The 72,089-nt window shown below is 36.6% G+C and overlaps 4 protein-coding genes across 5 annotated transcripts in view; 3 read left to right on the top strand and 1 right to left on the bottom strand.

Annotated features, from left to right (window-relative positions):
• The first annotated feature begins 28,178 nt into the window (after positions 1 to 28,178).
• On the top strand, positions 28,179 to 32,104 carry LOC140979223 (uncharacterized). Of its 2 annotated transcripts, XM_073444548.1 has the most exons (4): positions 28,179 to 28,293; positions 28,890 to 29,594; positions 30,835 to 30,875; positions 30,965 to 32,104. In XM_073444548.1, exons 2-4 carry the CDS (start codon positions 29,489 to 29,491, stop codon positions 31,778 to 31,780), a joined length of 963 nt encoding a protein of 320 aa, XP_073300649.1. In that variant the 5' UTR covers positions 28,179 to 28,293; positions 28,890 to 29,488; the 3' UTR covers positions 31,781 to 32,104. The 2 variants fall into 2 exon arrangements, with proteins under 2 accessions (XP_073300649.1, XP_073300648.1); XM_073444547.1 differs by having other exon boundaries at positions 28,250 to 29,594.
• Positions 32,105 to 32,775: 671 nt separating this feature from the next.
• Positions 32,776 to 34,495, bottom strand: LOC140979548 (protein ANTAGONIST OF LIKE HETEROCHROMATIN PROTEIN 1-like). Its single transcript, XM_073444989.1, has one exon. The coding sequence runs from the start codon at positions 34,334 to 34,336 to the stop codon at positions 32,975 to 32,977; it is 1,362 nt and encodes a 453-aa protein (XP_073301090.1). The 5' UTR covers positions 34,337 to 34,495; the 3' UTR covers positions 32,776 to 32,974.
• Positions 34,496 to 34,911: 416 nt separating this feature from the next.
• On the top strand, positions 34,912 to 35,889 carry LOC140978914 (uncharacterized). Its single transcript, XM_073444151.1, has 3 exons — positions 34,912 to 35,208; positions 35,296 to 35,355; positions 35,452 to 35,889. Exons 1-3 carry the CDS (start codon positions 34,912 to 34,914, stop codon positions 35,887 to 35,889), a joined length of 795 nt encoding a protein of 264 aa, XP_073300252.1.
• Positions 35,890 to 70,712: 34,823 nt separating this feature from the next.
• LOC140979360 (uncharacterized) overlaps positions 70,713 to 72,089 on the top strand; it is a 1,808-nt gene continuing 431 nt past the window's right edge. Inside the window, exons 1-2 of the mRNA XM_073444722.1 lie at positions 70,713 to 71,480; positions 71,582 to 72,046. Of these exons, the coding sequence (XP_073300823.1) occupies positions 71,039 to 71,480; positions 71,582 to 72,046 (907 nt within the window). The 5' untranslated portion in view covers positions 70,713 to 71,038. The remainder of the gene's footprint in view (positions 71,481 to 71,581; positions 72,047 to 72,089) is intronic.

Below are 72,089 nucleotides of genomic sequence, written 5' to 3' on the forward strand. Positions count from 1 at the left end.
GAGCCAATCAGTTCAGTCGAGAAATCTGCTGATCAGTTGAGCAGTGATGCTATGTCATTGTTCATAAAAAAAATTGGAAGGTTCATGAGAAAGGATCAAGGAAACTTCCAGAAGCCATACCAAAGGAACAGTTCCAAAGATGAATCAAATGCCTGCTACAACTGCGGCAAATCAGGTCATTTTATGGCTGATTGTCCTAAACCTAAGAAGGACAGTCAAGGCTCAAATGATAGAAGAAAGAAATCATATAAGCACAAAAGAAGACCCAAGGAAGATAAGAAGTCCTTCAGAAAGAAACATGAGGTACTCTCAGCTAAAGAAAACAAATCTAAATGGGCAGAAACTGACAGTGAGAAGTCAGAACCAGAAAGCTCATGCAGCTCTAGTGATGATGAAGAAGTCAAGTGCTTAATGGCTAATGATGCAGAAGAAGAATCGTCTAGCCAACAGGTATTTGATTTCATCTCAACTGATTTCACACGAGAAGAACTCATTCTAACACTGCATGACATGGTAAATGAGTATCAAAAGCTTGCATCATCATTTGAAAAAATCAAAGCAAAGCAAACTGATCCCACAGACAATAAAATCAAAACTGATGAATCAGTTGATGGGTTAAGTCTAAAAAGGGAAATTGCTGATTTAAAAGCAGAGAGAAACAAAAATCAGTCATTAATCCAGAAGTTGTTTCTTGAAAACTCAAAACAGACTGAGCTCATTCAGTCTTGGAACAAGTCATCTACTGCACTGAATGAGATGCAGAATTCACAAAAATCAGTTTCTGATAAAACTGGTTTAGGGTTCAACACTCAAGGAGAAATATATCCAAATGATACTCAACCAAAGCCAAAAATAGACAAAGGGAAATACATTCATTTTGTCAAAACAGCAGTGATACAAGAACAAATTGAGCCCAGTAAACTGATTGAGCAACCTACTGAGAATATGAACAAGGCTAGAAGATATGGGATTGGTTATAGTAAAAAATTCTCAACTGATTCACAAAGTCAGTCATCAAAGAGGTCTCACAAGAACTATTCGAATAGCTATTTCAATTACTATAACTGCAAGCCAGTTCAGAAGAGATATAGACTGAACAATCAGTTGAATAAAACTAAAACAAATATTGTATCATCTGTACACTACACACCAAGCACACAAAAGCCGAGAAAAACCATTTGGAATACAGCTACTGGAAAGTCTGTTAGACTAATCCAAGTGTGGATTCCTAAGGGACTAATCAGTTCAGGACCCAAATAGATATGGGTACCAAGTTATATTATATGTGTGATTGCAGGTAACAGGTACAAACAAGAACTCAATATGGTATTTGGACAGTGAATGCTCGCGACATATGAGAGGAGATGCAAATACATTATCTCAACTGATCAAATACACTGGTCCAAACATCAGTTTCGGGGACAATTCAAAAGGTAGAACTGCGGGTAAGGGTAAGCTTATCCATGGTAACTTTAATTTTAAAGATGTTCTATTAGTAGAAAACCTGAAGTATAACTTGATTAGCATCGGTCAGTTATGCGACAGTGGACTCTTAGTACAATTTGACAAAAATTCATGTTGAGTCAAAACTTCAACTGATGAAATCATACTAACTGGCAAACGTTGTGGAAACACATATAAAGTCAGTTGGAATAATCAAACTTATGCACCAGTTTGTTTTATTGCTTCCAAATCATCTAAAAACTGGTTGTGGCATAAGAGACTAAATCATTTAAACTTTAAATCCATTGCCTATCTGAGTAAACATGAACTTGTAACTGGTTTGCTCAAAATAGATTTTTTAAAAGAAAAACTTTGCTCAGCATGTCAGTTTGGTAAACAAGTACGATCCTCTTTTAAAAACAAGGGACGTAAATCTTCTTTCCGATGCTTAGAACTGCTGCATATGGATCTATTTGGTCCAATACCAATCATGAGCTTAGGGGGAATGAAATACACCTTGGTGGTCGTAGTCGATTTTTCAAGATTTACTTGGGTTATTTTTCTCAAATCCAAAGACCAAACTGCTGCACAACTGATAAAGCTCTTCAAAAGACTTTTAAATGAAAAATGAGTTGGAATTGATCGAATCAGATCTGATCGAGGAACTGAATTCATCAATCAAACCCTTTCAAACTTCCTAAAAAATGCTGGAATTAAGCATGAGCTCTCAGCAGCCAGAACTCCTCAGCAAAATGGTGTAGCTGAGAGAAGAAATCGGACTCTTAAAGAAGCTGCAAGAACAATGCTTGCTGATTCTGATATTTCTCAAAGATTTTTGGCAGAGGCAGTAAACACTGCGTGTTATACTGAGAACAGATCAATGATTAATAAGAATTATATGAAAACACCATATCAGATCTGGCATGGAAGAAAAATTATAATTACTTATTTCAAAATATTCGGCTGCAGATGTTTTATTCTTGATAATGGCAAAAATTATTTAAAAGCGTTTGAGGCTAAATCTGCATAATGAATATTTCTCGGATACTCATCAGTTAGTATAGCCTATAGAGTTTTCAACAAGAAAACTCTAAATGTTGAAGAATATGCTCATGTTGATTTCGATGAAACTGAACTAACTAATAAGCCAACTGATCAAGTTGAGCTAGTTGATCGATTTACAGATATCTGTTTGGAAGATGATGACACAGATGAAAGTCATGGATATCAAAACATACTTCAAACACCTGAACCAGAAGTATTGGACCAATCAGATATGCAGGAAGTCGTTGCTGATAACCAGTTGACAGAGCATAATGATAACATTCAAATACCAGTTGACGAAGCACCAACTGAAACTGAAAATTGTGTTCAGTTACCAACTGAAGAAATTACTGATACAACAAATACTGAGTACAGATGGAGAAAATCACATCCACCTGAACTGGTAATAGGAAATCCATCTGATCCCGTAAGAACTCGCAATCAAATGCTAAATTTATTTATCTATTCAGCTTTTGTTTCACAACTAGAACCGAAGACAACTGATGAAGCTCTTGCTGATCCTAACTGGGTGAATGCAATGCAGGAAGAGCTAAATCAGTTCACTTATAACAATGTCTGGAACTTAGTTCCAAGACCAATTTCAAAAACTATTATTGGTACAAAATGGGTATATAGAAATAAACTGAACGAAAATGGTTCAGTTGTACGCAACAAAGCACGATTAATGGCACAAGGATATTTTTACAGTGGCCAATTCTTCTACAATTTTCTTCTTGAATACCATCATCCTAGTAGTAGAGATATTCAGTGTCTGTCTTTTAGGCCTGAGAGAGAATATTTGGTGTAGTGAGAGTCTTGAACTTGTTCAGAGTTACAGAGTTGCTCAACAAAGATCCTGCGTCTTCAAACAATATGCTCGAGGATTGCTTCTCATTGGAATCATCACCTTCAGAATCTGGAACATGATGACTGACCAGTTAACTTTGAGTCATGTGGCAATTTCTTTCATAACCAGAAACCTTTCCGTACTATAGACATCAAATGAGTCTGCCTTTGCCAATATTGGATTGGCCACGACATCAGCCAGAAGTTGATATTCCAACTTCATATCTTTCGTCTTCCCAGATATTTTGATAAGATCGCTGGACGCAGAGAACTTGAGTTTCATTTCCTCAACTGCTTGCTGAAGCACTCCACAAAAGTTAGTTAGCCCTTCAGTGAACAACTGAAACAGGGCAGAGAAATAATTTTGTTCGTTCAACAGATTGTCCTCTTCCAGAGGCATCATATCTTTCCATCTTCAGTTAGTATTCTTCTTGTGTAGAAACTTGTTCATCCATATAGATGTCCAAAGATTAACTGAGAAGATTCTTGAGTAAATATAACTCAACAGCGCTAAAGACTTATGAGATTGCAGCATCTTCCATGGAATAATTGATTCGAAATCGATTGCAAGGGCGCTCATGATGTAAGAAAGAGTTGCTGGAGCGGTCAATTTTGAAATAAGTCTTACAGATATAAATTAAACGATTTTCGAAGTTAAAGATAGCAAAAATTTTGAGAAAATATATGTTTGAGTGAGAAGATGCAAAGGTAAACGAAAAAATTTAGGGATTTCATTGATTTAACATATGCGACTTTTGATCTGGTAAAAGACGCGACACGTGTCACGCTGTTATTGAGATTTTTTAAAATTTTAAAAAAAAATGAGGTCGTATAATGTACTAATTTTAACAAAAAAATTGAGTAATTAAGTCATCCTTAATTATTAATAAAATGAAATAAAATAAATCATTAAAGTCAGTACTAAATGTTAAGATCAGTCAGACTCAGAGTATTTTCTATCGGTTAGGTCGTGAGGCTAACTGTTAGTTTATTATTCAAGGACTAACTGACAACTGTCTTATCATTATAGCTTCAACAGTAATACTTATTACCCTCAATTACACTGATTTCACAAGAAATTTCTAAACATAAATTTGATCATGAAAATGATCAGATAATAACTTATCAATGTGTGCAGACTTTTCAGTTTGGCTTGCAGAAAGCTTCTTCAGAGAAAATCAGTTGGTTTTCAAAAATTCGGATATAGATAGTGTAACTATGTAACCTTGAGAGTTTGTTCAACTGATCAATTTATAGCATAATCTGTAACGAGAATCTTTTCAAAATTATATATCAATTTCCAAATACAGATTTCGTTGTTTCCATATCATCGTTCTTTCTGACATATCCTGGTAGTGCATAGGTACATGACATTCTGTTATGATTTAGTGACTTTTGGTACAAAAAAATTTATCCGCTATTTCAGTTGGGATCTGATCATTTATCATTGATTATACTGATTCTTCAAGTAATATTTGGATTTGGACTGACTGGTCGTCTTAGATAGTCTGTGAGTTGGAGTTCATCAGTATCTTTGAATCGGTTTGACTATTAGTATCCTTCTTTTTCTTTATCAGCCTGACTCTGTAATAAGTTAGTTTTTTTAAAAAACTTCATCTTATGAATATTCGGTTTTCCTTCGTATTAAATGCACTTACAATGAACACCCGTGAATATAATTAACAGCCACGGGGTGTCAAAAGTTGACTATGTTTGTGACTGAATACGTGGCATTCTACCGGGGATTCCTTTTTCTTATTTTTATAAACTAAATTTAAAATAGAAAAATAAAATAAAATAAAATAATATCAATTCGCTGCAGTGTGCACCATATTGTTATAGATTTACAAATTGCAATATTTTTTTATATTTTATATTATTTTTAAAATATTGCAAAATCTATTAATATAAGTGGTAACAACACAAATCTGAACTCCGGTTGAATAACACCACAGGTTGGTCATATGAGATTGGATGTAGATGCGGGTTTTGATGAACATAAGGGGTGTTTTTTCAGTTGGGGCAATAGTCTGTAACAATTCTAGAAATATTGTTTCACATATTCGCAACCCAAGTTCTGCTGTAAAGGGTGAGAGATATTGGCCATTCTCCATGACGTGGTTTTATAAAATTTGCATCTTTCCAATGTTTGGATACATTCTTACCCAATGGAAGCAATATTTGCAATCAAGGATTCGGCTGAATATTTGGGGCAAGAAGGGGCAGCTGGTGGCTGATGATTGAAGCTGATGGTTTTTTGTCCATCGAACACGTGACGACAAGCTAGTGTAGCGGCTCATAAGACTTGCTCGTTTTGCTTTCTCTTGCTCTTGGCCTTTTGGAAATTCCCTTCTTGGTTACAAGAAGTGGTTTGTAACGACATTCAAGTGTAATGTGATGTTTGCTTTTTTTAAAAAAAAAACTTTGTCCTATAAACCATAAAAAAAAAGATGAGTAGAGAGAATTCATAAAATAAAAAAGAGAATGAGTCAATACTTAAGTGCACTTTTCATTGAACACAAACACCATATTTATAGGAGATGATTACAACATACAAATCTTTATATATATTATCTTGATTACAAATCTTTCAAATCTAATTAACTAAGATAATAATATACAATAAGAATATATTTATAACACTCCCTCTTAGATGATTATTTGCACAAACAATCGATTCGTCAAATATCTGTTTGGCAAGATGGATGCTTAGAAACTTCATCGGGACTCAATATTGTCAGTAAAACACATTGGGAAAATCCGAACAAAAAAAAAAGTACATCAATACATACTTTTGATAGGATCGATTAACGAAACAAGAGTGTTTAGAAGGGGGGGTTGAATAAACACTCACAATTAAAATTGATCTTTTCGAGTTTTGAGTTCAGTTTGGTGAGAAATTGATTCTTGGAATCTTGTTGGTCAATGACAATCAGTTAAACTAAAGTAGTTGCGGAAATTAACTGACTGAAAGATAGAATACAAAACAGAAATAAAAGACACAAGGATTGTTTCTAGATGTTCGGAGATTTTAATTACTCCTACGTCATCCCTTCTATCTCAAGGATATGATTTCCACTAAAAGACTTTGATCGAATACAAGATTTGTACTGACCCACTTCAGTTTGGACTTATCATTGCCAAAAACTGAAACTCTTAGTATTACAGAATGTTCTCAGTGCGTAACTGATCTTAGCACTATCGAATTTAACGATTATTACAAAGTGCTAGTGAGCTCAAATTGTAGCCTTGACTGCTACGAATAAATCAAGTGAGTGGGAGCTGAAATTTTGACAGAGTAATAGCAAGCTTTGAATAGAGAGTTTGTGCACCCTTTTTCAGCTGATCTTCTGTCATATTTATAATCTTCCCTTCTAACGGTAACTTGAGATATATTTGAATCTTTGTATGCGTTGATTGCCACTTCATCATTCATTGGGCATTGTTTGCTTCGTTTATTGTAATGCGGCGTCTAAATTGCTTTAGCCGAAATGCGTTGTTCTAAGCTGTATTGATTGAAGTGTGGCGTTTTGTATTTAGTTGCAATCTGCTATGACTCTTTGTCCGTTGAATGTTCTTTCCCGAGACATATTTAGTTGAAGGAACCATACGGCTGAATATATCAACTGATCGGTTTCCAACTGATCAGTCAGCTGTCTTCGAGAATTCAATTAAGTTCAACTGATCAGTTGGTTTTCTTCGAAAGTTCAGTTCAGCTGGGTTCGGTTGCCTTAGATAATATGTGCGATACTCTTCAGTTAGATAAGCTGTATAGATCGAATATTTGATCAGTTAGTTCCAATAAATAATCGGTTTGTCAAACATCTGAAATTAAGTTTCCAACAATTTCTCCCTTTGTGGTGTTTGACAAAACTAAGCAAGTAATAACTGATCAATGAAGCTTATATGATCTTCAAGTTCGTTGTAGATAAAATAATCAACTGTTGTGCATACATTCGTACAATGAAAGAATGAAATAATCTGAATGAAATAATCTGTAGCTACATTGTATCAAATCTATTGAGCTGATCTCCATTGAACAGCTGATCTGATGATCTATTCCCTCTTTTTGTCAAACGCCTCCATTCTGACAGATAATCTCTTAACATCGGTTGAAAGAATCTTGACAGAAGTGGCTACATCTGCGACTGCATTGAGCACAGTGGTTTGCATGAAGTCTATCTTTCTTGATACGAGTGTCTCCCCCGCATCAACTCTTTTGCTGATAGTGTCTTGAGTCGCTGAGAGACTTTCTTCTATACCTCTATTCTTTTTTATTTAAGCAATTGCAAAGGAAAGAGAGGTCACGGTAACTTGAACTGCCTTCAGTTTCTCTGAGTTAAATACTTCTGCATGTTCCAGTTTCAGTGTCGGGCCCTTAGCTCTTAATCGTTATTACAATGCAATTTGATTAGGGTTAATTAATTACAGCGGAAAACAGGTTTAAAATTTCTTTACAATGAGCCCAAAATATATTATTTGAATACTAAAAATAGTATTTCATCTCACATCATAAAATCTGCCCACACATGATCAAAACAACTCATACAACAATAAATCATATCCTCGAGACATGCCCCGGTATATAGCTACATATATATATACTGGGAAAAACATAAACCTCAGCGCAAACTGTGACTCTCTCCAGAAGTACCATCTCCGGTCTCCTGATATCCTGGAGTACCTGTCATTGTCCACATACAAAGACAACAACAGCCCCATCTGGGGTGAGCAAAGCTCAGTCTGAAACAACCACAATATATACCACAGATATCTAAACAATGATATATGATATGCAATGCATGTATGTCGTGGACGTATCAGGTCAAATGCCCATCCACTGAGCACATGTCAGAGTCAATCGAATCGCTACCAAATCAATGCTCGAGCTGGAACACCGGCCTCAATCAGGGATAATCATATGATAGTGTCGACAAAGCGCCATCAAATCCCAAATCTCAATCAATTATCGGGGCCACAAATGACTATGCTTTAAGGGTCATGTAATACCAAACATAGCATTGTGTTCACAAACCCTAGAATCAAATCAAATCATATCAGGGTATCCAAGGATCATAGCTCAGCGTGCATGTCATGTATGCCACATCAACTCAACAAATAAGGCATATAGACATGTATCTCAATCCATTCAATCAAACATATATCATATAATCCAGATACATGTCGTATGTTATCCGATCGCAACATACCTCAATTCTTCGTTCCAGTTGATGTAGCCTGAAGATATCGGTATAATACTTTATATACATCAATAACATACTCATTCCAATCAACAACACAATCCAAAATCATTAATATGAGTTTCAAATAACATTTGAAACTTCAAAAATTCATATCAAATTCAAATCATAACATAATTCAATTCCGACTTCGAATATGAGTTTCTTATCGGTTATTTTACTACATATAAGAAATTCAACTTCAAATACACGCTATTCCAGCACTTTGATATTTAGAGCTGCTGGAACTAGAAGAAAATTACCTCAGTCAGAAGCCCTCGACGCGACGATCACAAATATATAATTTGTTTCGCGTTTAGACATCGTTTCGAAGTCGATTCGGACGAAAGAAAATCGAAATCTCTCGTTTATTCTCGAATTGTAGCGATGGAAATAAAGAAAATGAGAAAGAAACCTCGTTCTTATCACTCCACCGCTCTCGCGCTAAGGCGGTAGAATTCTCGCGCCCAAGCGCGAGACGTTCTGCCCCCGAGAAATATTTGTGCCGCGCTCGGGCGGTCAAAAGTTACCGCTCGGGTGCGGAATGTTCTGCCCGAACATTTACAAATTCTACCTTGGCGTTGGGGCGGTCACTTTCTACCGCCCTGGCGCCACAAGTTCTGTACAATATATTGGCGTCCGGCTTCTCCACTCGAACTCTTACAATGTCAATTCATATTCATTATTCATTTTCTCAATTTCCATTGTCAGGATATACATCAACTACATAAGCACATGACAATTTCATAATTTATCGATAATCAACATAGGATTTACGATAATACGATACACGGTCCTTACATTTCTCCCCCACTTAAAAGATTTCGTCCTCGAAATCTCAAGTGTTCATATATACATAACATTGGTAAACATATAGTACGTCACCAGTTATAGTACATATCAAAACTAAAATCAGTAAATGGATCATTGTACATTGAATACAATGGAACAGGTGGAATAGAATCGAACAAGTGCGGATATGATTCTCGCATCTTGCTTTCCAATTCCCACGTTGACTCCTCCACACCATGTCGTGTCCATTGTACTCGAACCAACGGAATCGATTTGTTGCGCAATATCTTCTCCTTTCGATCCATAATACGAACAGGTTGCTCAACATAAGAAAGAGATGGATCGAATTCAACCTCATCAGGTGCAAGTACATGTGATGGATCTGGTTCATACTTTCTCAACATAGAAACATGAAATACATCGTGAATGGCAGATAATGCTGGTGGCAATGCTAGTCGATAAGCAAGATCCCCAACTCTATCAAGAATCTCGTATGGACCAACATATCGAGGAGATGACTTCCCTCGCATGCCAAATCGAACGGTGCCTTGGAAGGGAGATATTTTTAGAAACACTTTGTCACCTTTCTGGAATTCCAAGGGTCGTCTTTGTTTATTCGCATAACTCGTTTGACGATCCTGAGCGGCTTTCATCCGCTGTCGAATAAACTGAACCTTATCATTCATTTCTTGTATCATTTCAGGTCCAGTCAACTGTCTTTCACCAATTTCATCCCAGAATAACGGTGACCTACATCGTCTCCCGTATAAGGCTTCAAATGGTGCCATACCAATACTCGTTTGAAAGCTATTATTATAAGAAAATTCCACCAATGGTAAAGCATCTTGCCATCCCATTCTGAAATCCATCACAATCGCACGCAACATATCCTCTAACGTCTGAATCGTACGCTCAGTTTGGCCATCAGTTTGAGGATGATAAGCAGTACTCATAGCCAAACGCGTACTCATCGCTTCCTGAAAACTACCCTAGAATTTAGAAGCAAACCTGGGATCACGATCAGATACAATTAAGACTGGCACACCGTGCAGTCTCACAACATTCTCAATGTATAAACGGGTCATTCTCTTATAAGGTTAAGTCCGTTCATACGGAATAAAGTGTGCAGATTTCGAAAGCCAATAAATAATGACCCAAATAGCATCACAGCCCTTGGGCGAACGAGGGAAATGAGTCATAAAGTCCATAGCAATATGTTCCCAATTCCATTTCGGGATTTCAAGACTATGGAGTAATCCTCCAGGTTTCATTCTCTTGTCTTTCACTTGCTGGCAAACAAGACATTTCGCAATAAATTCAGCAATGTCCTTCTTCATACGTCTCCACCAGAATTGAGGTCTCAATGTCAAATACATCTTTTGACCTCCAGGGTGAATACTGTATTTGCTACAATGTGCTTCTCGAAGAAGGGCAAATTTCAAATCAGAATCATTAAGAACTACCAGCCAACCATTAAGTCGTAAAGAACCATCAGAAGAAATCTGAAATCCAGACTGATGTCCTGCAGATACAAGTTCTTTCGACTTCTGAATCTGAGCATCGCTTCGTTGGGCCTTTCGTATTTTCGATATCAAGTTCGGCTCAATTAGCAATGCTGAGATAGTGACAGAATTCCAATTCGAGTGAAAAGTCCAACCAGAAGTACATATATCCTCATGTACCTTGGCGACACTGACAGAAGCTAACACAGAATCATGCACCTTACGACTAAGGGCATCCGCAGTAACATTCACTGATCCAGGGTGACATTGAATCTCACAATCAAAATCTTTCAGGAGATTCATCCACCTGCGTTGCCTCATGTTCAAATCAGATTGAGAAAAGAGATATTTCAGACTCTTATGATCTGAATAAATAACAAACTTTTCTCCGTATAAATAATGGCGCCAAATCTTCAAAGCAAACACAATGGCGGCCAATTCAAGATCATGAACAGGATAACGAGTTTCATGAGATTTCAATTGACGAGACGCATAAGCAATCACCTTGCCATGTTGCATCAAAACACAGCCCAAACCTTTACCAGACGCATCTGTACACACTACAAATCCTCCGGTACCTGAGGGAATAGTAAGCACAGGTGTTGTGGTCAATCTCGTCTTCAATTCAAGAAAACTAGCTTCACATTCCTCTGACCAAATGAATCGCTGATTCTTATGTGTCAGTTGAGTAATAGGTTTAGCTATTTTCGAAAATCCTTCAATAAAACGACGATAATAACCAGCTAAACCCATGAAGCTACATATCTCAGGAACATTCGTAGGTCTCGGCCAGTTCAATACGGCTTCAATCTTAGCGGGATCAACGGATATTCCATGTCTGAAATGACGTGGCATAAAAATACTACTCGATCCATCCAGAATTCACATTTGGACAATTTAGCATATAAATGGCTAGTACGAAGAGTTTGAAGTACCAGTCTCAGATGTTAAGCATGCTCCTTTTTCGATTTCGAATATACAAGAATATCATCGATAAATACAACAACGAATCGGTCAAGATAATCACAAAAGACACGATTCATTAAATCCATAAAGATAGCAGGAGGATTCGTGAGACCGAAAGGCATAACCAAGAATTCATAGTGGCCATACCTGGTACGAAAAGCAGTTTTAAGCACATCTTCTTCTCGAACACGTACTTGATGATACCCAGAACGAAGATCAATCTTCGAGTATACAGAAGCACCCTGAAGCTGATCAAAGAGATCATCAATACGAGGAAGTTGGTACTTATTTTTCACAGTAGCCCGATTCAGTTGCCTATAATCGATACACATTCGCATAGTACCGTCTTTCTTTCGAACAAATAAAACAGGAGCTCCCCAAGGTGATACACTCGGTCAAATATATCTCTTGTCGAGAAGATCCTGTAATTGTTCTTTCAATTCCAGAGGTGCCATGCGATAAGGAGCTTTCGATATAAGTGCAGTCCCCGGCACAAGATCAATACTAAACTCAACTTCTCGATGAGGCGGAAAATCAGGAATCTCATCGAGAAATACATCTGGGAATTCGTTCGCAACAGGAATATCAGATAAAAAAGGCTCCTTCTTAGAGACATCAATAGCGTAGATAAGATAACCCTCATCCCCGCTGAACTAAAATCGAGTCATTTCCAGAGAGGATACCAAAGGAATTTTGGCTTGAGAACCCTTGCCATAAAAATTCTATTTGGGTCCATCAATAGGTCGAAATCGAACCACTCTATGAAAACAATCGACAGTAGCTCGATTTGTCGTCAAGATATCCATGCCAACAATACAATCAAAGTCGTGCATTGGAAGGACAATCAAATTCAAGAACATCACATTATCCTCATATATCAATACACAATTATGCACAACTTGCTCAGACAAAATAATCTTTCCTGCTGGCGTGGCTATCGACAAAACATCATAAAACGGGGTACACTCAATACCATGAGATGCAACAAATGCATGAGATATAAATGAGTGAGATGCTCCTGTATCAAATAAAACACGTGCAGGATAATCACAAAGCATGCAAATACCTGCAATCACACCACCAGGAGCGTCTTTCGCCTAATCCTCGGTCATAGCATACACTCGAACTTGAGGAGGAACCTGGGCAGTCTGACCATCTGGTCCTCGATATCGTGGGACACTCGACTGCTAAAAAGATGGAACAGGAATAGCAGGTCTCATCATGCTAGGGCCACCTCTAAATCCTGGCTGGGGTTGAGAAGAAGTCGTACCCCTGTTCGGACATACTTGAGAGAAATGACCTTCCTGTCCACACTAATAACAAGTACCAAACATACCTCGACACTGCTCGATAGTATGTTTACCCTCACAATGACTACAGTAAGGAGCAATTACAGGACTCCCTCTCTGGGATCCACTCGAACTCGAAGAAGACGAAGAAACAGAACCAGTCTTCTTGAATTTCTTACCCCTTGGACGCAATGCAGGCTGCTGAGCTGACACTGGTGGTGGAGGAGTATACTGCGGACCTCCTCGCCTGAGTCCAGCCTCAGCTGCCTTGGCTCGTTCAACTGCCTCTGTGTAGCTGGTAGGCAATCCAGAAACAACAAAAGTATATAAAGCAGGATGTAAACCATTTACAAACCTGTTATATTTCGCCCTTGCATTCGCAGCTACGTGAGGTGCATGCTTCAACAAAGTCGAAAACTTCGAAGCATATTCTGCAACAGACATCGTTCTCTGCTGCAAACTATTGAATTCATTCTCCTGAGCAGTATAATAAGAAGGAGTGGAATACTGCTCCAAAAACTGGGCCTTTAAGACATCCCATGTGACTTCAATCCCGGCCTCTTTCAGTCCAATCTTAGCGGCTTCCCACCAAGATTTTGCTCGGTCCTTCAACTGATACAGAGCAAGTTTCATTCTCCGAGCCTTAGAATATTCAACAATATTAAACAGATGCTCGATATTCTTCAACCAAGCCTCCGCTCTTTATGCACTCTCAGTGCCAAAGAACCTCGGTGGTTTCAGATCCTGGAATCGAGACATTACTACATCCATGGACAACCCTTCGAATTGTCCAACTATCCTCTCAGAACTGCTACTCACAGTTTCATTCGTGGGATCCATCTACAAATCAAAAGATGAATATCACATTTCATATCAATTTCACATCATCACCATCTCATATCATCAATCTCATCAGATACTTACTCAAATCAAATCAATTAAGAGCAAGTAATACAAATAATTCAAACACGAACGCACAATTCATTTGTGCCTATTCAAGTGTACACAAACTCAATCGAGCATTCCCAGCTATGCTCTGATACCACTCCGTGTTGGGCCCTCAGCTCCTAATCGTTATTACAATGCAATTTGATTAGGGTTAATTAATTACAGCGGAAAACGGGTTTAAAATTTCTTTACAATGAGCCCAAAATATATTATTTGAATACTAAAAATAGTATTTCATCTCACATCATAAAATCGGCCCACACATGATCAAAACAACTCATACAACAATAAATCATATCCTCGGGACATGCCCCGGTATATAGCTACATATATATATACTGGGAAAAACATAAACCTCAGCTCAAACTGTGACTCCCTCCAGAAGTACCATCTCCGGTCTCCTGATATCCTGGAGTACCTGTCATTGTTCACATACAAAGACAACAACAGACCCATCTGGGGTGAGCAAAGTTAGTCTGAAACAACCACAATATATACCACAGATATCTAAGCAATGATATATGATATGCAATGCATGTATGTCGTGGAGGTATCAGGTCAAATGCCCATCCACTGAGCACATGTCAGAGTCAATCGAATCGCTATCAAATCAATGCTCGAGCTGGCACACCGGCCTCAATCAGGGATATTCGTATGATAGCGTCGACAAAGCGCTATCAAATCCCAAATCTCAATCAATCATCGGGGCCACAAATGATTATGCTTTAAGGGTCATGTAATACCAAACATAGCATTGTGTTCACAAACCCCAGAATCAAATCAAATCATATCAGAGTATCCAAGGATCATAGCTCAACGTGCATGTCATGTATGCCACATCAACTCAACAAAAAAGGCATATAGACATGTATCTCAATCCAATCAATCAAACATATATCATATAATCCAGATACATGTCGTGTGTTATCCGGTCGCAACATACCTCAATTCTTCGTTCCAGTTAATGTAGCTTGAAGATATCGGTATAATACTTAATCTACATCAATAACATACTCATTCCAATCAACAACACAATCCAAAATCATTAATATGAGTTTCAAATAACATTTGAAACTTCAAAAATTCATATCAAATTCAAATCATAACATAATTCAATTCCGACTTCGAATATGAGTTTCTTGTCGGTTATTCTACTACATATAAGAAATTCAACTTCAAATACACGCTATTCCAGCACTTTGATATTTAGAGCTGTTGGAACTAGAAGAAAATTACCTCAGTCAGAAGCCCTCGACGCGACGATCACAAATATATAATTTGTTTCGCGTTTAGACAGCGTTTCGAAGTCGATTCGGACGAAAGAAAATCGAAATCTCTCGTTTATTCTCGAATTGTAGCGAAGGAAATAAAGAAAACGAGAAAGAAACCTCGTTCCTATCACTCCACCGCTCTCGCACTCGGGCGGTAGAATTCTCGCGCCCGAGCGCGAGACGTTCTGCCCCCGAGAAATATTTATGCCGCGCTCGGGCGGTCAAAAGTTACCGGTCGGGCGCGGAATGTTCTGCCCGAACATTTACAAATTCTACCCTGGCGCTGGGGCGGTCACTTTCTACCGCCCGGGCGCCACAAGTTCTGTACAATATATTGGCGTACGGCTTCTCCACTCGAACTCTTACAATGTCAATTCATATTCATTATTCATTTTCTCAATTTCCATTGTCAGGATATACATCAACTACATAATCACATGACAATTTCATAAATTATCGATAATCAACAAAGGATTTATGATAATACGATACACGGTCCTTACATTCAGAGAAAGGGCGAGTTGAGTATGCTGAATGTTAGAGATGGCAGAGAGAATTTTATGCATATTATTCTGAATATCTTGAATTTCTTCAAGAACTAACTCAAGATCATTAGATGAATGAGGTGGTGAATGTCCAGAAGTTCCAGGTGCTTGTCCTTCGGAGACTGGATCAAAGACCACTAAGGTCCTGTCAGTTATAACTGTCTCTGCAATGGTCGGTTCTGGAACAATTATTTCAGCAACTCCAATTTGATCTGGGGAAGGATAAGATGGATCCTGAGTAACAACTGAATTGTCCGACTGAATGGGCAAATTTGTGGTATCTTCAGTCGGAGTATCAAGAACTGGTGCTTCTGCTGGAGATTCAGTTGAAACGAGGACTGGCTCGTCAGTTGGAATATTTTCAGATTGACCAGGTGACTGAGCTGGCACATCAGTAGGCTGAACAAGCTCTTCAGGTAAGACGGGATCCTCTAGAACTGCTCGATCAGTTGAGTGATCAACTGAGACAGAAACAAGTTCCTCTGTTTGAGATTCTTGAATCACTGACTGAATAATTTCATCAATATTGGCGAGTGTCAAGTCAGCTTCTGAGTACATTTGAGGATCAGCAACAGAGGATCGAGGCATATCCTGAGCTTGTTCTTTATTCGGTGATGTGGATTCTTCTTCTTCTTCTTCGGAAGGCCCTCCATGAATGACCAATTCCTGATCTCTTTCCCAGAATTTTATCTGTAAGTACAAAGAGGTAAGATCTGAATCCAATTGAGTAAGCACTGCTCGATCATTGTAGGCAGTTGGATTCGTAGGAATGTAGTTGGTCTTCAGCTCTTCAACCAGTTGTGCCAACTTTTTGGCTCTCATTAGATCAAAGAAATAATTTTTTCTTTGCAAGGCCTACACGATAGTGGCAGCTTTGACTATCCTCAAGACAATTTCTTCCAGCCTGATAAACTTCTTCAGCTGGGACTTTCTCTTTAATTGTTTTGCAAAAGTATGAGTTCTGTACATAGTCCAAGCGTCATAAGTTTTTCAGTTTGGTTGTGACAAATACATTTACCTGTTCCCAAATGAGGTCGATATGGGTTTGAACTGCATTTGTTGGCCTGGGCTCCTCAATCAACTTGCCCTTCCCTTTCTTGTCGGTGAGAATGTGTGGAATGTTCAATCCTGAACGAGTAGTTTCCACTGTCTCCCGAATAGAGATTCCATTTGGTCGAGCAGGAGCAAAGAAAATAGGGCGATTAACTGTTTTCAAAGAGGACATGATCCTAACTGACTCCTTCTTTGATGGGTCAGTTGTTCGAGGCAACTGATCTTTTGCTGAGGCTTCAGCTGAAAGGTTTTAATGGAATAGCCTGAATAGGTTGTTGAGCGTCCGATGATTTCAACCTTTCAGTAGGAATAGATTCCAGGGAAGCTATTGGTTTTGTCTTCTTAGTTCTAGGCTTCTTGACAACCTGGGGAGACAGAGTTTTCTCCGATTCTGATTCACTTATAATCAACTTTCTCTTTGTAGTCTTCAGTTGAGTCAGCGCTTTTGCCNAAAGAGAATGCTTGAATTTGTTTTTGCTCTGAGAAATTTGGATAAGCGTAAAGAAGAAGAACTGAAATGGGGCGGGTAAAGTACTTATGTACGTGACTGTTCGAATTATAGGACACGTGTCAGTCCAAAAAAAATTTGAATAAAAATATGTGTACGTGTGCTATAAGCGTGTGAGCAAAAAGTGAGTGGTTTTAAAATAGGCCACGTTATGAAACTGCAGTCACGTCAGTTGATTTGGAATATAATAAGTTTTTTAATTTGTTAACTTATGTGAGAAGATTCGTAAAACATCCAACTGAACAATCAGTTGGGAAACTGATTCATTTCAGTTGAGTATTCACAAACAATTGTCCTCTCAGTTAACATTTTCAAAAACTGATATTCCCCCTTAATTGGTGCATAGAATAATTAAAATGATATAAAATAAATTTAAGGGTCAGAAAGATTATCGTTTGCTGGAACGTTGACGGCCCTTCAGCTTCCATGATATTCGGCTATAAATAGAAGTAACACTGTTAGTTTCAGTCATATTGGTGAAAATATTTAAGACAAAAAGAATGGCAGATACGAGTAGCTCGAGTGCTTCGCCGTTTTCTCTGGAGACCAGGAAGGCTGCTATAGAAGATAAGGTCTTCTATGAGAGTCTTCATTACTGGGAAAAGTTACAGAAGCTTGAGTTTCTGTATAATACTGGGGAGGCTACCACTCCTGAACTGATGGCAAAGTTGAACAAATTGCGGGAGCACTTGAACATACCTGTGTGGGTGGACGTCTTTAAGGATGATCATCTCTATCAGCTAATGCTTCGAAAGGAACTGAAAATCCTTAAGCGCATAGCTGGTTCTCATAGCTTTGTCAAGACATCTACCGCACCCTTATCCGCTTGGTTCAAAATGTGGATAATTGTTGTAGAGGAAAAATATGATGATGTAATCCGTGCAAACGTTTGTGATTGAATGAAGTATTTATTAGCTTAACTTTGTTTTTCTCTTTCCTGCAAATGATAAACTTCATCAGTTGTTATATATATATGAATTGCGAACTTTAAACAGATGAACTGATTAAAGACTAACTTTTATCAGTTGACTATGAACTGAAATCAGTTAAGCATTAAGTAATAAATAACAAACTGATATCAGTTGATAATGAACAACTGATAATTAAGAAGCTTGGGTAAATGAGAAAAACGTTTTGGCTGACTCGAGACTCTTTAGCTTCTTCAACATTTAATGTCATATGTCTATAAGAAAGACGATAGAGATACAATGTGAGATAATAACAGTTCAATATGTCGGATTCAAGTAATTCTGATGCATGCAGCAGGACTCATGTTCAAGTTACTGAACAATTAAGTCCATATTTAGAGGAGTTGAATAAAACAATGGAGGAATATGTCTTCACGAAAGTGATGTCAACATGGTTCAAAATTCATGATTTGCAGAGGATAAGCAGTAGTGGTGCTGCTCCTTCTCGTGCTCAAGCAGCAACTGCAAGAAAATACATTGATCGTTTTAAAGTCAGACATTTTACAGACCTGGTTGATGACAATGTTCTGTTACATGCAATGTTATGGAAGGAATGACATGTAATTGAGAAGATTTCTACAACTGAATCATTTTCTAGAATCCGAATTTATGAGTTGAATAATTGGATTACACAATGGCAGGATTTAGTTGGTTCTAAGTATCTTCTGTAACATGGAATCGATTTTATTCTTAATAAAGTATTATTTCCAATTTGTTGTTGTGTTCTTATTTTCTGCAAATACTTTTATTAGTAAAGCAGCATCAGTAATATTTTTAAGACGAGTCAATTAAACCAAGAATATTGCGAAAGTAAGAAAATTTAGTCTCGGGTAATGGTTAGGTGAAGATGTCAGCTGCTTGTTGCTCAGTTGAACTATACTCCAGTCTGATGTCCTTCTTCAAAGCATGATCTCTAATGAAGTAGTGCCTGACATCTATATGCTTGGTCCTTGAGTGAAGAACTGGATTATAGGTGATGTCAATTGTGCTCGTATTGTCACAAAATATGGGCGATTCATTTGTGATTACTCCATAATCTTTCAGTTGTTTCTGGATCCAGATCAGTTGTGCACAACAACTATCAGCAGCAAGGTATTCTGCTTCAGTTGTTGATGTAGCTATGGATGTCTGTTTTTTTGCTGAACCAAGAGATCAGTCTGTCTCCTAGAAACTGACAAGATCCACTTGTACTTTTGCGATCAAGCTTACATCCTGCATAATCTGCATCTGAATATCCAACTAAATTGAAAGTAGAGTCTTTAGAATACCATAACCCAACATTTTGTGTACCCTTAAGATATTTCAAAATTCTTTTAGCAGCTGAGAAATGTGATTGCTTAGGATTTGCTTGAAATCTAGCACACATACAGACAGCAAATACAATATCAGGACGACTGGCAGTTAGGTACAACAATGAACCTATTAAACCTCGATATAATGTCGCCTCAACTGATATTCCTCCTTGATCAGTGTCCGATTTTACTGATGAGCTCATGGGAGTATTTGCAGCTGAACATGATTCCATGCCAAATTTCTTCAGCAGCTCCTTTGTATATTTAGTCTGACTGATGAATATACCATTCTCCAGTTGCTTCACTTGAAGTCCAAGAAAGAATGTCAGTTCACCCATCATGCTCATTTCAAACTTATCCTGCATTAGCTTAGCAAACTTTTCGTATAATTTGGGGTTAGTTGACCCAAATATGATATCATCAACATAAATTTGAACTAATAAAATGTGATCATTCTTAGAAAATTTGAACAAGGTCTTATCAACTGATCCAACAGAAAAATCATGATCAATTAGAAATTTTGAAAGAGTTTCGTACCAAGCTCTGGGAGCTTGTTTCAGACCATATAAGGCTTTGTTCAAATGGTAGACATGATCAAGAAAAACATGATTTATGAAACCTGGAGGTTGTTCAACCTATACTTCTTCTTGTAGTTGACCGTTCAGGAATGCACTCTTTACATCCATCTGATATACCTTGAATTTCTTATGTGATGCATAAGCAAGAAAGATTATGATTGCTTCCAGTCTTGCAACTGGAGCATACGTCTCATCATAGTCAATTCCTTCTTCTTGCCTAAAAAAAACATTTGCAAAGAAGAGAAGAAAGGAAACTAAATCCAAGCCCAAGAGGAAACTGATTTTGCAATTCAGATATTCTGAGGTTGCAACTCCTCCTCCTCCAAAAAAGCCAAGGACAAAAAAAAAAATCTAACTCCTACCTACACCATTCAAGGAAATACCTATCTCTCAGGTGCACGCGATCAAGGTCATTGAAGACAAGGCTACTGAAGAGCCAGGAAAAATCAGTATGCCAACAACTCTTCGTCCTCCAAGAACAACACAAGAATTAATCATTAGAGACCTCATTCAATCCACCAGGTCAGGACTGGTCTCTACATTTTCCTCATCCTCGGGAAAAATAAAAGAGAAAATAAAAGTCTCGGAACCTATATCAGCAGTTCATACACAAATAGACCTGCTGATGGATGAGGTTAATGAATTTGCTGAAGAAAGATCAAATTTTTTTTTATGAATGAGTGCAATTTAGAACAGTCATCTTTGCTAAAAATTTGAAGAAGAAAGATGTTATGAACAGATACATATTACAGGAGAAGGTTCTGCTACAACAAGTCAAAACAGTTGTTATTACTAAAGCTCTTAAACGTTGAGATTATCTTCTGGATCTTCTAAATATTCAAAAGCTGACGACAGTTAGTGCTGAACAAAGATCAAACTATGATCCCTTATGCCCAACCGCATTTGATGATATATCATAGTGATAAATCAACTGGACATGGACCTGGTCTCCCTACATATGAAAGTCAAATTCTGGGGAAATGATCACAAACTTTCTGAGACAGTAGATTCCAAGAAACATAAAGGTGGTTGGATCGTAATTTCAATCTATCTCTGAGCAGCCAACTGTATCTGACTTCAAGGACCCCAAACTTCTTACTCAGCCATATCTTGTCCCTTCTCCTCCTCTGGGGCAGATTACTCTTGGAAATGTTTAAGAAGTTATGCAATCCATTGCATAACAATAACAAGATGATGAAGATGACATCCTACTGAGCAAATTGCTCTCCACGCCTCATTTGCTTAAGAAGACAGATATAGTGGTTTCTCAGGCAGAATTAATCCGATCCAAGAATTTACTTATGATTGACTATGATGAAGCTATATTTGTTAGAAGAATTACACATGAAATGGTTGAAATATCCATGATTGTGCAAAATGGCCCCGAAACTGAAGAACAAATCAGTAAGACTGTAGAGGAATGAGTTGAGGTACCTATCAGCCAAACTGAATCGCGAATCATAATGATCGGGCAAGCAGGACCCTCCAACTATTATTCTCTTGGACTAATAGTTTCCACATCCAAAGAACTTCAATGATTAGAGTCATTCTCTCCTGATTTGGACTTAATTGATGGAACAACTCGAGATCAAATTAGCTCAAGTCTCACTGTCATCTATTCCTCTATAACAGTTTTTAAAAGGAGCAATCTGAACACCGAGGAAGTTTTGGAATCATTTAAAGATAGAATCCTCAAAGAAGTATCAGACCTATCCAGAAACATGATCGACATATTTAATAGATTGGAGCATATAAAAAAAAAGGTTCACGCAGCTACTGCTACTCATCTTGGAGGCAAATTCAAGCCAAAAACTTTTAAATCTACACCAAGATAGAGGAAGTTCAAGAAAATTTTAATGAAAATTTTGACTACATCAGTTCTCAGTTAGCTACGGTTCTTGCCTACCTCAATGCATCTTCTGATATTGATAAAAATGGGAAAGATAAGAATTCAGCTGGCACCAATCAATCTAAATCTACTAATGTGCATAAGAAGTCTACTGATCCAACCAGTTTAGAAGATTGTTCATGGAGAACATTGTATGTATATGATCAGTCAGATAACTCAGTTGTATATGTTGTTGAAAACAATGAATTCATTATTGGCATAATTTTGTCAAACACCAAAAAGGAGAAATTGTTGAAACATTTTAAGTTTTGGTGATTTGTCAAGGTTACTGATCCAATTAATAATTACAGAGCCTAACCTAACTGGATTTAAAAAGGAAAACTAAATATTCGTAAGATGAAGTTTTCTAAGGAGAGTAACCGATTACAGAGCCAGACTGATAAAGAAAAAGAAGGATACTAATAGCCAAACCGATTCAAGGATACTAATGAAGTCCAACTGACAGACTATCTAAGACGACCAGTCAGTCCAAATCCAAATATTCCATGAAGAATCAATATAATCAATTATAAATGATCATATCCCAGCTGAAATAGTGGATAAAGTTTTCTGTATCAACAGTCACTGAATCTTAACAGAATGCCAAGTTCCTGTGCACTACCAGGATATGTCACAAAGGACAATGATATGGAAACAACGAAATATGTATTTGGAAATTGATATATCATTTGGAAAAGATTCTCGTTACAGATTATGCTATAAATTGATCATTTGAACAAGATCTGAAGGTTACACAGTTACACTATCTATCTCTAAGTTTTTGAAAACCAACTGATCTTCTCTGAAGATGCTTCTGCGAGCCAAACTGAAAAGACATCACACGTTGACAAGTTATTATCTAATCATTTTGAGGATCAAATTTTTGCTTATAATTTTCTTGTGAAATCTGTGTATTGAGAGTAAGAAGTGTTACTGCTCAAATCATTGTAGATTGAAGTTTACTAAAAGTTTTTAGTTAGGCAGTGTTAATTAGTCATATTGAAGTAGATGATTTCAAATTGCTTGTGATCACTAAAATCTTTTAGTGCAATCTTTCCGTAAATAATAATGGGTGACGTAGGAGTATTGAAGTCTCCGAGCATCTAGAACAACTTCATGCCTATTTACTTCTTAGTTTGCCTATCATTAGTACTATTCAGTATAACCCAACTGATTTTTGATAAGTCATTTGTTCGAACGGTCTCGGTCAGCTTATTTCCACACAGTTCATTTTGATTGATTTACCGAAAACCCAAACTGACAAGAATAAAATTATTGTGTAGTTTACCCAACCGAAAAATTATTGAGATAAATTTATTCATCTCCTTTTAAATTTATTTCCAATCCTAACAAAGTCTAACGTATGTTGGTGATGATCAAAATAATAAATATAATAATGATGATGATGATGTAGAATTATATTATATTTTTTAAAAAAATTATGACATTGATGTTAAGAAATTACTATTACTCAAGATTTTTGGTGATCGAGAAAATCAAAACAACACTTAAATGTTTCAGGAAACAGGTGCAATCTTCTGTGTGTAGCAGGAACCACTTCGACCGTCTAAACTTTCAACCGCCTAGTCTTCAACCGCTTGAATTTCAGGCCGCCTACCATTCAACCGTTTGAAGTAGAAGAAGTTCAAACTTTTTAAAGACTTCCCAACCGGATGTTCGAAAACTTTAAATGGAGTCATTAAATAGCTATTTATTATTCATTTAATGAAAGACATTCTCTGATCGGTTCAGGACATTCAATGATTTTGTACCGCTACAAGTCAACCATGTCCAGCACCAGTCCCGATATTGATATGCATTTATGTCACTATCCAGAAAGGAAAGATTACTTATATCCTACAAGTTCTGATGGTAAAAACAGTTGCCATAAAAGAACACTCAGCAGTAATTCTTCAAGGAACGTGATTCAAAGCTATGCTAGCAAAGAGAACATTAAATGCTTTGCTGAAGAACATTTAATCTATTTGCAGCAGATAGTGACACATCATTCCAAAGTTACATGTTAACATTACTCATCTCTTTCCGACCGTTGACAGCGTATATAAGAAGAGATGGAAGTCTGCAATAATAATACGAGACACAATACAAAAATCATCAAGCTTTCATCAGTGAGATTACTACAAGTCTACATATTTAAAGAATTTGAGCGCAATCAAAGATCACACATCTCATCGCTCATCAAGCACGCACTCAACAAAAAGATATCTGATAATTTAAAGATCATATTCGTGCTACTAAAACAGATTGTTTTACTTACATCAGTAACCTTTTGGTTATTTGATTAATAGTGATGTCTAGTGAACTGAGGGTTCTTAAAATCCAGAAGTGCAAAATGATCACTAAGAGTTCCAAAACAGGCACTGTGATAAGTCCTGATTGAAGTGGGCTGTTGCAAAAAGTTTTGTAAAATCAAAGTCTTTTAGTAAAATCCTTCCTACAGAGGAAGAAGGAGTGACGTAGGAATGTTATCTCCGAACATCCATAAAAATCTCGTGTCTTTACTTTCCGCAAGCTTTTACATTTCAAACCATATCTTGTTGATTAGATTGTCAACCGGTTGAACTCATCATTAGAAATATTGAACCGTTTTCCGCACTTTTCAATCGGTTCATATTTCTAACCGTTTGAGAAAAACTTTAAACCGCCCAAAAACGGTTGAAAACAAATTTTAAAAACAAATATTTTCAAAAAGTTTATTCAGCCTCCTGTGAATTCTTTCCCGGTCCTAACAATTGACAATACTAGAAAATACATACATTCTTTATAAGAGTGATAAAATAAAATACAAATAATAAATTTAATATTATCACAACAGATAATACTTATAAAATAAATTAATTAGTAAAATACCATTTGAGACCCGTTCGTATGAAATTGCTGATAAAATCAACGAACAACATTACAACTCGAAAATATTGAAAAATTTTATCATAACATAACATTACAAAAAAAATATCAATATTAATAAAAATATAATAATTGTATATATGTTGCTAAAAAAAAACCGGAGAAAGCAATGGTGCTTAATAAAATTTTGAAATACTTATATTATGGAATTTTTATATGTTTTTAGCTATATAACCCGCATATTTTTATTTTTTATGTTGTTGGTCAATTCAAGGTTTACTCAATTAATCAGTCTTTTTGTTGTCCTATTTGATTATCTTTTTATCGGAGCACAGACATCACACTGAAATTTGATGATATAACATATAATATTTCTATTTGTTGATGTATCTTATGTCCACTCGACACTCAATGAGAAACAATCAAATTTGAAAAAAATAATACAAATAAGTGAATTTATACCATTGATTATGGAAAAACACTACGAAAAATAGTTTAGCATGCAATTTAATGTAACATGTGAGTTTCATCATGTGTTAATTATATTGAGTTACTTCCACGTTAGCTATTATTATGCATTTCGATTGATTTAATGTCACATGATCAGTTGATAAATATTGGTTAAAAATCAATTATTAATATGTAAATTTGAACTGAATCTGATTTCAAAATATCTCCAATCATTCTCCTTGAACTCTTTAATCATATATTTTTCATGCTTGTGGTTATCTTGATTTATTTATTTTTTTTAAAGGTCTACATTGGATTTCAAATACTCCATTTGAATCCGTCATTTATTCTGGATGAAAATTTGAAGCAGATATTACAAATTTCATATTTTGTTTTCAATGCATTTTTCTATGATTTGTAACTATAAGTCATGTCAAATCCATGAATTTCAAATCTTTGATTCAAATTTCATTCAAGTGCAATTTAAGAGTTTTAACCAATTAGATAGATGGAAAATCTCATTCTAAAATCTTACACAAAACTCCTGTGAGACAGTCTAACAGATCAATTTTGTGAAATGGATATTCTATATGGGTCATTAACGAAAAAATATTACTTTTTATGTCAAATATATTAATTTTTATTGTAAATATGGTTATGAGTAATCCGTCTCAGGAATAAAGATCCGTGAGACCGTCTTATGAAAGACTACTCAAAATCTTAAAGAGGGAGACATGAGATTTATTTATTTAATTTTTATAAAAAAAAATCAAATCAAACCAAATACTTGTCTAATTTTTGCCTTGTTTTTAACGAATAGTACTTGCACCGAAAATTTCCTATTTCATTAATGAGACAATGACCCTTAACATGAAAAAGGTTTAATTATCTAGTAGTTCAATCAGTTAGACAAGTAATCGAACCAGTCTATATAATAAGTTTTCATATTCGAACCGATAATCAAATCGATTTACTTTAAAATAGTGATTCAATCGGCCAGAGTCTGTGGGTTCATTCTGCAGGAGCGGTCCTCTCAAGCCTTCATCAAAAAATCAAATACATCGTTCGGGATCATCTGGTAACAGTTCACGCAGAAGAAGACCTTACAGTCCTCCGATCCCAGCAATTCCTTACATAGACGTGGAGAACGACATAATCCCTAATGCGTAGAACGCATTCGATCTTGTTCAAGCAAATTATGTCGCAGAAGGATCAATCCCAGCAAGACCCAAGATTTCCGCCAATAGCATGAGGTCATCCACGTAGACCAACACTATCGCCAACTTACCATCTCGAGCCTTAACGAATAGGCTAAAGTCTGCAGGCGCAACTGAATATCCACTTTGAACTCAAAATTTTGCTCCCACTTTAACCCTACAGAGCTAATTTAGACTGATTCAATTGGATGATCGGACCAGAACACGGCTAAATCATATAAAATATAATATAATAAATAACATATTTTAAATTATACATATCTTAAATGTGTATATGAGTAATAAAAAAATATATATTTTCCAAAGTTTGAAAAATCAAATAAGCTCTAACATAACTAAAATAATATTTTTAAGAATGTTCAGAATCTAAATAATCATATATATAACCTAAAATTAAATTAAAAACTATTGTGAACTGGTCTTACCGGTTTTTGATCGTTTCAATACCGGGCCAACCATTTTTTTTATTGGTTTTGATCGATTTGACCGATAAAATGATTTTTGGTCGGTGTGCTAACCAGACCCGTACCAGTTCCCTAGTCGAATTGGTCGGTCCGATAAATTTGTAAAATAACTCTGGTAAATGGTTCAAATACTTTTGAGGACATCATTTTCTAAAAAAAAAAAAAAAAATAGTTACCATCATTTTTAAAAAATAATCCCATAATAATAAATAAACATTTAAATATGCCTTTTGTAGTAGCGTTGAGTAGACAACTAACAAATTCTTGTCCTTGCCACAACCTCACAAGCTTTGTCTCATAAATTATCCTATCACTCTGGCTTTCCTGGTTGTATGTTTTCGGCGCCATTCCACCATCAATAATTCTAAGGATTGATTGTAGCACTAAGAACTAGTTCGATCAACTTATAAAAAATCGAGTAGGCGAGGTCTCACGTCTCGAGCTCAAGTCTCAACAAACACATACTATTGTATAAATGGTTTCTGTATGAACTATTTCGTATTCATATTCAATTTTANTGGGTGATTTAATATTAATAGAGCAGCTAAGAATGTGGAATGAGGATGAGATCCATTTATTCAGACAATCAATTCCAATTGTGAGAATGAGGAATTTACAATAACCACAACAAAGTACAAATTAACAGAAATATTCTCAATTGTTTTTTGTGGAGAAATATTTTAAATTATTAAAGCATCTCCCATGATCACAATGGAGAGTAGGTCTTTTATAATACTGTCTCATATGTCTATATTTGTGAAACGGGTCGACCCGATCCATATATACTATAAAATTTAATGTTTTTAATATAAAATATAATATTTTTCATAATTTGAGTAGAACCGGAGATTCGTCTCATAAAATTGGTTCGTTAAACGATCTTAGGAAATTTTTGTTCATAATAAATTAGGGCACAGCATAAGAATGAAAGAAAAGGAGAGGATCCAAAAGTAAAATAATAGAAAGAAAAGGGGCACAAATCTAAATTATAATAAAATCAGGGGCAGATTGTAGTAGTACAAAACACAATCGCGCCTCTCCCCGTTAAATTAGGGTTCTTATATTCATTATCACCAGCAGAATGACTCTCTTCAGGCATACTTTCTGTCTTTACATAAATTGTGAGTTCCGAGAATCGCATATACTTAAAACAACTATTGTTGGTTGTGTAAAGTTCAGTTCTTTGTCTGGGTTCTAGTATTTTTTAAAAATTTTAATTTTTTAATTTCTATTTATGTTTGCAGTTGTTTTGTGAATGGCGTATTTAGTTATTTTAGAAAGTTGGGATTGTTGGAGGGTCTGTCTCAGTTCCGAGCTCCAATTATTGGAAATTATTGAGTATTTTTTATTTATTTGAAATAAAAGAATATTGTTATTGGTGACTATCTTTTGTTTTAGGATTTTTATTCTTTATATGAAGTCCCTCACACCTAACTCAAGTGCTTCCTTAAAATTTTATTCTTTTCAAATTTTTTTAATCATGGTGGTGTTTCATGGTATTATATTTACAGAGGCAATGCAAGGTATGAGTTCAAAAGATGGATCTTTAGAAGAAATTTTCTTGAAGGGTGTGTAGTTTAAATATTGAGTGGCAAAGTTTTCGGTGCAGTAGATTACGTTTACTGTTTTTTTTAATGTTCTTATTTTTATTTATTTATTTTTTTTGTCAAAATGGGTTGATGGATTCCATGCTGTGCATCTAATTTTTGTGTTGCAGAACGTTGATACTTAGTCTCTTACTTTTAAGAACTTGGAACCTTCAGTTTGTCTCCTTTGTCATGGCTAGATAGCTGCTGCATCTTAATATAAGCTCTATCCAGAGGTTGAAAGTCGTCAAGACTTGGCTACCAGGGGTAATTGTTGCAGAATTTGGTGTATACTTAATCCAATTTTTAATATCAACTTCTGGGTGACCTTTTTTAGAAGAGTAAATCATACCCCTCATGTCCTTTGAACTTTGGAAAGTTTGGGGAGCAGAGGTAGGAAGTGTTGCAGTTTGTTGAATATTTCTTGTGAGTGTTGTCAAAGATAGCTAAAACGGGGTCGCTTTGTTGTGTGGCTGCAAGGCCACATGGATCCAATGCAACAAGCAGAGACTGGTCTGTTGGGCCGCAGGAGCCTTACTGGAGAACTAACTCAAGCTTTTCACCACCACCGTCCAGATTGGATTTTCGATTTCAGGCCGAAGCTCATTCATTTGGTTCCCACGATGGTATTCAGTTGTATGGGTCTTCTGCATCATCAAACAGCCGAGGTAGTCGAAACTGGGTGAGAGGGAACAATCTAGCTAATCATCAGTTTTTGGTATCTGATGGAATGGGTCCGTTTTATAGCAGTCCATCTGACATTTCTCCTGCGCAGCAATGGACTCCTCCAGCAATACAAGAAATCAGCACGGATGATTATGGTACTTCGAGAAGAGGTATTCAAGTCAATTTTTTCATCTTGACGCAGCTGCAGTTTTTGTTTTCTTCTCCTTAAAGAATTGATTGAGACCTCAATACATGATGCCAAAGTATTATGCTGCAAGACTCAAAAAACAATTTGGCCATTATACAATTTCTTTGGTGTCATGGAACGGGATGTGGTCACATTTTCCTTCTTTGAATTCATATAACACACCCACAGTCACTCAACTCCCTCCACCACTTACACCCTCTTTTCTCATAAGCAGACAACAAAAAAAATTGTGGTATTACTTTTCTCTTGATTTTTTTCTAAGGGTCAACATGTCTATCTATCTATTCTTATATTTAGTCAAACAACTAGTTTGGGAATGCTTTTCCTGAGCTTGTGAATTCGCCTTGCTTTTCAGACTCAAGGTTGCTGATATTCTTCTTGCATATTTACGTCAGACTTCAAAATTTGTTTGCTTTCCAGACTGAACGTTGCTGATTGGAAAGTCTGACGTAAACATGCAAGAAGAATATCAGCAACCTTCATTTTGGGTAGCCTCGTGTCTCATTAAAAACTTAATAGCTGCCCTGCTGAGTCTTGTTGAGAGCTTGTGTTACAGCCACCAACTATCAAAACCACAAACTAATAGTCAAACTTATTTCTTGTTTTCAAAACTTGCGCGTGTGGAGTCACTCCACAGTATATATTGCTTCCAGTCATTATAAGTAAGCACCAATGCTTTTTCCATCAGGAGGAGAATAGGAGGAGAAAATGTTCCCGAAAAGTAGTTCTGCAGTGCATTCTCTGTCTAGAACGACTTGTCATGTACATGTTTTTTTGTTTCTGAAATTGTTGCCTTGACACTAAAATCAAGTTTGAATACTTAGTTAAAATTATTCTCGATATTGCTTTGATGCAATGTTTGACTTTACACTCCCTTGAAAGGGGTGCGGGTGCTTAAATTTCCATTTCAAGTCTATTTTTCTTTAGCTGGTTTCTATTTTAGTATTGTTGAGAGCTTACATCCTTTAACTGCAATAAGGCCCATTCAATTACTTTTTTAATTAGATGTAATGAGAGCGTCGCTTTTATGGTTGGATATGGTGTATGATAATTGCTCTTGTCTAATCTTAAAACCCATAACAGTGCTTTATTATGTTCTTAATTGACCTCCTTTTACAGCTGAATATCATTCACAATACCGGCTTTTTGCTTCTTATCGAGTACAGGATGCTAATAGTTTGTATTTTGTCTTCTTTTGCCAGATGTAGTTTTGAGGCCATTATCCTTTTCACCAACCATGGAGGTATATTTTGTCGTGCCTATGTTCAAATTTTTCTCTGGTATTTCTGCCCAATGTGATTTTTTGCTAAAAAGATAAAATTACATTTACAGGGAACATCGGTAGCTAGGGATAGTGGAGGTTCGACTTCATCTCGATCAGACAGTAGTTGTGATTATGAGTCCATGGTCAAGTCGCATTCCTCTCATCGGAACTTTGCCAATCGCCGGTGCTTTACACCAAAAGCAATTCACCCTTTGTCATTTCCAGCAGAAAGACCATCCACTCGAAAAATTTCTAATATAGCCCCTATTGGGCTTTCGGAACCCGATGTTGTCACTCCACAAAGAGATAGACAACATTTGAGCAGTGCTAGTGGTAGTGTCGACCTCTGTGAAATACCCGAGCCCTTTGAATATGACCTTACCAACACGACTCGTAGTCCTGCAGATCATTTCAAATGTGGATTGTGCGAGAGGTTCCTTTCACAAAGATCGCCTTGGGGTTCCGGAAGGATAGTCAGAAGTGGAGACATGCCAGTTGCTGGAATACTTTCTTGTCGCCATGTCTTCCACGCCGAGTGCTTGGAGCAAACAACACCAAAAGGACATAAAAATGACCCCCCATGTCCCATATGTGCGAAAATTGAAGAAGAAAATTCCACCGACCAGCCAATCTTTTCCAAGTTAAGGGGTAGTTTCCCTCGTCTCAAATCTTTCAACGAAGATGGTCCGTCAAGGCCATGGGGGTGTGCTCAAGCTGGAGATTGTGTGGAAGGGGCACTGCACAACCCTACTTGGAACACATTGCTGTCTCTTAATCGGAACCAGTTTAAGAAAAATCACTCCTTAAAGATGAATCCTGGCCGAGAATTCCCAGGGAAAGCAAGGAAAACTGGCTCTTTTTCTCCACAGTCATATATTGGATAGGTTTAACATGGATCCATCGGTGCCTCGAAGACAACAGGTAACTCGAGTTTGAACTGATGCCAAGGTTCTCTGTTTGAACGATGTTTTGAGGATGAGGATCTTGCCTGGTGTTTAGTAACTTGGCATCTGTGTACCAACTAGAAAATTTTATTGTGTTATGCATTTACCCGCCGTTGTTTGGGCTTCATTGTAAAGTTCTTATGTTGTCCGAGGATTGATACTCTTGTCCATCTGCATCTGTATTTTCATCAATGTAACCCTGCAACACTGATATTTTATGCCTCAACTCCCCAAGCTTGCGGGTTTTACTTACATTTGGTTGCATTCCTATCAAGTGTCTTGCTCGTACTCGATTTACTTTATAATTGTTGGGAAAACTAAATAAAAGTTTCAAACTAATTTCACAAATTGATGTGCGATCATTCCATACATTTTTAACATATTTGACATGTCTGTACTCTAGAAAACAATTGGGTCGAGATTAACATAAATGGCACTAATTAATATTTAACATTCTTGAAAACAATTGGGTCGAGATTAATCTTTGTATATACCTTGTAGAATCGAGCAACTACTACTGATGTACTGAAAGCTGTAGTAGTTTTCAGTAAAGTGAAAAATCGTTGATTTAATTGATTCTCTTGTATGTAAAAGAGTGCAATTTCTTGGAGTGGGTCGTTGAGTAACAATAATTTGTTCTGTTAGGCCATCTTCAACCCATATCTTTTATTTTTCATCTTCTATCCTCTAAAATAGAGATTCATGATCTCTATTTTTAAAAACCTTCTCCAACCTATATCCTCTAAATATTACGAAATACTCTATTTCTTTAATTTAATTCATTTTCAACCCAATTAAGAAATACTCTATTTCTTTAATTTATTTCATTTTCAATCCATATCTTTTAAATATTACCAAATATTTCATTTCTCTAATTTATTTCATTTTCAAATACACACATATATATATAATTAATTAATTTCATAATATATTATTTAACTAAACTTAATTAATTCGCTAAACATAACACAACTACATGTGTATTCGACTCGTTTATTTAAAACAATACATTTATTTTGTCATCAAATTGCAAACAAAAGACAACATTCATCAAACATACATAAAATATAAATGAAGACAAACATAAACGACACATGATTTAAAGAACAAAACACAAATTGACTATTAAAAATACTAATATTCCGAATTACTGTACTCCTCCCACAAATGGTCAATAAGAGCATCTCGGAGTGCATAGTGAGCCGATTTATCTTTTATTTTACGATGGCGTGCAAGAAACTCTTGAAATCGGACGTGCTCATCATGTGCCATTTCAACATCTGGGATGGGTGCCTCGCGATAATCTGTGACTGGCACATTCAATTCCCTTTCGTCTTCAATAATCATATTATGCATTATAATGCAAATTGTCATGATATCATGCAACACTTGTTTGCTCCAAACTCGTGCAGGTCCAGTGATTATCGCCCACTTTGATTGCAATACTCCAAATGCTCGTTCAACATCTTTTCTACAACTTTCTTGTCGTGCTGCAAAATATTTCTTCTTTGGACCTTGTGGATTGTGAATTGTTTGCACTAGAGTAGCCCACTTTGGATATATACCATCTGCTAGGTAGTATCCCATGGTGTATTCTTTTCCTTGTATGACATAGTTAGCAGAGGGAGCTACACCATTGGCCAAATTAACAAAGAGATGAGATTTTGATAACACATTAATGTCATTGTTTGAACCTGGCAAACCAAAGTATGCATGCCATATCCACAACTCGTAATCTGCTACGGCCTCCAAAATGATGGTTGGTTTTCCGCTACGACCAGCATATTGTCCAGCCCAACCTGTTGGACAGTTTTTCCACTTCCAATGCATACAATCTAGGCTTCCTAGCATCCCCGGGAATCCACGTTGTTTTCCAATAAGGAGAATCCTTTCAATATCCTCAGCATTTGGAGACCGAAGATACCAGTCACCAAAAACCTCCACCACATCCCGACAAAATCTTTTTAAACTTTCAATCGCAGTAGACTCCCCGATTTTACTATATTCATCCGTTGAATATGCCGCCATACCGTATGCTAAGATACGCATTGCAGTTGTTATCTTCTGGTATGGGGACAACCCGGGCCTCCCCAACGCATCTACTTTCTGTACGAAGTAATTGTCATGCTGTTGAACGGATTTCATAATTCGCAAGAATAGTCGACGAGACATTCGAAAACGTCTCTTGAACATTGATTCATTGTACATTGGAGACTCAGAAAAATAGTCATTGTACAAGCGTTGTTCGGCAGCTAATCTGTCTCGATTAATCACAACATGGCCAGTGATCGAGCCTTGTCGGTGCAAATTATCACTTTCGTGGAAGTAATTGGAGACAACGGTAGCACTGTTTATGAGTTGGCTTAAAACCGTTTGTTGTTCGTCAATGCGATTCAACTCATTCTGTATGTTGGCACTAGGTTGATCTTCGTCGTCAGATGACGACGAGGACGCATAGAAAGAAAAACTTGAAGGATCTCCTTCATGAAAATTCATTTTTGAGCAAGTTGAGTAAATTAACAAGAAGTCACTGGTCTTTAAATAAGTGGTGACACTTGTTAGTTTAGTTATGTTAGATATTTTAATTTATTTTTAATATTATATGGAATAAAAGCCAACTCATTTTTTTTGTCACGGGTTGTGTATTTCAATAAAGCCAACTGACAAGGGGGGTTGTCTAATTTATATAATGCATGTTGTCACGTGGTGTCTAGTCACAATCAGAGACAACTCAATAGCTCACTCTTGTCTATATACTAGCAGTCACGGGTTGTGCATTTCAAATAAAAGCCATGTTATGGGCTGTCTAGTTGCAGTCATCTATCACGTGTTGTCTAGTCACAATCAGAGACAACTCATTCGTCAACTCTTGTCTATATTTTTTGCAGTTGTCACGGGTTGTGTATTTGTTAGATCAATCTAATTAATTTAAATTTCTACCGTTAGATCAGATTTAATTTTAATTGAGACCGTTGATCCAGATTTCTTATCAAAATGTTTTGGCTATAAATTGAAGCATCATACGAAGTATTGAGACCACTCCTACAAATTGAATAATTATTTGCAATCAAATGAATTCATCTAAACGTGGTGCTGCCTTCTCAATCGAGGAGGACATATTACTCGTGATGGCTTATCTTGATGTCTCCCAAAATCCAATAATTGGTATAAACCAATCACGCGATAGGTTATGGTCACTAGTGGCAGCTACATACAACGAACAACTCGCTGGTAACTCAACAGAGCCTCGAACTACTAAGGCCCTCCAATGTCGCTGGTTCAACATAAACAAGATTGTCCAAAACTTTAGTTCATGTGTCAGCCAGGTGGAACTTAGCCGTCCAAGTGGTGCTTCTGAGAAAGTCATTGTGAGTAATTAATTTTTTTTATCATATTTCTGTGAAACTATATTTTTTACTTTATGTGACTAAGATACAATTCATACCTTATTATAGTTGGATCAAGCAAAAGCCTTATTTAAGCAATCAGCTGGGTCGACTTGGCGGTTGGATCATGTATGGTCTTTGCTTAAGGACCAAGAGAAGTTTAGGTCATCAAACACTATTTTACCTAATTTCATACCAAACCACGTGAGTATCGACTAATCCCAGTCTTACTATTCTCCCAACACCGAATCACCGACACCCGATTCTCCAGGGCTATCTGGGTTTGCTATAAACTTGGATGAAGATAATCCATCAGGAGGGAGTTATCAGCGTCCAATTGGCATAAAAAAGGCCAAAGCCAAAAGAAAAGCTACTGAAGAACACTTGAAGGACATCTCCACCATGGCCAAATGTACTGAGAAAATGGTGGCTGTGATGGAGAATGCTGAGGTACATCGACAACAGCTCATTGATATTGAGAAACAAAGGAATGCGATAATGGCTTTTAAAGAAGAAAATAAAATACTAAGGATGAACCCTATGTGCGTTGATGAATCAGTCCGTGCATACTTGATAAAAGAACAACAAAAAATTTGGCAGAAAAGAATGGAGACGGGGGATGGCTCTGACGGGACTTCTACACCGTTTGGGGAGTTCCTCTGAGGAACTTCACCATCCGAGTCCGACCTTCCACCGTACTAATTTACTCTCATGATTGCAATGAACTAAAAATATGTTTATCTTTATTGTTGTGTGTGTGTTTTTTATTGTTGGTGATATGTCACTTTTAGTATTGTCTACGTTTTTTTGTCTAAAAATATCACATGTTTATCAATTTAAATTAAGTCGATAATAAGTGTTTGCAATAAATTGTGTTATGTATTTCTTTGTCATTAAATTATTCACTAGTTCCATTTGGTAAATATTATAAATAATAAATTATAATTAATTCATTAAAAAATTAAAACAACGTTTGATTAACAAACCGACCCACTTCCAAACTTTATCTTGGTCGACCAAAGCAAGATACCAAAGCATGGTCGACCAAAGCATGCTTTATGGTCGACCAAAGCATACCATGGTATGCTTTGGTCGACCAAAGGTCGACCACCATGACCAAAGCATGTCTTTGGTTGGTCGACCAAAGCATGTACCAAAGCACATGCTTTGGTCGACTTATGTGTGGGTGTGTGAGTCGATCAAGTTTGTGTGTTAGTCGATCTTTTCTTTTTCAAGCCACCAGTCGATCGAGAACAGTGATATTTTGTAAATTTTTTTTTTCAAAAGGAATATATTGCAATTGTTATGATGACATTTCAGTAATTTGGTGGAATCTCTATATTGATCTTCAAATGAATAGTGATCCTCTAAAAATAGAGGATCACTATTACAATCTCCAAAATGGAGATTGCATTTGGAGTTGGGTTGGAGCACCAACACATACTCTATTTTAGAGATTTCCTCCAAAATAGAGATGGGTTGGAGATGCTCTTAGGAGAACAATTGGAACCTGACAGTTATACTGATGTACATTTAAAAAACATTTGAGTTGTACAATTACCATCAGCTGACTTCGATACTGTGACAAACGCTCGATCTCGCGTTATATGACTAATATTCAGACTGATCAATTAATTTAATGTATATATAAATAAATTAAAGGTTGAAAATTATAAGTAACATAACAATTTTAGTCATGTATAGATTGAGTGTTATATTTTTAGTCTTGTTATCTTTAGCTGGATCAATTATAGTACTGCAACGACGTAACATGATCAATTTTAGTCATTCTCCTTTCATTCATGTGATTAAATGATTAATATCATTTTTAAATTTTTTTTGTATAATTACAGAGTCAAAACATCTCCTAACATGTAATTGTGTTTATCAATATAATTATGAAAATTTAATAAATAATTTTTATGAAAAAAATAAAATTAATCGTCAAAACATAATTAAAAGACTATAATTGATACAACAAAAAATACATAACTAAAAACGTCATACCCTAATACGTACATACAAAACTAAATTTGTCAAGTTGAGTGAAAGGTGATTTAAAATTGCTCAGATCAATATTATTATTATTTATATATTTATATCAGTGACTACGCTTTCAGGCATTTGCTACATTGGGCAGTAAATTAAGTGACTCAGAGTTAGCAGTAAATAGACACATAATTTTCTTTTGGATTGCATGGAATTGTGCGGATGCTTGAAGGTTTCAAAAATCTGTCCCTCCAATAGCAACAAAGGACAAAAACCCTAGCAAATTTCAGTTAGGGCAGTGATGCAATATCCTGACACTGCCGCTGATTAAATTATATTAACGATAAATTGGCCTTCAGTCCTCTGTAGTCGTTTTTTTTTGTGTTCAGTCCCTAGATACTTTTTTAGTACCACATTTCCACATGAAGTGTACCACATTTTGTATGACATAATACTACAATTTTGTGGGTAGGGAGTGAACCCAAAGAAAAATTTTGATTGGGGATTTTTCACCAACTTCCCTTATATTAATGCTTTCTTAATTAATTTTCTGCTTAATTAAAATGAATGAAAGATTAATTAAAGTTCTTGAAAATGACATATGCTCGTGTACCTTGATCTCAACTTAGACCATGAAAAATAACAAGCTTTGGAGAGAAATTTTTTTGTAAGTTGTAATCAACAATGGAAGGTGAAGTTAATAGAAAATACACTTAGTAAGCAATAAAAGAAGCAGCAATAAAAAAAAACCATATGTAAAATTAATAGTATTTTAAGCAGCTTGTTTTAAAAAATGGGGCATGAAACCCCTTATTAGATAGGGTAACGTTAATTTTTATTATATAGGGTGAAATGCGTTTGATTTTAGAAAAATAAGAATGCATTCAAGTCTTCTCACAATAATCATCGTGCAATTAATCTGAACACACACACACACACACATATATATATATATATATATATTTGTGTGAGTGTGTGTGTGTGTGTGTGTGTATATATATATATATATATGCTGCACACCTACCGTGCACACCTATGTGAGCATCGATTAGGTGTCACTCACCCATTGGTTCCACACTTTTTCTATATTTCATCAAATCCAATGGGTGAGTGACACCTCAACGGTGCTCACATAAGTGTGCTCGGCAGGTGTGCAGCATATCAAAACTATATATATATATATATTTGTTTGTGTGAGTGTGTGTGTGTGTGTGTGTATATATATGTATATATATATATATATGTCTTCTCACAATAATTATCGTGTAATTAATTTGAACACACACACACACACAAACACACACACACACACACACATATATATATATATATATATTGACGACAACCGGAGCTCGTCAAATGGTCGCCTGAACTTCTTCCGACGAACAATGTATTAAGTTATTCTGAAGTTAAAATAATTTTGATTTGTAACTCGAATGGTCAGTCAGATAGATAGAGACTATACTATCATGCAACGTATAAAATGTCTAAGACCCGTGGAGGCAAATCCTGGGGAAAAAATTTGATGGGCCGACTAAGGTAATTATTTTAGATTTTTTTCGTAACAAATCAATATTTTTCTCTACTGATAAATTGCTGAGACGAAAAATAGTGGATCCCCACCAAGTAAATAATTTAATGTGGTTAAATTAATAATTTGTATTATCTTCTGTCTATGATCTATTTTTCCCCTTTCATGCATGGCATCTGCTTCTTCTAACGAGTTTTTGTCAGGTCACTGTTTTTTTATCATTAGTTTCTGTTTCCCACACAAATATTTAATAATCTCAATACAATCTGCAATATATAATACGAGTATTTTGTTCATGTAATTTATACGGATTTTTATTTTTCAATTGTCGACGTGAAATCAAACATATCATCAATGTTTGTCGATATGTCATCATTTTCGGTTTATATATCATTATTTTCGGTGTCATGTCATAAAAAAGTGAAAATTCGATAGCTAAAACTGTAACAACAAAAAAAAATGAAAAACACGCAAGTCAAATGCATTGCAAAGGCCGGATAGTGAAAAGCTATATTAAGTTGGGAATAATGAAGGCTAATATAATAAATTTTGATGGTGACAATAACACTTGCCTCACTTGGGAACCGTGCTTTTAGGACAAAGCTAACTGACTTCCATTGTTTCATATCTAATTTTGATTGTGTGTGCTGGAAATTGATGATGTTTTCTTGTTCTTATATATCTCTGTGCTTTTGGCATCCCTGGATATATATATATATATATATTATCATAAAGTAGGGAATATATATGTATACAAATGGGATTCTACCAGGGATGCCAAATATACGAGTAGACGATTTAATCATATAGCAATTTGTACGTGAAAAATAATATTTTTTGCATAAAAAGTAAATTTTTCGTAGCTCTAGAGGGGTTGGAAATTTATTTCACGAATTAACTCGTAAGACGTCTCATAGGAGTTTTTATGTATGTATATAAAAAAAAAAAAAAAAAACAAGTTTGTGGCAATTTAGTTTGGGTCTTATTATTTTTGTTTTTTCATTTCGTCACTTCTCAGAATCTATATTTTGATCGAAGAGATTTTGTATACACATATCTCTTACATGTACTTAAATGTATAGAGTGATTTTATTTTTTTGAAATTTCAGGTGGTTCCAAAATAACACAGCAAACAAAATCTCGTGGAATCAATCGTACTTTTATGTTGTGGGTCATTCTATATATTTTCTATCCCCATCCTTATGTTTTTCAAAAACATGGGTAAAAAATCGTTTGATTGGTGAGATAAGATGATTGAAAACGAGATAATACATTAAAATATAATAAAACATAGTTTTCTTTTACTCTGATTATTGTACACAATGAATAAAATACGAGATGATGCAAGAATGTTAAATTTCATCTTTTCACAACATTGTTATATAGTCAGGGGTGGATTTAGCATAGAGCCAATGACGGTCACGCATCCCATAAACATTTTAATTTTTTTGCTATGTGTTACTTTTTAGAAACTAAATATATAACTAATTAATGCACCCCCTCAAATAAAATTTTAAAATTTTTTTTTACTGTGTGTTATTTTAATTTTTTTTAATATTTGTTAATTTTATGGGATTCATTTGATGTGTTAAGATGCAAAATTAATATACTTTGCTTGAATTACATCATCGCGTTTGAGATAAATCTTAGTGGTAGAATTAGGAGAAATGAGAAAAGTCGATTTAAACCTCGTTTCTTGTTGTTATGAAATATGGTATGAACAAAGCATTGAATTTTTTTAAGGTAACGGGGAACTCGCAGTCGCTATCATAGGTGTCATGAATTGGATAAACTCTCGGGCTGAAGGCAGTAGTCTGCAAATCACGTAAACCATAGTATAAAAGGATCGAAAATTTTGAGAGAAAATTGATAAATTGGTCTATATTTTTGCCACTTTTGATTTTTGGTCCGATATCTTTCACCTCTGATTTACGACCAGTACATTTTCATATGTAGTCATTTTATCTTTTTTACCCAATTTCCACTAAAGTTTATGAAGTGACATTTTTCTTTTGTGACATGCAAACTTCGAATGGTAGGTTTTGTCACATCGCACATAATTTGAAATTTAACGTACACATCAGCTTTTATTACAGGGAAAATGAGCAACTCTTATCTCCCATATTCATCGACTGAGAGAGAAACAAATCTCTATTTTTCCCGAAAAAATAGAGATTTTTCTGAGATAAGAGAAGTTATTTTCCAAAAAATGCAGATTCGAGCTACGTCTGATGCAATCTTTAATCCTTATGGATCTCTAAATTTTGTGCTCTTTTCCTCCCATATGCATCTACTTTATTCTTTAATCTTTAACACATCAGATTCTTGTTTGTTTTGTTGTAATAATTTTCCGTTCGTTGTCAACATGTTAATGTTACAGTACTTATTAGAAATTTAGGAATTTGTTGAGGAAAAATTAGGGATTTGCTTCTCTAGATAAAAGTTGATGTTGATAAATATAAGAGGGAAGATGTGATGTGTATGTCAAATTTTACATTATGTGTGATGCGATAAAATCCACAATTTAAAATTTACACGTCACCAAGGAAAAATGTCAATTCAGTAACGCGGTAGAAATTAAGTAAAAAATGACTAAATATCTAAATAATAGAAAGATATTGAACCTAAATAAAAAGTGATAAAGATATCGTACTAAAAACCAAAAAAAAAATACAAATTTAAAGACCAATTTATCAATTTTCTCAAAATTTGATATTATATGTTTCTCCCATTTTTAGATAGCATTTTTTTACTAGATTAATTTTGTTTTTTTTTTTTCAATTAAAAAATTGTTTTTTATAATCATATTCTTGTCAGATGTGCTCAATCATGGTTATTATTTTGTACCATGACAATTATTGTACTTATATTTATATTTATATTTTTTATAATTAAAAAATAATAATTTTTGCTCTGGCTCTACTCAATATAAGTAAATAGAGATCTAATAAATAACATGCGAACTGCATGCGTATAACAAGTTCGATTTTATAATCCTTGTTATATCTCGAAATCGATAACTGATTTCCCACCATTAATAACTTTATAGATTTCTATAAACTTGTCGAGTTTGTTGTAATTACATTGGAAGAAAACTATGATATTAGTTCAATATACGTGTCTTGTCTGTTATTTTGTCATCGACGTTATCAAATTTCAGTCTTGGTCCGATATTTTTGTTATTTTGACAATTTCAATCTTTTTTGACATGACGCTAATATAACACCTATATGGTTCTGACATTGTAAAACCCAAGATTTTGTATCATGATTAATATTTTTGTAATTTAAGTGTGCTAAGATTATTCAATCTTTGGATATCTATCTCATTATTTTATTTAAGATGTAAGATTTGCAAGTTTATAATCTAAAGTTGGGTGGATAATTATATCGTTTACAATATTTTTGGAGTTCAAGATTTAAGATAATATTGTACATATACTTTGAACTTGGGATAATAAATAATTCTATCACAACCCAAGAAATTAAATAAGGAATTTGGATATAAATAGGTAAAGTTGGAGATATAAATTCAAAGTTGGAAAGATTTTTACCAGATAAAGATCTAAGATTTGATATACCTGGATAAAGATTAAGCAGATGATAATATGATCCCTAAATTTCGAAATATCCAATGGATGGATATTTATATTTCGAAATATTATCCAAGATCACGGATAAAAGAATGACAATTATCCTAGATTTAAAGTTTGATTCAAAAGTTCAAACGCGAAGATAATAAACGATCAGGATAGCAGCCACCTCCCTATAAATAAGAGAAGCTCTCATTCAGAATTTATACCTCATTTACACATCAAATTTTTGAGTTTTTGCTCTCCAATTTTCGAAATTCCTCTCCAAAAATTCTGCACGAGTCATCAAAATTCTGTCAAAATTCAGAAATTTTTTTCTCTCGCTCTGTTACCGGAATCCAATCTTCACCGTTCAGAATATGATACCGTATGTTTCAAATAACATATTCAAAATTCTGCCAAATCCAACGGTTAGGTTTTCGTTTATAGATTTCTCAAGAAAGCTGCTCATATTATAGGTGAGAACAGCATACCTACGGGTTTTCATTCATAAACAGAATAAAACAACTTTCAAACCCGATCTTCACCGTTCATAATTTATTTGACATATTTTTGAACGTATTGTAGATGTTTAAGTCAGATCCAACGGTTCAATAAGGCGCAATGAATTTTTCAAGATCTCTGATTTTTCGGGCGATGTGCTGCTGTGTTTTCGAAGTGTCAGTTGCATGATTCTTATATGATTTTGGAATTCTTCATATTTTCTTCAAGGTCTAAGGTAAGTGGGCTTGTTTTAAAGGTTTAATTTCCGGTTTGTACATTTTCATTATTTTAAAATCGGCCAAGTACAAATTTTCCTTCTGCCCCTTCTAGTTCGATTGTTGCATGAGTTATGTGTTAGCACTGTGAGGATTCAACTCGATATGGGAGCGAATCCCAACCTTGATATGACCTTTACGCGGTGGGGATGTAACCGCTATATGGTCTCACCACCTTAGAGGACTAAAAACTAGGAACTGATATCAGTAAACTATTGAAAGTAGAGGAATCTCAGTGCCTGGTTGACGGTATGCGTGTGGTTTAAGTCATTTATGCATGGTATGTGTTTCGAATTTTTATGTATTTTGTTATGTTGTGCTCGAATGACCCCCACTTGTTGAGTGACGACCATATCACTCACCCCTTACTTTACCTTCCTCAGATAAATCAGAAGAAGAAATAGAGAAAGAAGAATCAGACACCAGTTTTGGGGCTGAAAGTGGACGCATGAAGAATTTTAATTAAGAATATGTTCTTGTGAGTTTTTAATTCAAGTTATAAACGCTTCCGCAGATTTTTATCGTTTTCAGAGTTACTATTGTAAAGACGATTCCATTTTTATGGTATTTATGATATAAACTGGTTTTGGTTTATACTGTACTACGAGGCTTGTTGTTTAGCAATTATGTGATTGTTGAATAACGTCGGTGTCGAGTAATCCCGATCTCGGGACGTGACAGACATGACACTAGTTTGTAAGTATCATATTATCACTTCCGATGACAAAATTTAAAATGCCAAAAATTGAAATATACAAGACAAACTGAAATTGAACAATAAAGATGATCGAAATTTCAAAACAACAAACATATATTGTAAAAATGTTAGATTTTATTTACTTAGTTGAAGAAAAGTCAAATGAGCATGGTAAACTCAAAATGTTAGATTTTCTTTACACAATTGAAGAACGTCAAATGAGTGATGCTTGGATAAATGATGGTCCTTTTTTTGACGTGGCGCTAACGTAACACCTATATGGTTCTGACATGACAGTGGTTTGTAAGTATCATATTATCACTTCCGATGAAAAAATTCAAAATGCCAAAATTGAAATATACAAGACAAACTGCAATTGAACAATAAAGATGATGAAAATTTCAAAACGACAAACATATATTGTCAAAATGTTAGATTTTCTTTACATAATTGAAGAAATGTCAAATGAGCATGGTAAACTCACACTCGGATATAGGCATGGCGGAACTTTCCTAGGCTGCCCACACTGACGACGACGAAGCCAAAAATTTGACACTATTCAGGCTAAAGTTTTATTAATAAAATAAAAATGTTACATGTCAATTAACTTCATAATAATTAGATTTTTTGAGCTAAAAATTATGATTTTTTGAGCTAAAATCTTAATTTTCTGGGCTCTGTCTTATTTTTACTTGGGCTACCTGAGTTAAATTCAAAAATTTTAAATTTTCTAGGCTATCATTCTTTTTCTACTTAAATATATAGGCTAAATATAAGTTGAGCTAAAATCTCAATATAAAAAATTAAAAATAAAATAGCCCACTCGGGATACAGGCAAGGTATGCATACATTTGACTCCTCCCTTGCACTATGCCAAGAAAAAATAAATTTTTTAAATATCAAATTGCATATCCTTATAGCATCTTCATTCAATTTAATCAAATTTATAAAAATAATAAATTATCTTAGTTAGGGATTTGCTTCTCAAGATAAAAGTTGATGTTGATGCTGTTTCTTAATCTCTTCACAAGCTATTCACTTTATTACATCTTATTGAGAAGAGTCTGTAATCTGAAAAGAGTCTTTTTAGAACCTTGTTGCATTTATCATATTGTGTTGTGAAACTAAGAGTTTCAGTAAGCGAAGGGTAAGTTCTACTGAAGTGGGTGTGTACAAGAATTTTACTGCAATAACCAAAGTCTTTTAGTGATATCTTCTGGAAACAGAAGAAGGAGAGACGTAGAAGATTTCATCTTCGAACTTCCAGAAACAAATTATTGTCTACTGCCTACTGTTTTATTTTCACCTCAAACCATTAGGTCGTTTCCGCACAAGTTATTGTGACCTGCTGTAAATATATTCGAACAACATAAACTATAATCTCTAACAGGAATCTAGCACATTTGCAAAAACGTCAAAGAAAAGAAAGAGTTTATTCACCCCTCTAAACTCTAAGTCGATCTCCAACACATTACTATACAATCACAAAAAATTAATTTTACGTAAATAATCAAATTGTTAATAATAATATATTTTATATTAATTCTATCGATTGCGACCGCGACTATACATAGAGAAAGTGTTTCGTTCAAACGAGTGATGACTGGTGGATGATAGGCTCTTTGTCTATATAGAGAGAAAATATTTCTGACAGTTGATAATGAAACTATTGTACAAATGTTTCAAAATATGAATACTCGAAAAGATCAATTGTAAGATAATTATTTAGTGTTGTTTAACTAATATATGATTAAAATATTATTATTTATTTTGATATATCAATTTTAAGATATTGTTCGCTATACTAAACCATCATGCTAATTTCATCTATGCGGACATATATATATATATTTTTGAATGAAAACGACATTCATTAATAAGGTAAAAAGTAATTATACAAGTACACTGGGTATCCCTAGGAGATAGAACAACACAATTATCAAACAACTAAGTAACTAACTAAAGAGAAATCATAGATACATCAATTGAACTAGGAAAGAAACATAAAATGAATATCTTGATCTTCTTAATTGTTGCATCGATATCTGGCTTCTCATTTTCGAACATGGATCTATTTCTTACGTTCTACACTTGGTAAACTATAGCTACAAAGGCCGAACAACGCATCTTAGATAGCGTAGAATTCCCTTGATACACTTCTCTTAACGCTCGTAGAATCATAGCTTTGGAGCTCATTAGTTTCTTCATTCCAAGCCAATGTTTAATTCTCACTCAAAGCATCACTATAATCGGACACAAGAAAAATATGTGTGCCAAATTTTCGGTTGCACCATTACATAGTATACATGTTTTGTCCTCCACCAATTCAAGCCTATCACGGGTGGGAAGCTTACCATGGGCGTACATCCATAATGCAAAGCGATGTTTCGGTAGGATGCAAGCTTTTTGGAGTAGAGGTTTCCATGGCCAAATCCCCACACCCCCAGCAAAGAAATTATAGGAACAAGACATACCTCCATGACCATTGAACCAGTTGTGCAACATATTAATTGCCCCGTCCACTGAACCCTGTCTTTGAACTATCTCATCACGGATTCGAATCAACTGCTTGATAAGTGGAGATTCATCTCTATGCGAATTCCAATACCAAATACTGTGAGAGTTACGATAGATATGATTCACCTAGGCAATCATGTTGGGTGTCCATCAATCATCCCGTGCCTTTTAAAGCTGGCTGGCTAACCTGCAACTTTCACCACGACAAGAAACAATGCAATATGATATGTTAGGATAAAACGGGGTTCAGACGAACTGATTTTGGCCTCTCCAAATACGCAGTAAACCAAGACGAAGACCACAAAGGTTTCCCAATGGAAAAACTGATTAGTGCCCTCAGATCACGCTCTCGCTATCTCACTTTCAAGACGGCCAGCAGGCTGGGCACACACACCGATTCATCTCCTTTCAGTAACGTGAACAAACGAGATAGAAACACACAGAATAGCACAAAGCAAAGAGAACACCGAAGACACTCAGTCACCGAAAGAAGACGCACACGAAGCAAACTTTTATTTTCTATCAAGTCTCAAGCTCTCTCTTCTCTCAAGTCGGCAGCTCCAGCAATCTGGAGAAGAAGAAATGTTCTAAGGCGGCCGCACCAAATTGAAAGGAAGAAAGGCTTATTTAAACCCTATAGCCCTGACGCAAAAAAAAGTTGGAAGGAAAAGGGCTATGGTAATGGGCCGGAGGAAAGTTGGGCCAAACCCAACATTTCTCCATCTTTTGGCCCAACACCAGTTCAACTGGTCAGGAGAATCACCTACATCCATCATCATTGCCCCACTTGCAGAAAACACAAAGTTAGTACAAGTATCAATATGTAGCAAACACTGAGTAAGCTACACTATAGAACAGAAACAGAACACATCAATCAGAAGTATCAAAGTTTAAAATTTTTAGACAAGATATAAATTTTTCAGCTGATAAACACTTAGTTCCCATATCAACAGGATTAAATTGAGAAGGAATTTTTTCAAGATAGACTATGCCTTTTGCAACCACATCACGAATGTAGTGGAATCTAACATCAATATTTTTAGTTCTATCATGAAAAACATGATTCTTACACAGTTGTATACCAGACTGCCTATCAGAAAACACTACAACTTCACCTTCAAGAAAACCAATTTCAGAAATAAGACCTTTCAACCAAATAGCTTCTTTTAAAGCTTCAGTGACAGCAACATCAGATTCAGTGGTTGAAAGAGCAACAATGTGTTGTAATTGAGATTTCCAGCTAATAAAAGCACCACACAATGTAAACACATAAGAAGAAGTTGATTTTCTATTGTCCCTATCATTTGCATACTTAGAATCCACATATCCAACCAATTTAACACCAACATCAGATTTTGAAAATTTTAAACCATGCTTCACAGAACCATTCAGATATCTCAAAATCCATTTGACAGCTTGCCAATGGTAAAAACCAGGATTAAACATATACTGACTCAAACAACTAACAGAATAAGCAATATTAAATACATGATAGAACCTATAGCATTTGAATATGGCACATTTTTCATGTTTTTAACATCAAAATCAGTTTTAGGGGATTGCTCTTTACTTAGAACAAAATGACCAGCTAAAGGTACATTGACTTGTTTTGCATTCGACATGGAAAATTTACTCAAAACTTTCTTAACATAATTATCCTGATTCTAAAAAATGATAGAACGTTTTCTATCCTTGAAAATGGTCATGCCAAGAATATGTTTGGCATCTCCTAGGAATTTCATATCAAATTTAGCACTCAAACAATTTTTGACATGATCAATAGTTTTCACACAAGAACTAATCAATAGCATATCATCCACATAGATGAGTAAGAAAACAAGAACTTTAGCATTGTATTTGAAGTACAAGCAATGATCATAATTACTTCTAGAAAAATTCATAGAGAGCATGCATTCATCAAACTTTTTCTTCCATTGTCTAGGAGATTGCTTCAATCCATACAAAGATTTCTTTAGCAAACAAACATCATCATGATACCTAGAATCAACAAAACATCAGGTTGCCTCATAAAAATTTTTTTCATCAAGTTCACCATGTAAAAAAGCAGTTTTAACATCTAATTGCTTCAACTCCCAATCAAACTTAGCAACAACGGCAAGCATGATTCTCACAGTAGTAAACTTTACAACAGGAGCAAATATTTCAGTATAATCTATCCTTTCCTTTTGAGTAAATCCCTTAGCCACTAACCTAGCTTTAAATCTGACAGATTCACATTCATTCTTGACCTTAAATAACCACATACAGTCCACAACAGAACAATTTTCAAGTTTAGGTACAAGAATCCAAGTGTTGTTAACATGCAGCGAATTAATTTCTTCATTCATTGCATTTAACCATTACACAGAGTTTTCAGATTTTAAAGCTTCTTCATATGACTTAGGTTCAACATTATCAATTGACTCAAAAACACTAAATGTATGAGAAGTCAAATGAAAATCATCAAAACGTTGTGGCTGCCTAATATTTCTTTGAGATCTGTCCCTAGCCAATTGATAATCATTCAAATCACTAAGATCAGTTTCAGACATATTTTCAGCAATTTCTTCATGTACATCAGCATCAACTTGATTATCAAAAAAAGTTTCAGACATATTTTCAGGTAAATCGTTCACATTTTGCACATTTTCAGAATCATGACTTGGACCAAGTAAATGCTCCACCTTGTTTGGAGCAGTGGCAGGTTCAGGAATAGGTAAAGGAACAGATAAACAGGGAAATTCAAACTCATTGAGAACAAAATCCCCACTGATTAACACTTTAAAACCAAGTTGTTCCCTTAACCACAATCTATAACCCTTAACCCCATCAGGATAGCCAAGAAAAACACATTTTACAGACCTAAGTTGAAGTTTGTCATTTTTCTGATGCACAAAAGCAGAACAACAAAAAACTTTCAAGTTTGAAAAATTAATTTGAGTACCAGACCACACAGATTCTAGACACTTACATTCAAAGTCACAGAAGGAGACCTATTTATCAAATAATCAGCAGTACAAACAGCTTCACCTCAGAATTTTTTTGAAAGACCAGAACTTTCAAGCATACACCTTATCCTTTCAAGTAAAGTTCTATTCATACGTTCAGCGACACCATTTTTCTGAGGCGTATAAAGGATTGTCCTATGTCTTTGAATACCAGATTCAACACATAAATTGTCAAATAATCGATTACAAAATTCAAGACCATTATCAGTTCTTAGAATTTTAATTTTCTTACATGTTTGATTTTCAATCAAGTTTTTCCAGTTTTTAAACTTCTCAAACACATCAGATTTGTTTTTCATTAAAAACACCCAAATTTTTCTTGAAAAATCATCAATAACAGATAGAAAATATTGATTTCCACCATGCATTGGCACACTTGCAGGACCCCACACATCATCATGCAAATACTAAAGTATTTCAGAAGTGACAGAGTGTTTGGGAATAGGGGAATTTGAAAACTTAATTCTGGACTGTTTACCCAGAACACAAGAATCACAAAATGGCATACAAGACAATGGAATATCATTGAGAAATAGGAATCCGCGTTAGCAAAGGATTTCCTGCGATTATTTCTAGTATGAAATGAGTCAATCATGCATTTTGGTATCTTATTGAATAAAAAGGGTGATATTGTTCTTCCATTGATCAAGAATTTTGATTTTCGGGAAGTATCATGATCATCCAATAAGAAGGGTTTCCATTTTTTCAAATGAACAATTTGAAGACCTATTGATTCTAACAACTGATTGCAGAGTTGATCATTTATCACTACCAAAATGACAATCTTTGTGCAAAATTTCAAGACATTTAGAGCTCATGTGACCTAATCTTTTGTGTCACAAATTAGTTTTGTCAGTTAAGACAACATTCACAGAATTTTGCACACAAAATTCAGATTCAGCATGACAAACATACAAGTTTCTCTTTTTGGCAGCTTTGAAAACCACTAAAGACCCTTTCATAATTTTCATAACCTCATTTTTCCATCTATCCTGTAAACCATCATCTTCTAATGCAGCACAAGAAATCAAATCATGACATAAATCGGGAACATGTCTCATATTTTTCAAATTTAACACATAACCAGAATCAAATTTCAACGATACATCACCAAGACCAGCAACTTGACACAAATTTTCATTTGCCATAGAAACAGACTCATGTTTCACTTCTTTATAATTAGAAAATAGATTTTTAAATGGGGACATGTGGAAAGTGCACGCAGAATCAACTAGCCATTCATTATCACATAAAGAACTTGAATGCACATAATTCACCATAGACACATCACATACCTAAGTCACAATAAAGATATCACCCATATTTTCACTACCAGAAGCCATGTTAGCATGGTCATCATGCTGATTTTTGAAATCTTGGTTTTTGTTTTGCTTAGGCATAGAACACTCTCTAATGTAATGACCAGTTTCACTACAATTATAGCATTTTCTATTGTTGGGTCTCGACTTGGACCTCGCCTTACTCTTACCTCTATTTTTAATAGAAGATTGGTTGTAGTTGTTTGAAGGTTTTTGATTCTGAAATCTGTTTTTAGACCTTCCTCTAACAAGCATAACCTCTTTGCTTTTCAGGCCGTTCACAAAAGTTACTAAACGTACATGATCTCTACCATACTTAATAGCAGATTTAACATCACTGTAAGAATCAGGATGACATTTAAAAGAACAATAGGGGTGTAATCATCAATATTCTTATCTCCTGTTTGCTTCATATCTTGAACTAATTTGGTAAACACATCAAGGTTGTCATCAATGTCCTTGTTTAAATCAAGTTTGAACCCGAAAAATTTCTCAAGCAAAAACAATTTACTGGGCAACGAAGTTTCAGTGTAAAATTCTTCTAATTTTTCCAAGGTTCCTTAGCTGATTTCAGTTTACCAAATTTTCTTAACGCAGAGTCAAACAAGTTCAGAATTATAGACCAATAAGCAAACTTATCCATTTCAGCCCTTTTTTCAGGAGTTTCAGCAGTAGAATATGACAAGTCTATCGCTTTGAAAACACGTTGTCATACTAAAATACTTTTCATTTTCTGCTGCCATATTGAAAAAAATGTTTTTCCATTAATAGGTTCGAGATTATATCCAGTCATAGCTATTTTCAAAAAACACAACCATTAACAAAAAAAATTTTAGACAGAAAAAATTTAAATCACACAAGATCAAAACGAACACAGCGAAAGCAACTTTTAGCCACGGAAATGAAAACACAACAATAAACAACAAGCATGTAAAACCTAGAGTTCTACCAGCAGCAAATCCCAGCACATAAGTCCGCGGCAAGTGGTTACGCTACGTAAACAGTAAAAAGAGGTTCCAGCCAATTTACCAGAGCGAAACCCTAAGTAAGGATTTCAGATTCCAATGAACCAAAAAATGAAGACACGGCAGATAAGGCTCTAATACCACTGTTGGGTGTCCATCGATCATCCCGTGCCTTCTAAAATTGGCTGGCTAACCTGCAAATTTCACCACGACAAGAAACAATGCAATATGATATTTTAGGATAAAAAGGGGCTCAGACGAACTGATTTTGACCTCTCCAAATACGCAGTTAACCAAGGCGAAGACCACAAAGGTTTTCCAACAGGAAAATTGATGAGTGCCCTCAGCTCACGTTCTCGCTATCTCACTTCCAAGATGGCCAGCAGGTTAGGCACACACACAGATTCAGCCCATTTCAGTAATGTGAACAAACGAGCGTAAATTATGCAAAGGCACGCCATAAATCTCTTTTTCCCATCTATCACACCATATTACGTATTGGAATTGTGTTTGCATGAAAATTTGTTTACCATGTATTTATATTTCGTTTTTATGCATTGACATGTGAATAACTCATGATTTCATCTTCCAAAAACTCATGTTATTATTGAATGAAGGGGCTGCCATGTTAGGGGATCATGGAGGGTTGTTTTTCCATGAGTTTAAGGGCCTAGACAACCACACACCATGGCTGCACAAGTGAGGAACAAGGCGTGAACGAATTATTGCTTGTATGGTTCTCAAGGGATCGGTTGAGGGGGAACGATCACATGGCTCGGCCAAGGCCTGACCAGGGCTGGGCCTGGATGTGGTTGGATGTGTGGAAGAGTCCTAGCCAAGCACCGTGGCTAGGGAAGAGTCCAAGCGAGCTAGGACTCTTCCCAAGCCAATCGAGAAGAATAGCGAGTGCAAGGGGGGATCGCGGCTTGGATTGGGGTCCAGGCTAGGTCTGTTAGGGTCATGAGAGGGTCCAGAGGGTAAGGGTTCAGTGGTGGCTCGAGGGTAGGAGTCCTAGTGCGATAGGAGTCCTAGGCGCATACATGAGGAAACTCACGCAGCTCTTGTTTTCGTGTAGGAGGTTGCAGTGGGCTAGGGGCTAGTTCAAGGGGTCATGGTTGGTCAGTAGGGTCCATAGGTGGTCTAACAAGAGGTTGGCTCAAGGTGGCTTGGGGCTCTAGCAATCTGGAGAAGAAGAAATGTTCTAAGGCGGTCGCACCAAATTGAAAGGAAGATGTGAGTAGCGCTTTGTTCCATGCCTCAGTTTTTCAGCCCCAAACCCCCATTTTCAATTGGCTTACAATATACCATTTTCCAAGCAATCGGCGGATGCTTTGTTGGCCAAAAAAACTTCCTGCACATGGCATAGACAGCCCGAATGATTGTAGACAGTAGTGGAAGGATCGAAATCCAGAAACAGCCCACTCCCTGTACTACCGATCTGATTAACTCTACTTTTCCAGCGTATGATAATGAGTGTTGCAGCCATGAATTTATCTTTAAAGTGATGAATCAACCGGGAGACTATAATCTGAAGTTCTCAAATGCACAGATGCCAATGGAATCCCAAGATATCGAAAAGGAAGCAATTGCTGACAAAATCCAGTGACTTGAAGAATCTCTTGTCTGACATGTTCATCAATACTAGCCATATAGATGTTTGACTTCATCTGACTCACTCTCAAGCCAGCCATATCCCCAAATTCATTCAGGTACTTCATAATCAAAGAAACACTAGCCACATCTCCACGAGACAACAACAACAAATCATCATCATATGCAAAGTGAGTAATATGCAAAAACTGACATTTAGGATGAAACCCAAACGATGATGCTCTTGACACACGACTCAGAGAACGAGACAAGACTTCAAGACACAGAGTAAATAAGAAAGGGGACAAAGGGTCATCTTGTCGAAGGCCACGCTTTCTATGAAAAGCCATGATACTGAACATTGAGGATAAGAGAGTATGATGTAGTGGAGACACATTCCATTATCCAACCAATAAATCTGCAAGGGAAATTCAAAAACGTTAGAACTTCTCGCAAAAAGTCCCAGTCAACCGTGTCATAAGCCTTCTCGATATCCACTTTCAAGGTACATCGCGGTGAACCACGCTTTCTAGCATACTTTCTGAGTAGCTCCTGCGCCAAGTGTATATTATCTACAATGGAACGACAAATGCAACTTGTGTCCCATCTATTAAATCAGCAATCACATTTCTTAGTCTGTTTACAAACACCTACGAGATGATTTTGTAAAATACCGTGCAACAAGATATAGGTCTAAATTCATTCACCGATGAAGCACCCAAAGTTTTTGGTACCAAGGCAATGAGCGAATGGTTCCATTGTTTGAGTAGCTTACCACTCGAGATCACACACGTGCTATTGTAAGAGTGTGATGAGAGGTGGTTGGTTTTGTACAACCAAAAATAATTTAATTAAAGATTTTNCTGGAAGCAGACACACGTTTGGCCCTTCGGAGCCCCTAGCCTCTTGATTTGTCCTAATATATATTTAATCATAATATTTGAAGATAATAAAATTAATATATTTATATAATTCAAATCTCAAGATTCACCATACTAATAAATTTTAATGTGGCCATGACCTACATAAATCTGATAATATTTTAACAGACAATATTGGAAGAAATTTTTTCCATCGAACCCTTAAGTTGTTAGGCCGAAACTCATAAAAAAAAAAAAATAAATCCCGAATTTGAAAATAAAATATTAAAGCTAAATAATGTGTCAAATCAATTGAATGCATATAATATTCTCTCTACAGTTTTTTGACTAAAGTTGATTGGAAATATTAAAAAAAAATATATACAGTACCATTTTCTGCCATTCTTCTCATATGCCAAACGTCTGATATTGGGTATTTGGATTTTGTCCTTTAAATTTGACTGCTTCCAAATCTTGCTGCCTGATTTCCCTTTAATTGTTTTTGCAGCAAAATATTCTAATTAATTACGGACCCATGTATTTATTGTTCATTGATCTTTTCACCATTTTATTTAAGATTAAGATAGCTCAATATTTTAATTGATTTTTTTGTCGAATGATTATCAGAAAAGAAAACAATTAGAAATAATTTTATTTTAATCCTAATTAATCTTAAGTACAGAAAATTACACATTTTCTTAATCTGTATATATCAGTCAGGACGACTTGCTTCGCCTCCATGCACTACACGTCTACGGACGTCGAAAGCCCCCAAGAAGCACAGTAATCATTGGCTCAACACCCTTAATTGCATCAAAGCTTAATTAGTAGCTTAATAGATAGAAATGTAAACAAAGCAAACCGTTCGCGAGCTAATCGAAGTTCGGCTCGATAAAAAAATTCGATTGAGTTCGTTTGTTAATCATATCAAAGCAAGCTCGAGCTCGACAATTTAATAAAACCAAACTCAAGCCTAAGAATATTCGACTCGTGAGCTCACAAACATGTTCGTTAATAAATCTCTCGAGCTCGAGCTTGTGCTCGGCTTGTTAGGTAGCTCGTAAGCTCGAGCTAGGTTCGTTTATGTTTTTTTAGTTATTATGTTTGTCGTTTTGGATATTAATGAATGAACACTTTTATGTCTAATTCAAAATTAATTCATATATATATTTAATTTTTAACAAGCTCAAACTCAAGCTCAATTTTATAATTTACGAGTTAAAAAACGAGTCGAGCTCAAGCAAGACTTGTTAAACATGATAACACGTTATTAATGAATCAAGCTCGAGCATGACTTTATTAACATGATAAAAGAGCTTTTAACGAGTCGAGCTAGAGCTTTTCACGAGCATAACAATTTCAAGACATGCCGAGCTCGAGCCTTATGATAAAAGCTCGAAGTCGAGCTCGCTTTATCAATCTTAAACAAGCCATGCTCAAGCCTGATAATGTCTGGCTTGGTTTGAATCGTTTACATCCCTAATAATACAGATCACCCAACAAGGAAAAGAATAGTCAATTTATTCACGTATAATTTTTTCCAAAATAAAAAAATCACTACAAGAAAAAAGGCCTACGACAACGGTTTTTCCCCGTTGTTGTAGGCCTTTTAAAACCGTTGTTAGAAGCCCTGTGGTTAAAGGGTGTGCTCAAAGACAACGGTGAAAAACCGTTGTCGTAGACGTCTAAAGATGACGGTGAAAAACCGTTGTCGTAGGTATACAAAACCGTTGTTAAAGGTCAAGCGGTTAAAGAATTCGCTAAAAGAAAACGGCTCTAGAGAGTTGTTGTAGTTACAATTTGCGACGGTTTTTAAACAACCGTCGCAAATTAATTTGCGACGGAAATCATCGTTACCCGTCGGTAAAATTAGCGACGGTCGTAATTAAAATAGTCACTAAAGAGCGACGGTTTTATAGCGACGGTATTTATTCAATTTCGTCGCTAATATTAGCGACGGTGTTTTATGCTTTCCGTCGCTATTTTTGTCAGTAAAATAAAAAAAAATTTCAGTCGAAAATATTATATTCTTGATTTTAAAAATTTATTAAACTTTAAAAAAAATGAAATTAAAATTGTATAAGGGAGAAAAATTTTAAGTGTTGTGAAGTGGTAAAAATTTATTAATCTTTAAAGAGAAAAACGAAATTAAAATTGAGTAAGGGAGAAAAATTTTAAGTGTTGTGAAGTGGTAGGGTAGAAAATGGACTGAGGGTTGGGATATTTATAGACAGTTTGCGACGGTTTTGATTAAACCGTCGTAATTAGCGACAGTTATTTTTTCAACTGTCGTCGATTTAAAATTAACGACGCTTTTATAAGAACTGTCGCTTTATTTAGCAACGGTTATATTTAACATTCGCTAAATATAGCGACGGTCAAATATAAACCGTCGCTAATTATAGATCGGCGACGGTTTACCAAAACGGTCGCTAAATGTAGCGACGATTATACAAAAACCGTCGCTAAATTTAGCGACCGTTTTTGGAAAACCGTCGCTATATCTACATCGGCGACAGTTTTACTTAAAACCGTCTCAAATTTTAGCGACGGGTATACTTAAACCGTCGCAATATTTAAATTAGCGACGGTTAATTTTAGCGACAGATTTTACTTAGGCCGTCGCAAAATCTAATATTGACAACAAAATTTGTAGAAAAANTAGCGACGGTATTTATTCAATTTCGTCGCTAATATTAGCGACGGTGTTTTATGCTTTCCGTCGCTATTTTTGTCAGTAAAATAAAAAAAAATTTCAGTCGAAAATATTATATTCTTGATTTTAAAAATTTATTAAACTTTAAAAAAAATGAAATTAAAATTGTGTAAGGGAGAAAAATTTTAAGTGTTGTGAAGTGGTAAAAATTTATTAATCTTTAAAGAGAAAAACGAAATTAAAATTGAGTAAGGGAGAAAAATTTTAAGTGTTGTGAAGTGGTAGGGTAGAAAATGGACTGAGGGTTGGGATATTTATAGACAGTTTGCGACGGTTTTGATTAAACCGTCGTAATTAGCGACAGTTATTTTTTCAACTGTCGTCGATTTAAAATTAACGACGCTTTTATAAGAACTGTCGCTTTATTTAGCAACGGTTATATTTAACATTCGCTAAATATAGCGACGGTCAAATATAAACCGTCGCTAATTATAGATCGGCGACGGTTTACCAAAACGGTCGCTAAATGTAGCGACGATTATACAAAAACCGTCGCTAAATTTAGCGACCGTTTTTGGAAAACCGTCGCTATATCTACATCGGCGACAGTTTTACTTAAAACCGTCTCAAATTTTAGCGACGGGTATACTTAAACCGTCGCAATATTTAAATTAGCGACGGTTAATTTTAGCGACAGATTTTACTTAGGCCGTCGCAAAATCTAATATTGACAACAAAATTTGTAGAAAAACCAGTTGAAAGACAACAATTTTTTACAAACCGTTGTCGTAGCTTGAAGAAAAACGCTAATACGACAACAGTTTAAAAACCGTTGTCGTAGTCAAAAAAAAAACGCTCATAGACAACGGTTTTTAAAAAACGTTGTCGTAGGCCAAAAAAAAATGCTCAGAGACAACGGTTTTTAAAAACCGTTGTCGTAGATATATCAAAGACAAAGGTTTTAAAGAAACTGTTGTCTTTGAGCGGATTTTTTTAGGCTACGACAACGGTTTTTGTTAATACCGTTGTTATAATTAAAAAGACAACGGTTTTAAAAACCGTTGTCTTTGATGTGTTGTTAAATAGGATTTTTGTTGTAGTGAATGGGTAACTCTTCATCCCTAAAAAATGATGACGTGACATTGAAAAATTATCGACATATTTGATGTCACGTGCGCAATCCAGAAAAAAAGATTAAAAAAAATAAAGTTACATAACCAAGACCTAATTTTAACGAGTTAAAAGACATATATGACTAGTTCCCTCCAAAATTCATACGAGTATTCCATTTATTAAGTTTTCTTTTACAAGTTAATATTTAATTGTATATTTCGCTACTAATTAATTTAACATGACTGATGATACCCTCGGGATAGCCCGGGTCATGGGTTGTGCCCGGATCAGGGGTATAGATTGTGCCCGGGTCACGGACGACCCGAGACACTGGATGGATAGCTCCAGTTGGGGAGAATCTACGAAAAGGATCACTAGAGGCCGAGCAGTTGAACGTCCGGGACGTCTTCTCCCCGGGCTATTGGATGCCCGAGCCCTCATGCAAGCTTCCGAGAGACCTTCTACCCAGGCCAACTCGATATGAGCACCACACTCAAGTACGCCAGTAGGGTAGGGTGTAGGATGATACTAGGTGATTGACAAAATCAGACAGGCGGGATGTGACTAGTATGAGATTTGACATAGGGTACAATCAGCCGCCCTACTATAATTAGTAGGTAGCACGAAGAACGAGGTCATCATTACTTCTCCTACTATAAATATCAGGTTATCTCTTTTCATTTAGGATTCATTCATTTTATTGCCTACACTCTTACACCAATATCACAACCATCACTTGGTTACATTGGTCTTTTGTTGAGTCATTCACTGACTTAAGCATCGGAGTGACGACGCCGGACACCCCTCCGGCGCCCATTCACGAGTTCATCTCCTTGTCTGCAGGTCACAGGGAAAGCCATATCTCACACTGCACTTATTCCCTTCATTATCTTGATAGCAGATCCGGTGGAGCACCCGACCCAGCTCGTCCATTTTACCCGGATCGCATCATTGGCGCCGTCTGTGGGAACTTGAGCTCAAGGCGTAGATATGGTTTCCATTCAAACATACAAGTCCGACCAGCTCGGCACTCAGATCTTATATGTGGATTTTATATGGACTCAAAGCTCAGCAGCTATTCTGGATTGGCGTGGAAGAGCGTTTGCTATGCACTCAGTAGCATACAGCTGTATTATTCACCTAATTTAGCTCAACCAGAGAAGTTTCTCTATACCAAAAATGAATTCGGATTCAGTATTTTCAGGTTAGTGATTTGGTTTTTAATAAAACTAATATAGCAGGAGAAGCAGAAAAATTAAAGCCCGGGAGGCACGAGACCCCGGCAATCTTATTTTAAGCCCGGGAGATATGAGGCCCCGGCACTCTTATTTTATGTCCGAGAGGCACGAGGCCTCGGCACCATATCTTAAGTACGGGAGGTATGAGGCCCCGGCATCTTATCTTAAGTCCGGGAGACACGAGGTCCCAGCACCTTATCGTAAGTCCGGGAGACATGAGGCCCCGACATCTTATCTTAAGTCCGGGAGACACGAGGCCCCGACACCTTATCGTAAGTCCGAGAGACATGAGGCCCCGGCATCTTATCTTAAGTCCATGAGACACGAGGCCCCGGCACCTTATCGTAAGTCTGGGAGACATGAGGCCCCGACAGCTTATCTTAAGTCCGGGAGATACGAGGCCCCGGCACATTATCTTATGTCCGGGAGATACAAGACTCAGGGCTCCGTACCCTGGTTGCTCATTAAGTCCAGGGACCCGTACCCCGGCCCGGGGATCCGTACCCCGGTCATCTGTTAAGTCCAGGGCTCCGTACCCTGGCTCGGGGTTCCGCACCTCGACCACTTCAAGACCCAGAGCTCCGTACCCTGGTTGCTCATTATGTCCAGGGACCCGAACCCTGGCCCGGGGATCCGTACTCCGGTCATCAGTTAAGTCCAGGGCTCCGTACCCTGGCTCAGGGTTCCGCACCTCGACCACTTCAAGACCTAGGGCTCCATACCCTGGTTGCTCATTAAGTCCAGGGACCTGTACACTGGCTCGGGGATCCGTACCCCGGTCATCTGTTAAGTCCAGGGCTCCGTACCCTGGCTCGGGGTTCCGCACCTCGACCACTTCAAGACCCAGGGCTCCGTACCCTGGTTGCTCATTAAGTCCAAGGACCTGTACCCTATCTCGAGGACCCATACCTCGGCCATCCGCTAAGTCCAGGGCTCCGTACCCTGGCCCGGGGATCCGTACCTCGGCCATCTGATAAGTCCAGGGCTCCGTACCCTGGCCCGGGGATCCGTACCTTGGTCGTCTGCTAAGTCCAGGGATCTTTAACCTGGCTCGGGGCTCCGCACCTCGACCATTATCTAAATCCAGCGATCCGTACCCTGACTCGGGGCCCCGCACCTCGAACATTATATCAAGACCGAAAGATATGAGTTCCCGGCACCTCATCCCATCTTTGGGATATTTGAAGCCCCCGATGCTTTTATAATCTGGATTTGATTATCTTTCTATCAAAGTATTTTCCCTGACCGGGAACACAAGACTAATCGGGACAGTGAGTATGACTCTAGCCCGACTATTTAAGGAGGGAGTGATGATACCCCCGGGATAGCCCGGGTCATGGGTTGTGCCCGGATCAGGGGTATGGATTGTGCCCAGGTCACAGACGACCCGGGACACTGGATGGATAGCTCAAGTTGGGGAGAATCTACGAAAAGATCACTAGAGGCCGAGCAGTTGAACGTCCGGGACGTCTTCTCCCCGGGCTATTGGATGCCCGAGCTCTCATGCAAGCTTCCGAGAGACTTTCTACCCAGGCCACCTCGATATGAGCACTACACTCAAGTACGCCAGTAGGGTAAGGTGTATGATGATACTAGGTGGTTGACAAAATCAGACAGGTGGGATGTGACTAGTATGAGATTTGACATATGGTACAATCAGCCGCTCTACTATAATTAGTAGGTAGCACGAAGAACGAGGTCATCATTACTTCTCTTACTATAAATACCAGGTGTCACACCCTTTCTCTATACTTATCATAATTACCATAATCAAAATAGGGTTTGACTAATATAACTGTAGTATGAAGCAAATCAAACAAGGGGCATTACTTTGACGGTTTATAAAAATTTTGGCATGAGGTCCCTACATTCTTGTAAAACCAAAACCTCAACTCAAGCATCAATATTAACACATATATATAATCGTATTCCTACATACAAACATATTCTGTATCATCATACACCTAGACATAAACATTGTAGAACTTGTTTCAAACCCTGACATATTTTCGTACAATACATATGCGGAAGCTATACAATAAGAAGTCCCGGTTCTTGTCGAGGTAAGGCACGTCACAAGCATCCATTGGCGAACCGGCATCCTACGTCTCTTCACTACCTGATCCTGTAATACACGAGCTACATGAGTTTATAAAACTCAATAAGTTGGCACTTGTACGTATCAATATGCGTCGAAAGAACATACATATCAAGTCGTGACAACAATGAATCTTTAAACCATGTCATATCATAGCATATACTCATGTTCATTTTTGTACTTGAGCCTCATTAGTTGACCTGTACTACCGTGCTTGCTTTATTATATAGCTACTACTGTGTTGGACGTCAGGGAGCAACCTTTGGCAACCCCACGCCCCATGAACATATATTGGCCAATAGCTTTGGTGGACTTAAAACCACCCATGATGTCAACAAGCTCTATATCATGTAAAAATCAATCTTTTTCTTTTCATGTTCATGTTCATGTTCATAACATAGCACCCATCATCAATATTCATGAGTTTCTTACATATTTAATACATAATAATGGAATATGGTGCTATATTTTCATCAATAAGATACTAACAATGTACATATATCAATAATCAATGAGGAGCATTTGAAATCATAATATTACTCATGTATTACTTCAAGAACATGCCAACTTACAGTCCAAGCATACGAATACTTGTTTGAGACGATGATTCTCGTTCCTATACTGTCAAATACATCAATAAACCCATCACTGTGTACATACTAGGTGAAAATCACTCCTCTACAAGTAGAACAACTAAAGGAGAAGAAAACTTACACCCTTAGGAAGCTCTTGGGATGGAGAACTAAGTTCTAACCTCAAAATGATGAAAGGAATGAAGAAGGAAGCTTTTGGGAGAAAGAAATCTTGTTTCCCTCGAGTTCTTGCTGGTAAAGTGGAGAAGAAATGGTTGGAATGGCTTAGAAAGTCGATACTTATCTTTTCTCATGCAAGGCGGCGCTCGGGCGGTCATTTTCTACCGTCCGGGCGCGGAATGTTCTGTACAATTGCTAGGCTTGAAATGCACCGGCGCTCGGGCGGTAATTTTCTACCGCTCGAGCGCCACAAGTTCTGCCTCTGCGCACTACTTCATCAAAAATTGCTCAATAAACGTCTCTTTCGTTCATAATCTGAAAAAGTGGTAAACATGAAAGTTGTAGCTCTATGTCATGGCTTGAATCTCCAATTGGTTTCAGGTCATTTGGAGGTCTGAGTAAAAATTTATGCTCAATCTACCAAAATGTGTCATTGTAGAAATGACGATACACACGACACACTTCGGGGCACTTTTGGCTGGTCTTCCACAATGATTTGGACAAAACCCGAAACATGAAAGTTTTAACATTATATATTAGCTTTCTAATGGTTATAGTCTCACCCAATTTGGATCAATATTCAAATCATTATGCTAAAACTCGTAAAAACTACCACAATTTCATCTCATTTCCTATCAACTTCATGACACTACTTCTACCTACACATCTTACTATAACTATTTAGACATATTTTCATTCTCAATACACCATGAACAATATAAAAGTCATGTTCAATCTCAATATTGATACCTCAATCAATATGTAAAACATAATGAGCTAAATGACTATCTATAATGACATAAACGTATTACTAATCATTTGTACGAGTAACCGGGCATTACAATTCTCCCTTCCTTCAAAGAATTTCGTCCTCGAAATTTGACATACCATATAGTTCAGGATATCTCTGTTGGATCTCGTCTTCTCTCTCCCAAGTTGCTTCTTCAATTGTATGATTACGCCATAACAGTTTCACTAAGGGTATTTCCTTGCCTCGTAACACTTTTGATTTCCTATCGAGGATTTTTACCGGTCGTTCTTCATATGAGAGATTCGATGCAAGCTCCAACGGTTCATAATGAAGAACATGAGAAGGATTAGCTAAATACTTTCGTAGCATGGAAACGTGAAAAACATTATGAACGTTTGACAAGTTTGGTGGTAAAGCAACTCGGTAGGCTCTGTCTCCTATTCTTTCCAAGATTTCAAATGGACCAATATATCTTGGACTCAATTTTCCTTTCTTACCAAAACGTAATATGCCCTTCAATGGTGATATCTTTACAAATACATGGTCACCAACCTGAAATTCCAATCGTCGACGTCGCACATCAGCATAGCTTTTCTGTCGACTCTGGGCAGTGTGCATTCTTTCTCTGATCTTGGTCACCAATTCGGCTGTCTGTTGTACCAATTCAGGGCCTAATAACTTTCTTTCTCCTACTTCATCCCAATGTACTGGAGATCGACATTTTCTACCATATAATGCAGTATATGGTGCCATTCCAATGCTTGACTGATAGCTATTGTTGTAGGTAAATTCAGCCAACGGTAGTTTACTGTCCCAACTGCCTGGAAAATCAATAGTACAGGCCCTCAACATATCTTCTAAGATCTGATTTACTCGTTCTGATTGTCCATCAGTTTGAGGGTGAAATGCTGTACTGAATGCCAATCGAGTTCCCATAGCATGATGTAAACTCTTCCAAAATGCAGACGTAAATTTGGGATCTCTATCAGATACAATGGACACTGGGATGCCATGAAGCCTCACTATCTCCTTGATGTATTCTTCAGCATATTGATTCATCGTGTATGTGGTCTTCACCGGAAGAAAGTGAGCTGATTTCGTAAGTCGATCCACAATAACCCATATAGCATTGAATCCTCTTTGTGTTCTTGGCAAACCAAGGATGAAATCCATTGTGATATGTTCCCATTTCCACTCAGGAATGGGTAGCGGTTTCAGGAGCCCTGCTGGTCTTTGATGTTCAATCTTGACCTGTTGACAAGTTAGACATTGTGCAACAAATTGAGCAATGTCCTTTTTCATACCTGGCCACCAAAATAATGGTTTCAAATCTTTGTACATTTTCGTGCCTCCTGGATGGATCGAGTAGGGTGTAGCATGTGCATCAATAAGAATGTCATTTCTGATTGTTCCTTGTTTTGGCACACACAATCTACCTCGATATGTCCACATTCCTTCTCCATTCAATTCAAAGTTCAAATTGCCTTTTTCTTCATCTCGCTGCCTCAGTTGTTGTAATTCATTGTCTACACTTTGTTCGGCCCTGATTCTATCTGCAAGTGTTGGTCGAACCATGAGAGATGATAATTGGATTGCAGTTCCCTTTGGCATAACATCAATCTTCATATTCTGTAAATCCCATAAAATTTGTTCTTGTACTTGCATTGTAGCAATAGAACTGGACTTTCGACTTAATGCATCTGCAACAACATTGGCTTTACCTTGATGATAGTTAATAACACAATCATAATCTTTCACTAATTCCAACCAACGTCGTTGACGCATATTCAATTCTTTTTGCGTGAATAAATATTTCAAACTCTTGTGGTCCGTGTATATTTCACACCGTTCACCATACAGATAATGGCGCCATATTTTCAACGCAAATACCACTGCTGCCAGTTCTAAGTCATGTGTAGGATAGTTCTTTTCATATTCTTTCAACTGTCTTGAGGCATCAGCAATGACCTTCCCATGCTGCATTAAAACTGCTCCTAATCCTTGTTTCGAAGCATCACTGTATACCAAAAAATCTCCTGATCCTTCTGGAATAGCAAGGACTGGTGCTGATGTCAGTTTTGCCTTTAACTCTTGGAAACTGCGATCACATGCTTCGTCCCATACAAATTTCACATTCTTTCGAGTTAAAGCAGTCAAAGGCAATGCTATCTTAGAAAATCCCGCTATAAACCGACGGTAATAACCAGCTAGCCCAAGGAAACTACGTACCTCGGTAACAGTGGTAGGTCGTAGCCAGTTATTGACAGCTTCAATTTTACTTGGATCCACTGATATGCCTTCTTTTGAAATGATATGACCCAAGAATGCTACTTGTTCAAGCCAAAATTCGCATTTCTTCCATTTAGCATATAAATGTTTATCTTTCAAAGTCTGCAAAACTAATTGCAAATGTTCTCGATGCTCCTCTATAGTTCGTGAGTAGATGAGAATATCATCTATAAACACAATCACGAACTTGTCTAAAAATGGCTTGAAAATTCTGTTCATTAAATCCATAAAAGCAGCTGGTGCATTCGTTAGTCCAAATGGCATTACAAGAAATTCATAATGCCCGTACCTGGTTCGGAAGGCAGTCTTTGAGATATCATCTGATTTAACTTTTAATTGATGATAGCCTGATCGTAAATCAATCTTCGAAAAGATGGCAGCTCCTTGTAATTGATCAAACAAATCATCAATTCTGGGGAGTGGATACTTATTTTTGATTGTCACTTTGTTCAACTCCCGATAATCAATACATAGACGGAGGGTACCGTCTTTCTTCTTCACAAATAAAACAGGTGCACCCCACGGTGAAAAGCTCGGTCTAATAAACCCTTTATCAAGCAACTCCTGTAACTGTTCTTTCAATTCTTTCATTTCTGTAGGAGCTAATCGATAAGGAGCTTTTGAGATCGGATGAGTTCCTGTCACAACATCAATTACAAATTCGATCTCTCTATCTGGGGGTAAGCCTGTTACATCATCAGGAAATACCTCTGGAAACTCACAAACAACATCTGTATCTTTTAATTCACGAACAGGTGGGTCAATAGTTAACACAGATGCTAAATATCCTTGACACCCCTTCTGTAGTAATTTACAAGCCTTCATACAAGAGATTATCCGAAGAGGTAAGGATATACCTGCACTTGCTACTGTGAATGGTTCAGCTCCTATCGGCGCAAATTTGATCATCTTTATGCCACAGTCAATAGTAACTCTGTACTTCGAGAGCCAATCCATTCCCAATATCACATCAAAATCCGTCATCCTCAAAACTATCAAATCAGCATACATCTGATGGCCTTGGACATATATTGGACACCCTCTCACAATCTGATCTGTCTGTAATTCTTGCCCGGAAGGTAAGGCTATGGCGAGTTGTGCCTCTGTTGTACTTGCTGTAATGCCCAGTCTCCTTACAAACGATTCCGAAATAAAGGAATGCGTGGCTCCTGAATCTAGTAAAACAATAGCAGTAATACCAGAAATCAAGAACATACCAGTGATCATCGATGTATCCGCATCCACTTCCTCTTTAGTCATGGAGAAAAGGCGTCCCTGTACTTTCTCAGAACTCCCTGGACAATTCCTGGCGAGATGCCCTGGCTTTTTGCAACGATAACAAACATTGGAACCTTGCATACATTCCCCGCCATGAAGTTTGCCACATTTAGGACAAGGTGGTCTGTCCTGTTCTTTACGTGGAGGGGGACCCTTGCCACGGGGTTCCTCTGGTCTAGTACCCCTGCTATCAGTCTTTTTGCCTTGTCCCGTTCCTTGGCTCTTCTGAAAGTACTGCTGCCTTCGTTGTTGCCTGTCCCTGTCAATGTCATGTTCATCTTGTTCTGCCATAAGTGCTCTTTCTACTATCTCCCCGTATGTAGCAACTTTCGACATCCGTACATCTCTTTTAATTTCAGAGCGAAGTCCCCGCATGAAGTGTTCGCCCTTACTTGTGTCATCTTGTGCAATATACGGTACATATTGGACTCCAGCCTCAAATTGTTGTATGTATTCTGTCATTGACATGGTTCCTTGCTTCAGGTTAAGGAAATCGCTGGCTTTCTTGGCTCGTACATCTTTACTGAAATACTTGTTGTAAAATACGGTTTTGAAAGTTTCCCATGTCAATGGTCCAACCGGTAATGCAACCCTTGCACTCTCCCACCATATTCTTGCATGTTTTGTTAACAAAAAGACGGCACAAGTTACTTTGTCAACATCTTCCATATGAAGGTAGGAGAAGATGGACTCCAATGACTTAATCCACTCTTCTGCTACTGCTGGATCGGTGCTTCCCATGAATTCAGGAGGATTCAGACGTCGAAAACGATCATACACATCAGTTTGAACAGGCCCTTGTCTGGGGATCATGGCTTGTGCATGTGCCTGCTCATGTGTAGTCCGTTGCATCTCCAGTAATTGCTGTATCTGCTCCCCATGGACTTTCGCTTGTTGTTGGAGCAGCTGAGCAAAATCATCTATAGGTCGTGGTGCACTGCCCTCACCTTCGACCGCTGGGGCTTTGCCCTTAGATGACTCTCCTTCATGTACCTTACGTTTAGGTGGCATCGTCGCTTATCTTAACCTACATATAGATCACATAGACACATAACTTAGCATAAACTATGGGATACAAAGATACTTACTTGCCGAGTTCTCCATGTGGATGAAGTGCAGTGTCTTCCCTGTCGAAGAACCGTGGGCTCTGATACCAACTAAAATGTCACACCCTTACTCTATACTTAGCATAATTACCATAATCAAAATAGGGTTTGACTGATATAACTGTAGTATGAAGCAAATCAAACAAGGGGCATCACTTTGACGGTTTATAAAAATTTTGGCATGAGGTCCCTACATTCTTGTAAAACCAAAACCTCAACTCAAGCATCAACATTAACACATATATATAATCGTATTCCTACATACAAACATATTCTGTATCATCATACACCTAGACATAAACATTGTAGAACTTGTTTCAAACCCTGACATATTAAAATACATATGCGGAAGCTATACAATAAAAAGTCCCGGTTCTTGTCGAGGTAAGGCACGTCACAAGCATCCATTGACGAACCGGCATCCTACGTCTCTTTACTACCTGATCCTGTAATACATGAGCTACGTGAGTTTATAAAACTCAATAAGTTGGCACTTGTACGTATCAATATGCGTCGAAAGAACATACATATCAAGTCGTGACAACAATGAATCTTTAAACCATGTCATATCATAGCATATACTCATGTTCATTTTTGTACTTGAGCCTCATTAGTTGACCTGTACTACCGTGCTTGCTTTATTATATAGCTACTAATGTGTTGGACGTCAGGGAGCAACCTTTGGCAACCCCACGCCCCATGAACATATATTGACCAATAGCTTTGGTGGACTTAAAACCACCCATGATGTCAACAAGCTCTATATCATGTAAAAATAAATCTTTTTCTTTTCATGTTCATGTTCATGTTCATAACATAGCACCCATCATCAATATTCATGAGTTTCTTACATATTTAATACATAACAATGGAATATGATGCTATATTTTCATCAATAAGATACTAACAATGTACATATATCAATAATCAATGAGAAGTATTTGAAATCATAATATTACTCATGTATTACTTCAAGAACATGCCAACTTACAGTCCAAGCGTACGAATACTTGTTTGAGACGATGATTCTCGTTCCTATACTGTCAAATACATCAATAAACCTATCACTAGGTGAAAATCACTCCTCTACAAGTAGAACAACTAAAAGAGAAGAAAACTTACACCCTTAGGAAGCTCTTGAGATGGAGAACTAAGTTCTAACCTCAAAATGATGAAAAGAATGAAGAAGGAAACTTTTGGGAGAAAGAAATCTTGTTTCCCTCGAGTTCTTGCTGGTAAAGTGGAGAAGAAATGGTTGGAATGGCTTAGAAATTCGATACTTATCTTTTCTCATGCAAGGCGGCGCTCGGGCGGTCATTTTCTACCGTCCGGGCGCGGAATGTTCTGTACAATTGCTAGGCTTGAAATGCACCGGCGCTCGGGCGGTCATTTTCTACCGCTCGCGCGCCACAAGTTCTGCCTCTGCGCACTACTTCATCAAAGATTGCTCAATAAACGTCTCTTCCGTTCATAATCTGAGAAAGTGGTAAACATGAAAGTTGTAGTTCTATGTCTTGGCTTGAATCTCCAATTGGTTTCAGGTCATTTGGAGGTCTGAGTAAAAATTTATGCTCAATCTACCAAAATGTGTCATTGTAGGAATGACGATACACACGACACACTTCGGGGCACTTTTGGCTGGTCTTCCACAATGATTTGGACAAAACCCGAAACATGAAAGTTTTAGCATCATATCTTAGCTTTCTAATGGTTATAGTCTCACCCAATTTGGATCAATATTCAAATCATTATGCTAAAACTCGTAAAAACTACCACAATTTCATCTCATTTCCTATCAACTTCATGACACTACTTCTCCCTACACATCTTACTATAACTATTTAGACATATTTTCATTCTCAATACACCATGCACAATATAAAAGTCATGTTCAATCTCAATATTGATACCTCAATCAATATGTAAAACATAATGAGCTAAATGACTATCCATAATGACATAAACGTATTACTAATCATTTGTACGAGTAACCGGCCATTACACCAGGTTATCTATTTTCATTTAGGATTCATTCATTTTATTGCCTACACTCTTACACCAATATCACAACCATCACTTGGTTACATTGGTCTTTTGTTGAGTCATTCACTGACTTAAGTATCGGAGTGGCCACGCCGGACACCCCTCCGGCGCCCATTCACGAGTTTATCTCCTTGTCTGCAGGTCACAGGGAAAGTTATATCTCACACTGCTCTTATTCCCTTCATTATCTTGATAGCAGATTCGGTGGAGCACCCGACCAGGCTCGTCCATTTTACCCGGATCGCATCAATGACATTTAAGAACAAGAAGCCAGATACTTGAATAACTTATTTGAAATAAAAGTACATGAAAGATTTTATATACATAAAAAAAATTAATCTGTTCACATTAACCTTTGAAATAAATGTCTGAACCTACCCGTAAAAATTATCATCATATTTACTCTAATCTAACTTCTTGTTTCTCTTTAATACAAACAATATAATTTAAAATAAATTATTATTAACTGAGATTTACAGAAATAAGAATAGAGAATATTTTAGAAAATTTGAAAAATTATATTTTTAATCATATAATTTATACGTTTTTCATATTATCGATTAATTCGTATGCTAATTAATCCATTATCTTACACTTTCTTTCTGCAATATATGTCGTCATGTTGTTTTTTTTAGTGTCATTTCAGTCGTTCGATCAGTAAAATAGTAAAATAAAAAGATAATGAAGACTATTACCGTAAGGCTGCGTTTGGAAGCCTTGATTAGGTGAGTTTATGTTTTTTAAACCCACTTAATCCTATGTTTGGTAGGATTTTTATTTAACCAAGTCAATCCCTCCTATAAATGATTGGTTTATATTAACTGAGATAAAATAGTCACTCCTCACCCCCTAGGATTATTTATCCAACTCTTAATCCATCATATTTTTCCAATTTTACCCTTCTTCTATATCCAAACTTACCACCACTTCCCAACACCGACCGCCGACCGCCGCCGACTACCGCCAGCCGACCACCCCTACGACCGGCCGCCGACTACCATCACTGTCGCCGCCCGACCATCACTGCCGCTATCGCAATAGTGAAAGGGCAATTTAGTCAATTCATCAAAAAATTCTAAATTATCCAATTCTTAACGATCATAACAAATATAATATTATTTTATCATTATATATTATATTTCTACTTCAATAATTTTCTTTATCATTTATCTCTTAATCATTTCATAATTTTATCCTCCAACCAAACGCAACCTAAATTGACAGACAAAGATAAAAAAAAACAAAATATATAATAGACAAAAATGGTACTTTTTCCGAAAAAACCACCTATAGGTAACTAGACAATATTTTTTGAGTAATAATTGGACAAATTTTATGTCATGAGTTAGCTAGCTCGGATACAGATGCTCTTGCCAATGGCGATCCATGTAAAGGTTTCTGTTACAAATACTTTCTTCTGTTCCAAACTTTTCACAATCCCACAGAGGAAATCCCACTTCATTTTCATTTTCCTTTCTGCTAAATATCCCACAATCTGCCAAACGTCTCCCTTCTTCCCAAAATCTTTTACTTCCCTCTTTTTCTTCTCATAATCTGATCATCTATGGTGATGGATGACTTCGTAACAGTATTACAGCAGCAGCACCGGTCAGAAGTTAAAGTAAAAACAAAAAGAATGAATTGAAAAAGAAAAAGAAATTCATGGATAGCAGTAATTGCATTATATATTCACCAAAAGGGACGTCGAATTACAATAGCCCCAATTATTATCAGTCTTGTTCTTTTTCCTCTGGTAAATTAGGATCTCCAATGGTGGGAATGGTGTTTGCAGATATGGGCACTCTTTCCATTAACCAAAACTCCGAGTTTTCCTCGCAAGGAAAGGATCATTCATCTCCATGTGATGGGAAAGACTCTGATTCTTTCGATCTGAACGCGAGTTTAATTCATGAAGAAGACGATCAAGAATCCAACATGCATGCATTGAGCAGTTGCAAAGACTCGAATGAACATACTGGGCAATCGAAACACTGTGCCAGAGGACACTGGAGGCCTGCAGAAGATACGAAGCTTAAAGAACTCGTAGCGTTATACGGCCCGCAGAACTGGAATCTTATTGCAGAGAAGTTGGAAGGAAGATCAGGTTCTTTAAATGATCAACTTCTTCTCTTTTTNCTTTTTTTTTTTTTTTTTTTTTCATTTTTTGGGTTTTTGTTCAGTACCTTGTGTTGTTTTTATGAATAGGGAAAAGCTGCAGGTTGAGGTGGTTTAACCAGTTGGATCCAAAGATTAACAGAAGGGCTTTCACAGAAGAGGAAGAAGATAGATTAATGGCTGCCCACAGATTGTACGGCAACAAGTGGGCGATGATAGCGAGGCTCTTTCCCGGAAGAACAGACAATGCCGTTAAGAATCATTGGCATGTTGTAATGGCGAGGAAATATAGGGAGCAATCCCTTGCTTATAGGAGGAGGAAAATGGGGCAGTTTGTTTTCAAGAAAATGGAATATGGTGATGATGTTTCCCTCATTAACAGTGGCTCTGCAGCCATGAAAGCCGAGCCTTCATTCCCTGCTTATTGCTACGGTGGTGGTGGTGGTGTTCTCTGCGGTTCTATTAGTTCAAATCACACGGCAGCTGGCGGCGGCGGAACTCCTAGAAACAATGGGTATTGGGCGGCGGCGGAAACATCTCATGGTTTCTTTCCTGGTGGGCATTCTGATTACATTTTCCGACCGCAACAAAGTTCTAC

Source organism: Primulina huaijiensis, chromosome 6, assembly GCF_012295235.1.
Source record: "Primulina huaijiensis isolate GDHJ02 chromosome 6, ASM1229523v2, whole genome shotgun sequence".
In the NCBI taxonomy this organism is placed as follows: domain Eukaryota; kingdom Viridiplantae; phylum Streptophyta; class Magnoliopsida; order Lamiales; family Gesneriaceae; genus Primulina; species Primulina huaijiensis.

What these genes read in the sequence shown, in the direction of transcription:
- LOC140979223 (XM_073444548.1), top strand. Translation starts at nt 29,489, where the DNA reads ATGGGTCCGTTTTATAGCAGTCCATCTGACATTTCTCCTGCGCAGCAA. An exon ending in TTATGGTACTTCGAGAAGAG is followed by an intron (nt 29,595 to 30,834) that starts GTATTCAAGTCA and finishes TTCTTTTGCCAG; the next exon opens with ATGTAGTTTTGAGGCCATTA. An exon ending in CCTTTTCACCAACCATGGAG is followed by an intron (nt 30,876 to 30,964) that starts GTATATTTTGTC and finishes TTACATTTACAG; the next exon opens with GGAACATCGGTAGCTAGGGA.
- LOC140979548 (XM_073444989.1), bottom strand. Translation starts at nt 34,336, where the DNA reads ATGAATTTTCATGAAGGAGATCCTTCAAGTTTTTCTTTCTATGCGTCC.
- LOC140978914 (XM_073444151.1), top strand. Translation starts at nt 34,912, where the DNA reads ATGAATTCATCTAAACGTGGTGCTGCCTTCTCAATCGAGGAGGACATA. An exon ending in GTGCTTCTGAGAAAGTCATT is followed by an intron (nt 35,209 to 35,295) that starts GTGAGTAATTAA and finishes ACCTTATTATAG; the next exon opens with TTGGATCAAGCAAAAGCCTT. An exon ending in CGACTTGGCGGTTGGATCAT is followed by an intron (nt 35,356 to 35,451) that starts GTATGGTCTTTG and finishes GACTAATCCCAG; the next exon opens with TCTTACTATTCTCCCAACAC.